At 39.8% G+C, this 72,089-nt stretch overlaps 4 non-coding genes across 4 annotated transcripts; 2 read left to right on the forward strand and 2 right to left on the reverse strand.

Moving 5' to 3' along the window:
• The first annotated feature begins 7,142 nt into the window (after window positions 1-7,142).
• Window positions 7,143-7,250, forward strand: LOC112781307 (small nucleolar RNA R71). The gene has a single exon (XR_003192091.1). It is a non-coding gene; the product is annotated as a small nucleolar RNA R71 (small nucleolar RNA).
• An 11,244-nt stretch (window positions 7,251-18,494) lies between these two features.
• On the forward strand, window positions 18,495-18,602 carry LOC112780384 (small nucleolar RNA R71). Its single transcript, XR_003191225.1, has one exon. It is a non-coding gene; the product is annotated as a small nucleolar RNA R71 (small nucleolar RNA).
• Window positions 18,603-34,109: 15,507 nt separating this feature from the next.
• LOC112780782 (small nucleolar RNA R71) lies at window positions 34,110-34,213 on the reverse strand. The gene has a single exon (XR_003191598.1). It is a non-coding gene; the product is annotated as a small nucleolar RNA R71 (small nucleolar RNA).
• A 32,025-nt stretch (window positions 34,214-66,238) lies between these two features.
• Window positions 66,239-66,346, reverse strand: LOC112780843 (small nucleolar RNA R71). Its single transcript, XR_003191654.1, has one exon. It is a non-coding gene; the product is annotated as a small nucleolar RNA R71 (small nucleolar RNA).
• Window positions 66,347-72,089: the final 5,743 nt, after the last annotated feature.

Raw genomic sequence — 72,089 nt, forward strand, 5'->3', positions numbered from 1 at the left:
CTCTTGAATGCCGCCATCATTCTAGCTTACGCCACGAAGATTCCGATTAAGAGATCTAAGAGATACTCATTCAATTCTAATGTAGAACGGAAGTGGTTGTCAAGCACGCGTTCACAGGGAATAATGATGATTGTCACGTTCATCACATTCAGGTTGAAGTGCGAATGAATATCTTAGAAGCGAAATAAGATGAGTTGAATAGAAAACAGTAGTACTTTGCATTAATCTTTGAGGAACAGCAGAGCTCCACACCTTAATCTATGGAGTGTAGAAACTCTACCGTTAAAAATACATAAGTGAAAGGTCCAGGCATGGCCGAATGGCCAGCCCCCAAAACGAGATCACAGGATCAAAATACAATCCCGGATGTCAAATACAATAGTGAAATGTCCTATTTATAATAAACTAGCTACTAGGGTTTACAAGAGTAAGTAATTGATGCATAAATCCACTTTCGGGGCCCACTTGGTGTGTGCTTGGGTTGAGCTTTGAGTGTTGCACGTGTAGAGGTCCTTCTTGAAGTGGAACGCTAGCTTTTGTGCCAGTTTGGGCGTTCAACTCTGGTTTTGGATCCTTTTCTGGCGCTGGACGCCAGATTTGGGCAGAAAGCTGGCGTTGAATGCCAGTTTGCGTCGTCTATTCTTAGCCAAAGTTTGGACGATTATACATTTCTGGAAAGCCCTGGATGTCTACTTTCCAACGCAATTGGAAGCACGCCATTTCGAGTTCTGTAGCTCCAGAAACTCCACATTGAGTGCAGGGAGGTCAGAATCATACAGCATCAGCAGTCCTTCTTCAACCTCTGAATCTGATTTTTGCTCAAGTCCCTCAATTTCAGCCAGAAAATACCTGAAATCACAGAAAAACATACAAACTCATAGTAAAGTCCATAAATGTGAATTTAACATAAAAACTAATGAAAACATCCCTAAAAGTAACTAGATCCTACTAAAAACATACTAAAAACAATGTCAAAAAGCGTATAAATTATCCGCTCATCACAACACCAAACTTAAATTGTTGCTTGTCCCCAAGCAACTGAAAATCAAATAGGATAAAAAGAAGAGAATATACTATAAATTTCAAACTATCAATGAAACATAGCTCCAATCAGATGAGCGGGACTTATAGCTTTTTGCCTCTTGAATAGTTTTGGCATCTCACTTTATCCATTGAGGTTCAGAATGATTGGCATCTATAGAAACTCAGAGTTCAGATAGTGTTATTGATTCTCCTAGTTCAGTATGATGATTCTTGAACACAGCTATTTTATGAGTCTTGGCCGTGGCCCTAAGCACTTTGTTTTCCAGTATTACCACCGGATACATAAATGCCACAGACACATAATTGGGTGAACCTTTTCAGATTGTGACTCAGCTTTGCTAAAGTCCCCAATTAGAGGTGTCCAGGGTTCTTAAGCACACTCTTTTTTTTTTGCTTTGGCCTTGACTTTAACCGCTCAGTCTCAAGTTTTCCCTTGACACCTTCACGCCACAAGCACATGGTTAGGGACAGCTTGGTTTAGCCGCTTAGACCAGGATTTTATTCCTTTAGGCCCTCCTATCCACTGATGCTCAAAGCCTTGGGATCCTTTTTATTTACCCTTGCCTTTTGGTTTTAAGGATTATTGGCTTTTTGCTCTTGTCTCTTAGTTTTAAGAGCTTTTGGCTTTTTCTGCTTGCTTTTTCTTTCTATTTTTTTTTCGCCTATTTTTTTTTCTGCAAGCTTTGTTCTTTGCTGCTTTTTCTTGCTTCAAGAATCATTTTTATGATTTTTCAGATTATCAAATAACATGTCTCCTAGTCATCATTCTTTCAAGAGCCAACATATTTAACATTCTTAAACAACAACTTCAAAAGACATATGCACTGTTCAAGCATTCATTCAGAAAACAAGAAGCATTGTCACCACATCAATATAATTAAGCTAAGTTCAAGGATAAATTCAAAACTCATGTACTTCTTGTTCTTTTGAATTAAAATATTTTTCATTTAAGAGAGGTGATGGATTCATAGGACATTCATAACTTTAAGACAAAGCTACTAACTACTAATGATCATGTAATGAAGACACAAACATAGATAAGCACTTAACATAGAAAACAAAAAACAGAAGAAATAAGAGCAAGGAATGAATCCACCTTAGTGATGGTGGCGTTTCCTTCTTGAGGGACCAATGACGTCCTTGAGCTCTTCTATGTCTCTTCCTTGTCTTTGTTGCTCCTCCCTCATTGCTTTTTGATCTTCTCTTATTTCATGAAGGATGATGGAGTGCTCTTGATGTTCCACCCTTAGTTGCTTCCAATAATTGTGTGGAAGAAAATGTATCCCCTGAGGTATCTCAGGGATCTCTTGATTTGCAGTCAAATGTTCTACCACTGAGCTATAGACCCTTGATGGAAGCTTTTGTCTTCCCTTTCCTCTTTCTAGAGGTTTCTCTGGCCTTAGGTGCCATCAATGGTTATGGAAAAAACAAAAAAAGCTATGCTTTTACCACACCAAACTTAGAATGTTGCTCGCCCTCGAGCAAAAGAAGAAAGAATAGAAGAAGAAGAAGAAGATATGAAGGAGATGGATGGATGTGTGTATTCGGCCATATGGGTGGGAGAGAGAGATGTTGAATTTTGAAGATAGTGGGTGTATGGATGTGAGTGGTAAATGGAAAACAGAAGGGATGATCATGAATGGAGAGAGAGATGATGAGGTAGGTGGGGATCCTGTGGGGTCCACAGATCCTGAGATGATCCTGTGGAGTCCATGATGCGCATAAACTTGTTATGCTACGATTTAGGAAATTGCACGATCGGCAAAATTCCTTCCGGCAAGTGCACCGATTATCGTCAAGTAAAAACTCACAATAGAGTGAGGTCAAATCCCACAAGGATTGGTTGAGTGAGCAATTCGGATTAGAAGTATGTTCTAGTTGAGCGGAATCAAGATTTAGATGAGAATTGCGGAATGTAAAATTGCATGAATTAAAGAGCGAGAAGCTAAATTGCTGAAATTAAAAGGGATGGGGGTGATTGCATGAATTTAATTGCAGAATGTAAAGAGAAAGTGGTAAATCAGAAATGGGGAGTTCATTGGGTGTTAGGAGATATTGAGATCTCCGAATCAAAACAACTTTTATCCCTTCCTCAACCAATGCATTCATTGAATTTTGCTTGGCAATCTTATATGATTGGATCCCAATCCCTTGGCTCACCAATTCTCTCTAAAAACAAACAAATTCCCAATCCCTTGGTTTAAATGTTCATAAGAAGAGATGATGCTCGATCACTGATTATACCACACAGTTTCATGAACCACAATTTGGTAGGATTACATGTCACAATATCCATCCAAACCCCAATCCAATTCACTGTGAGAAAGCTTCTCTAGCATGAATCCTCCATTCCTTTCCCAAGGTTCCGAAGGATTCCAATTATGGGTAGTTTCTTTCCCAAGACAACTACCCAATGGAATTAGATCGAGAAGCTTTCTAACAAAATTCAAGAGAAAAGATTGAAGAAGAAGATAAAACTATTATTGATTCATTGAATTACAATAGAGCTCCCTAACCCAATGAAAGGGGTTTAGTGAGTCATAGCTCTGAATTCAATTACAAAACTAAAAGAAAATGATCCAAAGTTCCCCTCTGTAAAACTCTCCCCACTAACTTAAATTCTATCCTATTTATACACTTTCTAAATTGAGCTTTTGTTGTGTTTCTTGGGCTTTGAGGCCTTTCCCTGAATTCCTTTTGCTTTGGGTTTATGGTCCATAATCCTGATGAGGCTGTGATCCAATTCTGTAACATTCATTGAGCAAACTTAGTGATAAACAAGTAATGACACAAGACTCAACAAATTAAAGCTCCAGACTCATCAATCCTTCAGGCCCAATCCCATAAACCATGACATTCAATTGGGTTTCATACCATAATATGTTCAAGTTAATGTTTGTGCTCAAATGCTAACTTAAACTTCAATATATTTGGCCCAGAAACCCCTTTCAAAAAGTGGCGTTTAAGTTGAAGTTTAAGTTTCAGTTTAAGGTTAAACTGAAACTTAAACGTGGAAATGGAAGAAAGCCACCCAGGAGTGTGAAATGTCGAACACGTTTAAGCTTCAGTTTAAGGTTAAACTGAAGCTTAAACGTGGAAATGAAGAAAGCAACCCTGGAGGAGCAATTGGGTCGAACACGTTTAAGCTTCAGTTTAAGGTTAAACTGAAGCTTAAACGTGGAAATGAGAAAGCAACCCTGGAGGAGGGAAATAGTCGAACACGTTTAAGCTCCAGTTTAAGGTTAAACTGGAGCTTAAACGTGGAAATGCTCCTGGTGCCTTTCTTACTTCTGGCGTTTAACCTCCAGTTTAAGGTTAAACTGGAGGTTAAACGTGGAAATGCTTCCTGGTGAGAGTTGTGTCGAACACGTTTAAGCTCCAGTTTAAGGTTAAACTGGAGCTTAAACGTGGAAATGCTCCCTTGGTGAAATTCTCATTCTGGCGTTTAACTTCCAGTTTAAGGTTAAACTGGAGGTTAAACGCCAGTTCCAGCATTTCTTAGCCTTCATGATTCTGGCGTTTAAGCTCCAGTTTAGGCTTAAACTGGAACTTAAACGCCATTTCCAGCATTATATGATTTGGTAGTTTAAGTTCCAGTTTAAGCTTAAACTGGAACTTAAACTCCACATGTGATATTCAAGCTTCCTTTATTGATTTTGTTGCTTCCTTGCCTAGCCTCTTCTTCCCTGAAATCATCCAAACAATTGCATCAAAGTCTTGCAAAATTTCATGAGAAATCTTCCATTCATAGCATTCAAGTAATATAACTAAAAACTCATGGAATTTGCATCAAAAATCATACTGTTTGGATGGTTCATTGCTTTGTTATTCATTTAACCATTCTTGGTTACTTTAAGCTCAAGAAAATGCATAAAACAACTAAAACTAACAGAAAAATGCTAGTGAAACTAGCCTAAGATGCCTTGGCATCAGTCCACAGATCCTGAGATGATCCTGTGGCGTCCACAGATCCTGAGGTGTCAAGGCATTTACATCCCTGCACCAATTTAGGCATGTAAAATGCCCTTGCACACAACTCTGGGCGTTCAGCGCCAGGTTGGTGCCCATTTTGGGCGTTCAACGCCCATTTGTTGCCATTTCTGGCGTTGAACGCCAGAACCATGCTTGTTCTGGGCGTTCAGCGCCAGGATGCTGCCCATTTTGGGCGTTCAGCGCCAGAACCATGCTCTGTTCTAGCGTTGAACGCCAGGCAGATGCTTCCTCCAGGGTGTGATTTTTCTTCTGCTGTTTTTGATTCCATTTTCAATTTTTATATTTATTTTGTGACTCCACATGATCATGAACCTATAAAGACATATAACTAAGAAAAATATAGTTAGATAAAAATTGCGTTGCCTCCCAACAAGCGCTTCTTTAATGTCAGTAGCTTGACAGTGGGCTCTCATGGAGCCTCACAGATGTGCAGAGCTTTGTTGAGACTCTCCAACACCAAACTTAGAGTTTGGATATGGGAGTTCAACACCAAACTTAGAGTTTGGTTGTGGCCTCCCAACACCAAACTTAGAGTTTGACTGTGGGGGCTTTGTTTGACTCTGCTTTGAGAGAAGCTCTTTCTGCTTCCTCTCCATGGATGCAGAGAGAGATCCTTGAGTTGTAAACACAAGGTTTTCCTTATTTAATTGAAGGATCAATTCTCCTCTGTCCACATCAATCACAGCTCTTGCTGTGGCTAGGAAAGGTCTTCCTAGGATGATGGATTCATCCTCTTCCTTTCCAGTATCCAGGACTATGAAATCAGCAGGGATGTAAAGGCCTTCAACCTTTACTAACATGTCCTCTACTTGTCCATAAGCCTGTTTTCTTGAATTATCTGCCATCTCTAATGAGATTCTAGCAGCTTGTACCCGATAGATTCCCAGTTTCTCTATTACAAAGAGGGGCATGAGGTTTATCCCTGAACCAAGGTCACACAGAGCCTTAAAGATCATGGTGCCTATGGTACAAGGTATTATGAACTTTCCAGGATCTTGTTTCTTCTGAGGCAATGTCAGTTGATCCAGATCACTTAGTTCATTGATGAACAAGGGAGGTTCAACTTCCCAAGTATCAATGCCAAATAATTTGGCATTTAGCTTCATGATTGCACCAAGAAACTTGGCAGTTTGCTCTTCAGTAACATCCTCATTCTCTTCAGAAGAGTAATACTCATCAGAGCTCATGAATGGCATAAGGAGGTTCAATGGAATCTCTATAGTCTCTAGATGAGCCTCAGAGTCCTTTGGTTCCTCAGAAGGAAGCTCCTTATTGATCACTGGACGTCCCAGGAGGTCTTCCTCCTTGGGATTCACGTCCTCTCCTTCCCTTACAGGTTCGGCCATGGTGCTTATGTCAATGGCCTTGCACTCTCCTTTTGGATTCTCTTCTGTATTGCTTGGGAGAGTACTAGGAGGGATTTCAGTGATCCTTTTACTCAGCTGGCCCACTTGTGCTTCCAAATTTCTAATGGAAGACCTTGTTTCATTCATGAAACTTACAGTGGCCTTAGATAGATCAGAGACTAGATTTGCTAAATTAGAAGCATTTTTTTCAGAGTTCTCTGTCTATTGCTGAGTGGATGATGGAAAAGGTTTATTATTGTTAAACCTGTTTCTTCCACCATTATTAAAGCCTTGTTGAGGCTTTTGATCCTTCCATGAGAAATTTGGATGATTTCTCCATGATGGATTATAGGTGTTTCTATAAGGTTCACCCATGTAATTTACCTCTGCTATTGCAGGGTTTTCAGGATCATAAGCTTCTTCTGCATAAGAAGCCTCTTGAGTACTGTTGGATGCAGCTTGCATTCCATTCAGACTCTGAGAAATCATATTGACTTGCTCAGTCAATATTTTATTCTGAGCCAATATGGCATTCAGAGTATCAATTTCAAGAACTCCCTTCTTCATAGGTGTCCCATTATTCACAGGATTCCTCTCAGAAGTGTACATGAACTGGTTATTAGTAACCATGTCAATGAGTTCTTGAGCTTCTGCAGGCATTTTCTTTAGGTGAATAGATTCACCTGCAGAAGTATCCAATGACATCTTTGATAACTCAAACAGACCATCATAGAATATATCCAGGATGGTCCATTCTGAAAGCATGTCAGAAGGACACTTTTTGGTCAACTGTTTGTATCTTTCCCAAGCTTCATAGAGGGATTCACCTTCTTTCTGTCTGAAGGTCTGAACATCCACTCTAAGCTTGCTCAGCTTTTGAGGAGGAAAGAACTTGGCTAAGAAAGCCGTGACCAGCTTATCCCAAGAGATCAGGCTGTCTTTGGGTTGAGAGTCCAACCACACTCTAGCTCTGTCTCTTACAGCAAAAGGGAAAAGCATGAGCCTGTAGACTTCAGGATCTACTCCATTAGTCTTTACAGTATCACAGATATGCAAAAATTCAGTTAAGAACTGAAAAGGATCTTCGGATGGAAGTCCATGAAACTTGCAGTTCTGCTGCATTAGAGAAACTAACTGAGGTTTCAGCTAAAAATTGTTTGCTCCAATGGCAGGGATGGAGATGCTTCTTCCATGTAAATTGAAATTAGGTGCAGTAAAGTCACCAAGCATTCTCCTTGCATTATTATTATTTTCAGCTGCCATCTTCTTTTCCTGTTTGATAATTTCTGACAGGTGCTTGCTGGTTTATTGTAATTCAGCTTTTCTTAATTTCCTCTTCAGAGTCCTTTCAGGTTCTGGATCTGCTTTAACAAGAATATTCTTGTCCTTGCTCCTGCTCATATGACAAAGAAGAGGGCACAGAAAAATAATAATAATAGAGATCCTCTCTTTTTTTTTTTGTAAGTAAGGGAGAGATGTTAGTAGATGAATAAACAAATAGAAGGAGATGAGAGCGAAGGAAATTTTCGAAAATAATTTTTGAAAAAGGGTTAGTAATTTTCGAAAATAGTTTTTGAAAAATGTTAGTAGTTTTTCGAAAATTCAAATAAAAAATAAAATAATTAGTTAATTAAAAAGAAATTTTGAAAAAGGGGGAGGATATTTTTGAAAATTAGAGAGAGAGAGAGAGTTAGTTAGGTGGTTTTGAAAAAGATAGGAAACAAACAAAAAGTTAGTTAGTTAGTTGAAACAAATTTTGAAAATCAATTTTGAAAAGATAAGAAGATAAGAAGTTAGAAAAGATATTTTGAAATCAAATTTTTGAAAAGGATAAGATAAGAAGATATTTTTGAAAATATATGATTAAAATTAGTTTTGAAAAAGATTTGATTTTTAAAATCACAATTACTGACTTGATTCACAAGAAATCACAAGATATGATTCTAGAACTTAAAGTTTGAATCTTTCTTAACAAGTAAGTAACAAACTTGAAATTTTTTGAATCAAAACATTAATTGTTATTGTTATTTTCGAAAATTTGATATAAAAATAAGAAAAAAGATTTTTGAAAAATATTTTTAAAATTTTCGAAAATAACTAAGAAAAATGAAAAAGATTTGATTTTTGAAAAAGATTTTGAAAAAGATGAGATTTTTAAATTGAAAATTTGATTTGACTCATAAAAACAACTAGATTTTTAAAAATTTTTGAAAAAGTCAAATCTAATTTTCGAAATTTTAAGAGAGAAAAAGGAAAAGATATTTTTTTTATTTTTGAATTTTTAATGATGAGAGAGAAAAACATGAAAATGATGCAATGCATGAGATTTTTAGATCAAAACAATGAATGCATGCAAGAATGCTATGAATGTCAAGATGAACACCAAGAACACTATGAAGATCATGATGAACATCAAGAATACATTTTTGAAAAATTTTTAATACAAAGAAGATATGCAAGACACCAAACTTAGAATTCTTTAATGCTTAGGCACTAAGAATTCAGGAATGCATATGAAAAATAAGAAAAGACACAAAACATGCAAATGCAAAGATCAAACAAGAAGACTTACCAAGAACAACTTGAAGATCATGAAGAACACTATGAATGCATGATAATTTTCGAAAAACATGCAAGATGAACATGCAATTGACACCAAACTTATAACATGACTCAAGACTCAAACAAGAAACATAAAATATTTTTTATTTTTATGCTTTTCTAATTTTTTTTGTATATTTATTTTAAAATTTTTGAAAATCATTTTGAAAGAAAAAAAATAAGGATTCCAAAAGTTTTAATATGAATTCCAAGAATCTTGCCATGTTAGTCTAAAGCTCCAATATGAGGGTTAGACATGGCTTAATAGCCAGTCAAGCTTTAGCAGAACTTTACATTCAGCAGCCAATTTGCTAAGAAAGATAAAGAAGCTCTTCTCTTGAGTCCAAAAGAATTGAGGCATGGCTTTACAGCCAGCCAGGCTTCAACATGCTTCACGAAACACTAGAATTCATTCTTAAAAATTCTGAAAATATATTTTTGAAAACATTTTTATTATTTTTTTTTTCGAAAACAAAGGAGAAATTTTTGAAATATTTTTTGAAAATTTCTGAAAAGAAAACAAAAAGAAAATTACCTAATCTGAGCAACAGGATGAACCGTCAGTTGTCCATACTCAAACAATCCCCGGCAACGGCGCCAAAAACTTGGTACGCGGAATCGTGATTACACTTTAATTATGTAAAATTCATTGCTCTTTCTTTCCCTGGAAATGGCGCCAAAAACATGATGCCAAGACCATGGTTCACAACTCCGTGTAACTAACCAGCAAGTGCACTGGGTCATCCAAGTAATACCTTACGTGAGTAAGGGTCGAATCCCACGAAGATTGTTGGTATGAAGCAAGCTATGGTCACCTTGCAAATCTCAGTTAGGCAGATATAAATTGATAATGGTGTTTTCGAATAATAATTAATAGAATAGGGATAGAAATACTTATGTAATTTATTGGTGAGAATTTCAGATAAGCGAATGGAGATGCTTTCGTTCCTCTGAACCTCTGCTTTCCTGCTATCTTCATCCAATCAGTCTTACTCCTTTCCATGGCTGGCTTTATGTGATACATCACCACTGTCAATGGCTACTTTCGGTCATCTCTCAGGAAAATGATCCAATGCCCTGTCACGGCACGGCTAATCATCTGGAGGCATCACCCTTGTCAATGGCTTCATCTTATCCTCTCAGTGAAAATGGTCAACGCACCCTGTCACGGCACGGCTATTCATCTGTCGGTTCTCGATCATGCTGGAATAGGATTTACTATCATTTTGCGTCTGTCACTACGCCCGGCAATCGCGAGTTTGGAGCTTGTCACAGTCATTCAGTCATTGAATCCTACTCGGAATACCACAGACAAGGTTTAGACCTTCTGGATTCTCTTGAATGCCGCCATCATTCTAGCTTACGCCACGAAGATTTCGATTAAGAGATCTAAGAGATACTCATTCAATTCTAATGTAGAACGGAAGTGGTTGTCAGGCACGTGTTCATAGGGAATAACGATGATTGTCACGTTCATCACATTCAGGTTGAAGTGCGAATGAATATCTTAGAAGCGAAATAAGATGAGTTCAATAGAAAACAGTAGTACTTTGCATTAATCTTTGAGGAACAGCAGAGCTCCACACCTTAATCTATGGAGTGTAGAAACTCTACCGTTAAAAATACATAAGTGAAAGGTCCAGGCATGGCCGAATGGCCAGCCCCCAAAACGAGATCACAGGATCAAAATACAATCCCGGATGTCAAATACAATAGTGAAATGTCCTATTTATAATAAACTAGCTACTAGGGTTTACAAGAGTAAGTAATTGATGCATAAATCCACTTCTGGGGCCCACTTGGTGTGTGCTTGGGCTGAGCTTCGAGTGTTGCACGTGTAGAGGTCCTTCTTGGAGTTGAACACCAGCTTTTGTGCCAGTTTGGGCGTTCAACTCTGGTTTTGGATCCTTTTCTGGCGCTGGACGCCAGATTTGGGCAGAAAGCTGGCATTGAACGCCAGTTTGCGTCGTCTATTCTTGGCCAAAGTATAGACTATTATACATTACTGGAAAGCCCTGGATGTCTACTTTCCAACGCAATTGGAAGCGCGTCATTTAGAGTTCTGTAGCTCCAGAAAATTCACTTTGAGTGCAGGGAGGTCAGAATCCAACAGCATCAGCAGTCCTTCTTCAACCTCTGAATCTGATTTTTGCTCAAGTCCCTCAATTTCAGCCAGAAAATACCTGAAATCACAGAAAAACATATAAACTCATAGTAAAGTCCAGAAATGTGAATTTAACATAAAAACTAATGAAAACATCCCTAAAAGTGACTAGATCCTACTAAAAACATACTAAAAACAATGTCAAAAAGCGTATAAATTATCCGCTCATCACACGACAAAGCACTGGTGGAAGAAACAAGCATTGAAGCACAAGCTGTACACCTGGGAATCCTTTTGGTTGATGAACAAGACAGTCAACAGTTGTCACAGCAAAAAGAAAACCAGAAGGAACCTAAACCACCAGAGTCATATGAGACCAGCAACAAAATTTCATTGGAAAAAGAGGTCACAAAGAGTAGGGCAACAGTAAAAGAAACAAAGAAGAAGGCACCAAGGAGGTGGAGGAACAAGAAGATTCCTACAGAGAATTTTTCTCCAGGAGATAAAGTGATCTCAGCTTATTTCCCAGTTATCCCATCTCATCTCTCCACTATCCCATCTCAGCTACCTAAAGTTTTCACCATCAACAGAATTCTCTCCCTAGAACATGTGGAGATTCTTGATGAAGCCAATGGAGATAGATTTACTGCAAGGGGGGAGGATTTGAAGCATTACCAACCACCCTGACAAAGTCAGAACGTCAAGCTAGTGACGCTAAAGAAGCGCTTCATGGGAGGCAACCCATGTTTTATATGCTTTTAAAGTAGTTAATAATGCAAGGCTCATGAATTCCAAATCAACTTTGACACATACTTGAATGAATCTTTTATACAGCACTGGTGCACGAAATTGTGATGTCCAGGCTCAAATAATCCCTGGCAACGTGAGCAACTTGGTACGCGTAATCGTGATTACACATTCATAATTTGTCACAACTTCGATACAACTAACCAACAAGTGCACTGGGTCGTCCAAGTAATACCTTACGTGAGTAAGGGTCGAATCCCACGGAGATTGTTGGTATGAAGCAAGCTATGGTCACCTTGTAAATCTCAGTCAGGCAGATATAAAATGGTGATTGAGTTTTCGAAAATAGATAATAAAATAAGGATAGAAATACTTAAGTAAATCATTGGTGAGAGTTTCAGATAAGCGTATGGAGATGCTTTCGTTCCTCTGAACCTCTGCTTTCCTGCTATCTTCATCCAATCAGTCTTACTCCTTTCCATGGCTGGCTTTATGCAAGGGCATCACCATTGTCAGTGGCTACATCCCCTCCTCTCAGTGAAAAATATGCTCACATGCTCTGTCACAGCACGGCTAATCATCTGTCAGTTCTCGATCATGCTGGAATAGGATTCACCCTCCTTTTGCGTCTGTCACTAACGCCCAGCAATCGCGAGTTTGAAGCTCGTCACAGTCATTCAATCATTGAATCCTACTCAGAATACCACAGACAAGGTTTAGACTTTCCGGATTCTCTTGAATGCTGCCATCATTCTAGCTTACACCACGAAGATTCCGATTAAGAGATCTAAGAGATATTCATTCTAGCTTGTTGCATGTAGAACTGAAGTGTTTGTCAGACACGCGTTCATAAGGGATAATGATGATGAGCGCCACATAATCATCACCTTCATCATGTTCTTGGGTACGAATGGATATCTTAAAAGCGAAATAAGATGAATTGAATAGAAAACAGTAGTACTTTGCATTAATCTTTGAGGAACAGCAGAGCTCCACACCTTAATCTATAGAGTGTAGAAACTCTACCGATGAAAATACATAAGTGAAAGGTCCAGGCATGGCCGAGATGGCCAGCCCCCTAAAACGTGATCAATAGTCTCCTAAGATGAACAATGGATTAAAACTGAGACCAAAGATGTCTAATACAGTAGTAAAAGTTCCTATTTATAATAAACTAGCTACTAGGGTTTACATGAGTAAGTAATTGATGCATAAATCCACTTCCGGGGCCCACTTGGTGTGTGCTTGGGCTGAGCTTTAAGTGTTGCACATGCAGAGGCCATTTGTGGAGTTGAACGCCAGGTTTTGATCTATTTCTGGCGTTCAACTCTGGTTTTGGATCCTTTTCTGGCGCTGGACGCCAGAATTGGTCAGAGAGCTGGCGTTGAATGCCAGTTTACGTCGTATATTCTTGGCCAAAGTATGAACTATTATACATTTCCGGAAAGCCCTGGATGTCTACTTTCCAACGCAATTGGAAGTGCGCCATTTCTAGTTCTGTAGCTCCAGAAAATCTACTTTGAGTGCAGGGAGGTCAGAATCCAACAGCATCAGCAGTCCTTCTTCAACCTCTGAATCTGATTTCTGCTCAAGCCCCTCAATTTTAGCCAGAAAATACCTGAAATCATAGAAAAACACACAAACTCATAGTAAAGTCCAGAAATGTGAATTTAACATAAAAACTAATGAAAACATCCCTAAAAGTAACTAGATCCTACTAAAAACATACTAAAAACAATGTCAAAAAGCGTATAAATTATCTGCTCATCACAACTCCAAACTTAAATTGTTGCTTGTCCCCAAGCAACTGAAAATCAAGTAGGATAAAAAGAAGAGAATATACTATAAATTCCAAACTATCAATGAAACATAGCTTCAATCATATGAGCGGGACTTATAGCTTTTTGCCTCTTGAATAGTTTTGGCATCTCACTCTATCCATTGAGATTCAGAATGATTGGCATCTATAGGAACTCAGGGTTCAGATAGTGTTATTGATTCTCCTAGTTCAGTATGATAATTCTTGAACACAGCTATTTTATGAGTCTTGGCCGTGGCCCTAAGAACTTTGTTTTCCAGTATTACCACCGGATACATAAATGCCACAGACACATAATTGGGTGAACCTTTTCAGATTGTGACTCAGCTTTGCTAAAGTCCCCAATTAGAGGTGTCCAGGGTTCTTAAGCACACTCTTTTTTTTTTTGCTTTGGACCTTGACTTTAACCGCTCAGTCTCAAGTTTTCCCTTGACACCTACACGCCACGAGCACATGGTTAGGGACAGCTTGGTTTAGCCGCTTAGACTAGGATTTTATTCCTTTAGGCCCTCCTATCCACTGATGCTCAAAGCCTTGGGATCCTTTTTATTTGCCCTTGCCTTTTGGTTTTAAGGGCTTTTGGCTTTTTTGCTCTTGCCTCTTGGTTTTAAGAGCTTTTGGCTTTTTCTGCTTGCTTTTCTTTCTATTTTTTTTTTGCCTATTTTTTTTTCTTTTTTTTTTCTGCAAGCTTTGTTCTTTGCTGCTTTTTCTTGCTTCAAGAATCATTTTTATGATTTTTCAGATTATCAAATAACATGTCTCCTAGTCATCATTCTTTCAAGAGCCAACATATTTAACATTCTTAAACAACAACTTCAAAAGATATATGCATTGTTCAAGCATTCATTCAGAAAACAAGAAGCATTGTCACCACATCAATATAATTAAGCTAAGTTCAAGGATAAATTCGAAACTCATGTACTTCTTGTTCTTTTGAATTAAAACGTTTTTCATTTAAGAGAGGTGATGGATTCATAGGACATTCATAACTTTAAGACATAGTTACTACTTACTAATGATCATGTAATGAAGACACAAACATAGATAAGCACACAATATAGAAAACGAAAAACAGAAGAAATAAGAACAAGGAATGAATCCACCTTAGTGATGGTGGCGTTTCCTTCTTGAGGAACCAATGATGTGTTTGAGCTCTTCTATGTCTCTTCCTTGTCTTTGTTGCTCCTCCCTCATTGCTTTTTGATCTTCTCTTATTTCATGAAGCATGATGGAGTGCTCTTGATGTTCTACCCTTAGTTGTCCCATATTGGAACTCAATTCTCCTAGGGAGGTGTTGATTTGCTCCCAATAATTTTGTGGAGGAAAGTGCATTTGAGGAATCTCAGGGATCTCATGGAAATGAGCTTCTTGCGCCTCTTGAGCTCCATGGATGGGCTCTCTTGCTTGCTCCATCTTTTTCTTAGTGATGGGCTTGTCCTCTTTGATGAGGATATCTCCCTCTATATCAATCCCAGCTGAATTGCATAGGTGGTAAATGAGGTGAGGAAAGGCTAACCTTGCCATAGTGGAGGACTTGTCAGCCACCTTATAGAGTTCTTGAGGTATAATCTCATGAACTTTCACCTCTTCTCTAATCATGATGCTATGGATCATGATGGCCCGGTCTATAGTAACTTCAGACCGGTTGCTAGTGGGAATGATTGAGCATTGAATGAACTCCAACCATCCTCTAGCTACAGGCTTGAGGTCCAATCTTCTTAGTTGAACCGGCTTGCCTTTGGAGTCAACCTTCCATTGAGCTCCTTCTACACATATGTCCATGATGACTTGGTCCAACCTTTGATCAAAGTTGACTCTCCTTGTGTAGGGGCGTGCGTTCTCTTCCATGTTTGGCAAGTTGAACGCCAACCTCACATTTTCCGGACTAAAATCTAAGTATTTCCCCCGAACCATTGTAACATAGTTCTTTGGATCCGGGTTCTTACTTTGATCATGGTTCTTGGTGATCCATGCATTGGCATAAAACTCTTGAACCATTAGGATGCCGACTTGTTGGATGGGATTTGTTAGAACTTCCCAACCTCTTCTTTGAATTTCATGTCGGATCTCCGGATACTCATTTCTTCTGAGTTTGAAAGGGACCTCAGGGATCACCTTCTTCTTGGCCACAACATCATAGAAGTGTTCTTGATGGGCTTTGGAGATGAACCTTTCCATCTCCCATGACTCGGAGGTGGAAGCTTTTATCTTCCCTTTCCCCTTTCTAGAGTATTCTCCGGTCTTAGGTGCCATCAATGGTAATGGAAAAACAAAAAGCTTATGCTTTTACCACACCAAACTTAGAATATTGCTCGCCCTCGAGCAATAAACAAAAGAATAGAAGAAGAAGGAGAAGAAATATGGAGAGGGAGAGGGAGATGTGGTTTCGGCCAAGAGGGGTGTAGAGGGATGTGTTATGTGAATTTGATGAAGAATGGAGGTCTTTATATAGGGAAGGGAGGGGGGTAAAGGTTTCGGCCATATGGGTGGGTTTGGGTGGGAAATTGGTTTTGAATTTTGAAGGTAGGTGGAGTTTATGAGGTAGGTTTATGGGGAAGAGTGGATGGATGTGAGTGGTGAAGAGGTGATGGGGAAAAGAGTTTGAGGAGATTGGTGAAGGGTTTTTGGGGAAGAGTGTTAATGGGGTTGTGTGAAAGAAAGTGGTGAGAAGAAGTGAGTGGAGGTAGGTGGGGATCCTGTGGGGTCCACAGATCCTGAGGTTTTCAAGGATTTACATCCCTGCACCCATTAGGCATGAAAAAATGCCTTTGTACCCAACTCTGGGCGTTCAGCGCCAGGTTGGTGGCCATTTTGGGCGTTCAACGCCCATTTGTGTGCCATTTCTGGCGTTGAACGCCAGAACCATGCCTGTTCTGGCGTTCAGCGCCCAGAAGCTGCCCATTTTGGGCGTTCAGCGCCAGAACCATGCTCTGTTCTGGCGCTGAACGCCAGACAGATGCTCCTCCAGGGTGTGATTTTTCTTCTGCGGTTTTTGATTCCGTTTCCAATTTTTATATTTATTTTGTGACTCCACATGATCATGAACCTATAAAGACATATAACTAAGAAAAATATGGTTAGATAAAAAATTGGGTTGCCTCCCAACAAGCGCTTCTTTAATGTCAATAGCTTGACAGTGGGCTCTCATGGAGCCTCACAAATGTGCTGAGCTTTGTTGAGACCTCCCAACACCAAACTTAGAGTTTGGATATGGGGGTTTGACACCAAACTTAGAGTTTGGTTGTGGCCTCCCAACACCAAACTTAGAGTTTGACTGTGGGGGCTTTGTTTGACTCTGCTTTGAGAGAAGCTTTTTATGCTTCCTCTCCATGGATGCAGAGAGAGATCCTTGAGTTGTAAACACAAGGTTTTCCTCATTTAATTGAAGGATCAATTCTCCTCTATCCACATCAATCACAGCTCTTGCTGTGGCCAGGAAAGGTCTTCCTAGGATGATGGATTCATCCTCTTCCTTTCCAGTATCCAGGACTATGAAATCAGCAGGGATGTAAAGGCCTTCAACCTTCACTAACACGTCCTCTACTTGTCCATAAGCCTGTTTTCTTGAATTGTCTGCCATCTCTAATGAGATTTTAGCAGCTTGCACCCCATAGATTCCCAGTTTCTCTATTACAGAGAGGGGCATGAGGTTTATCCCTGAACCAAGGTCACACAGAGCCTTAAAGATCATGGTTCCTATAGTACAAGGTATTATGAACTTTCCAGGATCCTGTCTCTTCTGAGGCAATGTCAGTTGATCCAGATCACTTAGTTCATTGGTGAACAAGGGAGGTTCATCTTCCCAAGTTTCAATGCCAAATAATTTGGCATTCAGCTTCATGATTGCACCAAGGAACTTGGCAGCTTGCTCTTTAGTAACATCCTCATTCTCTTCAGAAGAGGAATACTCATCAGAGCTCATGAATGGCATAAGGATGTTCAATGGAATCTCTATGGTCTCTAGATGAGCCTCAGAGTCCTTTGGTTCCTCAGAGGGAAGCTCCTTATTGATCACTGGACATCCCAGGAGGTCTTCCTCCTTGGGATTCACGTCCTCTCCTCTCCTCACAGGTTCGACCATGGTGCTTATGTCAATGGCCTTGCACTCTCCTTTTGGATTCTCTTCTGTATTGCTTGGGAGAGTACTAGGAGGGATTTCAGTGATCCTTTTACTCAGCTGGCCCACTTGTGCTTCCAAATTTCTAATGGAAGACCTTGTTTCATTCATGAAACTTACAGTGGCCTTAGATAGATCAGAGACTAGATTTGCTAAATTAGAAGCATTTTTTTCAGAGTTCTCTGTCTGTTGCTGAGTGGATGATGGAAAAGGTTTATTATTGTTAAACCTGTTTCTTCCACCATTATTAAAGCCTTGTTGAGGCTTTTGATCCTTCCATGAGAAATTTGGATGATTTCTCCATGATGAGTTATAGGTGTTTTCATAAGGTTCACCTAAGTAATTCACCTCTGCTATTGCAGGGTTCTCAGGATCATAAGCTTCTTCTTCATAAGAAGCCTCTTGAGTACTGTTGGATGCAGCTTGCATTCCATTCAGACTCTGAGAAATCATATTGACTTGCTGAGTCAATATTTTGTTCTGAGCCAATATGGCATTCAGAATATCAACCTCAAGAACTCCCTTCTTCATAGGCATCCCATTATTCACAGGATTCCTTTCAGAAGTATACATGAACTGGTTATTTGCAACCATGTCAATGAGTTCTTGAGCTTCTGCAAGCATTTTCTTCAGGTGAATGGATCCACCTGCAGAGGTATCCAATGACATCTTAGATAACTTAGACAGACCATCATAGAATATATCCAGGATGGTCCATTCTGAAAGCATGTCAGAAGGACACTTTTTGGTCAGTCCTTTGTATCTCTCCCAAGCTTCATAGAGGGATTCACCTTCTTTCTATCTGAAGGTTTGAACATCCACTCTAAGCTTGCTCAACTTTTGAGGAGGAAAGAACTTGGCTAAGAAAGCCTTGACCAGCTTATCCCAAGAGTTCAGGCTATCCTTGGGTTGAGAATCCAACCATAATCTAGCTCTGTCTCTTATAGCAAAAGGGAAAAGTATAAGCCTGTAGACTTCAGGATCTACTCCATTAGTCTTAACAGTATCACATATCTGCAAGAATTCAGTTAAGAACTGAAAAGGACCTTCAGATGGAAGTCCATGAAACTTGCAGTTCTGCTACATCAGAGAAACTAATTGAGGTTTCAGCTCAAAGTTGTTTGCTCCAATGGCAGGAATGGAGATGCTTCTTCCATGTAAATTGGAATTAGGTGCAGTAAAGTCACCAAGCATCTTCCTTACATTATTATTATTTTCGGTTGCCATCTCCTCTTCCTGTTCGAAAATTTCTGAAAGGTTATTTCTGGATTGTTGTATTTTAGCTTCTCTTAATTTTCTCTTCAGAGTCCTTTCAGGTTCTGGATCTACTTCCACAAGAATGTTCTTATCCTTGCTCCTGCTCATATGACAAAGAAGAGGGCACAGAAAAATAATAATAATAATAGAGATCCTTTATACCACAGTATAGGGATCCCTGTGTGAGTAGAAGAAGAGGGGGGACAAAGAATGTAATATAATGGAAGAAACACAACTGTGAGGATGGCAGAGATGTGAGATGAGATGTTAGTAGATGAATAAATAAATAGAATAAGGTGAGAGAGAAGGAATTTTCTAAAATGATTTTTTTTTTTGAAAATAGTTTTTGAAAAATGTTAGTAATTTTCGAAAATTAAGATTTAAAAATCAAAAATTAAAATAATTAATAAATTAAAAAGAAATTTTGAAAAAGGGGGAAGATATTTTCGAAAATTAGAGAGAGAGAGAGTTAGTTAGGTGGTTTTGAAAAAGGTAAGAAACAAACAAAAAGTTAGTTAGTTAGTTGAAACAAATTTTGAAAAGATAAGAAGTTAGGAGGTTAGAAAAGATATTTTGAAACCAACTTTTTGAAAAAGGTAAGATAAGAAGATATTTTTGAAAAGATATGATTGAAATTATTTTTGAAAAAGATTGATTTTTTTAAATCTCAATTAATGACTTGATTCATAAGAAATCACAAGATATGCTTCTAGAACTTAAAGTTTGAATCTTTCTTAACAAGCAAGTAACAAACTTCAAATTTTTGAATCAAAACATTAATTGATTATGTTATTTTCGAAAATTTGATATAAAAATAAGAAAAAGATTTTTGAAAAATATTTTTGGAATTTTCGAAAATAACTAAGAAATTTGAAAAAGATTTGATTTTTGAAAAAGATTTTGAAAAAGATAAGATTTTCAAATTGAAAATTTGATTTGACTCATAAGAAACAACTTGATTTTTAAAAAATTTTTGAAAAAGTCAATCCAAATTTTCGAATTTGATGAGAGAAAATGGGAAAGATATTTTTTTTCTTCTTTGAATTTTTATGATGAGATATAAAAACAAGAAAAATGATGCAATGCATGAAATTTTTAGATCAAAACAATGAATGCATGCAAGAATGCTATGAATGTCAAGATGAACACCAAGAACACTTTGAATGTCAAGATGAACATCAAGAACATAATTTTGAAAAATTTTTAATGCAAAGAAAACATGTAAGACACCAAACTTAGAAATCTTTCATGTTTAGACTCTAAGAAACGAAAAATGCACATGTAAAACAAGAAAAGACACAAAACATGAAAACATCAAGATCAAACAAGAAGACTTACCAAGAACAACTTGAAGATCATGAAGAACACTATGAATGCATGGTATTTTCGAAAAATGCAGGATGCATATGTAATTGACACCAAACTTATGATATGACTCAAGATTCAAACAAGAAACAAAAATATTTTTGATTTTTATGATTTTCTAATTTTTTTGGTATTTTTCGAAAATTAATTGAAAAAGGAAAATAAGGATTCCAAAATTTTTAATATGAATTCCAGAAATCTTGCATGTTTAGTCTAAAGCTTCAGTCCAGGAATTAGACATGGCTTCACAGCCAGCCAGGCTTCACATGCTTCATGAAACACTAGAATTCATTCTTAAAAATTTTGAATTAAATTTTTGAAAACATTTTTATATTTTTTTCGAAAACAAAAGAAAAATTTTTGAAAGATTTTTGAAAAATTTTTGAAAAGAAAATAAAAAGAAAATTACCTAATCTGAGCAACAAGATGAACCGTCAGTTGTCCAACTCGAACAATCCCCGGCAACGGCGCCAAAAACTTGGTGCACGAAATTGTGATGTCCAGGCTCAAACAATCCCTGGCAACGTGAGCAACTTGGTACGCGTAATCGTGACTACACATTCATAATTTGTCACAACTTCGATACAACTAACCAGCAAGTGCACTGGGTCATCCAAGTAATACCTTACGTGAGAAAGGGTCGAATCCCACGGAGATTGTTGGTATGAAGCAAGCTATGGTCACCTTGTAAATCTCAGTCAGGAAGATATAAAATGGTGATTGGGTTTTCGAAAATAGATAATAAAATAAGGATAGAAATACTTATGTAAATCATTGGTGAGAGTTTCAGATAAGCGTATGGAGATGCTTTCGTTCCTCTGAACCTCTGCTTTCCTGCTATCTTCATCCAATCAGTCTTACTCCTTTCCATGGCTGGCTTTATGCAAGGGCATCACCGTTGTCAGTGGCTACATCCCCTCCTCTCAGTGAAAAATATGCTCACATGCTCTGTCACAGCACGGCTAATCATCTGTCAGTTCTCGATCATGCTGGAATAGGATTCACCCTCCTTTTGCGTCTGTCACTAACGCCCAGCAATTGCGAGTTTGAAGCTCGTCACAGTCATTCAATCATTGAATCCTACTCGGAATACCACAGACAAGGTTTAGACTTTCCGGATTCTCTTGAATGCTGCCATCATTCTAGCTTACACCATGAAGATTCCGTAAGAGATCTAAGAGATATTCATTCTAGCTTGTTGCATGTAGAACTGAAGTGTTTGTCAGACACGCGTTCATAAGGGATAATGATGATGAGCGTCACATAATCATCACCTTCATCATGTTCTTGGGTACGAATGGATATCTTAGAAGCGAAATAAGATGAATTGAATAGAAAACAGTAGTACTTTGCATTAATCTTTGAGGAACAGCAGAGCTCCACACCTTAATCTATGGAGTGTAGAAACTCTACTGTTGAAAATACATAAGTGAAAGGTCCAGGCATAGCCGAGATGGCCAGCCCCCTAAAACTTTATCAATAGTTTCCTAAGATGAACAATGGATTAAAACTGAGACCAAAGATGTCTAATACAGTAGTAAAAGGTCCTATTTATAATAAACTAGCTACTAGGGTTTACATGAGTAAGTAATTGATGCATAAATCCACTTCCGGGGACCACTTGGTGTGTGCTTGGGCTGAGCTTTAAGTGTTGCACGTGCAGAGGCCATTTGTGGAGTTGAACGCCAGGTTTTGATCCATTTCTGGCGTTCAACTCTGGTTTTGGATCCTTTTCTGGCGCTGGACGCCAGAATTGGGCAGAGAGCTGGCGTTAAACGCCAGTTTACGTCGCCTATTCTTGGCCAAAGTATGGACTATTATACATTGCTGGAAAGCCCTGGATGTCTACTTTCCAACGCATTTGGAAGCGCGCCATTTCAAGTTCTGTAGCTCCAGAAAATCCACTTTGAATGCAGGGAGGTCAGAATCCAACAGCATCAGCAGTCCTTCTTCAACCTCTGAATCTGATTTCTGCTCAAGTCCCTCAATTTCAGCCAGAAAATACCTGAAATCACAGAAAAACACACAAACTCATAGTAAAGTCCAGAAATGTGAATTTAACATAAAAACTAATGAAAACATCCCTAAAAGTAACTAGATCCTACTAAAAACAATGTCAAAAAGCGTATAAATTATCCGCTCATCAAGCACATAGTGTAGAACAAGTTTGGTGTTCAAGGCATACTAAGAGAGCATAAATGCAATCCATATCATGTCACTCTTAGAGCCTTGAACAAAAACTTTTTACACCACAGTGTCACAAACTAAGTTTGGTGTCACCAATGTTGCATACATGAACAGTTAATTAGTTAGTTGATTTATATTCATGAATAGCACTTACCATTTAGAAACAAAAATTTTAAAAAGTAGTTATTCTTTCCTTTTAAATTTTGCCGCCACTATCCACAAATTCATTAATCACATTTCTTTTGTTTTGTAGGAAAATTTATGGGACAATTGAAGGAGGAAGGGTTCGGCCACTTCAAAAGAAGAGGACTATACACGTGTCTACAAGGGGAATACATTGGAAAATGTTGCCATGCAACATTGGAAGAAGAACACGCTTGGAAACTGAACCAACCCCATCATAAAGTTGATGATCCTTGTGCCCATCCCATACTAAACCCCATCCGTTCATCATAGGCCTACACATTCAATTCACACCTTTCATCTACTCACCACTTCTCTATATAAGAGGTTCTTATTCCATACTCCCTTTCACATTCCAATTTTCATCCTTTACACCTCCCACCCTCAGCGCCCAACTCCCTTTTTTTTTTACCCATCAAAAACACTCTCACTCATTCCCTTCACTACACCCCATCTTAACCGGCCGAAGCCCATTATCCACACCCCTTACACCTTCACATATCAAAAATCACTTATGGCATCATCAAGCTCTAAGAGAGGAAAAGGGAAGGAGCCTATGGAGCAACGCCCTTTCGATGAGAAGAAATTCAAAACCTTTCACTATGCATTGCAATATGGATGGATGGTTGATAAGGAGATCATATATGAGCTAGGCTTTCAAGTCAGAAAAATTGAGTGCCCTGAAATCACAAAGAAGGAGGAAAAGAGAAGATGGGAGCTCTTTACTGATCCAGTCATAGAAGTAAATGCAACTCTTGTAAAAGAGTTTTATGCAAATGCAGTCAGGTATGATAAGGCAGATGACTCCTATATAAGCTTCGTGAGAGGGGTAACCGTGGACTTCAGCCCCATGAGCATCATGAGGGCATTAAAGCTACGAGCCATACCATTTGCAGAAGAAAGCTATCACTCCAGAATAGATGGCAGCCCCAATCATGACCAGATTGTACAAGATATTTGCGTGCAAAGAGCTGATTGGGTACGAGATCCTCAAGGGAAACCCAAGTTCATCAAGAGAGGGGACCTCACCCCTGAAGCAAAGGGGTGGTTTGAAATTGTAAGGAGATCCATCCTTTCTGCCGGGAATAACTCAGAAGTGAATCTTAAGAGAGCAACAATGGTGCAATGTATACTTAAAGCGGGAGAGATCAAGGTCCATGAACTTATAGCCCAAGGTATTAGGAAGATGGCTGAAAAGAGCGATTCTGGAGGAAGGTTAGGCTACCCCAGCACTATTTTTTGTCTGTGTGACAGGGCTGGAGTGGTGTTCGAGGATGAGGACCCCGAGTGGATAAAAGTGGGCATCCCAATTACTGTTCGACGGATGCATGCGGTTGCATCTCCCCTACCTCAACGAAAGCCAAGAAAGAGGCCAGCCCATCAAGTAGTAGAAGGACAAAACTTAGAGGAGCAAGCCCCTTTAGACATGCACCAGCTACAGGAAGCCATTGATGGTTTATCTAGACAATACTTGGAAAATCAAGGGGCACAGCAAGAGTTGCAACTACAGTTGGTAAGCCGTCAAGAAGAATTACTCTCTAATTGGATGGGTCAGCAGAGGGAGTGGCAGAAGCAACAAATGGAGTAGCAACAGGAGCAATACTCCCAGCTCATTCAAGCCATCAATCAAGTGACTGAAAGGCAAGAACGTCAAGACAAACGCCTTCAAAAACTCAACCAACGTCAGCTAGCTCAAACAAAAGCATTCAATGAGTTCAGCGTGCTCAATGAGGGACGACAACTACATAGGGAAGAGTTCAACATAAACACTCAAGCCAAGTTGAACTATATGTCTGGGCCTATGCATAATTTGCACTCTGCAATCCCTAGGTATGATACAGTCCAAAAAGATCTAACAGAACAAGAGGAAAGGAAGGTGAAACAACAGAAGAAAACATTGAAAAAAAAGATGGAAGATGCTGGCTTCTGGAAAAAGTTGATTGGAAAAGGCAAGGAAAGTGGGAGTTCAAGCACTCAAGAAAAACACAAAGAGGACAAACAAGAGAGAGAGCATGAGCACCCCCATGAGTAAAAGGTGGTGGAGTTCCCCCTTTGTTCCATCTTTTTCAAGTTTTAAATAAGGAAAATCATGTATGAAATAGAACATGCTTCCATGGTAATTTAGGATTTTAAATTCTGCCTTTAAGTTTTTACTGCTTAGGTCTATGCTAGCTGTGCCAAATGATCTGCTGCATTTTCACCTTGCTTACTTGTATGCTTGTCCTTTTGAATCAAATAAAAAGAGAATGTATGCTATGAAAGACCAGAGTGAGGTTCATATTGTGGAGTAAGTTCCTAAGTTTGTGGTGTGGTAATAGATTAGCTAAGTTGGTTCACCAACAAGGTAGGAAGGCAACTATCTGTCCCGAATCATATGCTTGAAACACACCCCATGAGACTAGCTAAATAACAAGATCCTAATAAGAAAAGGGGAAAGAAAAAAAATGAAAGTTGAGAAATAAAGAAAAAGAGTAAGAAATAAGGTTAGGCACCAAGGGTTGAATCTTAAGGCATGTGTCTGTGGTGCTCCTGTGCAAGGGATATACTTGGATGAATAAGCTCTCAGGGGTGCCTTATCACTTGGTAACTTGGGTTAACTAACCCGGGATTATCAGCTGAAAGTCCACTATCAAGAGTAATCCTTGCTATAGAGCACTTAGTAACCCAAAGAGGTGCTGGATACCAAGGTCTCAAGAATAAAAATAACAAACCATGTGCCTGTGGTGTGAATGTATGGGGGAAAGAGACTTGAGGGAGTAAGTCCTTAGGGGTGTCTTAACACCCAGCACCTTGGACCAACTGGTTCGGGAGTGTTGGCTGAAACCTTATCTTAAAGAGTCGCCCCCTTACAAAGCACCTAGTCTAAAGAACACAATTAAACCGTGAAAAAAAAAGGATCAATAAATAAAAGTCTCATAGGGTGCAATCAAGTGAGTATTCCAGGGCATGGTAAAGGTCTGAAAGCCAATAAAGGAATGAACCTAAGTTGCTATGCATGAAACCCCATAAAACCAAGGACATGACTTCCACAATAATGATTCATTTCTCTTGTCATCTCATTCATCATTCTCTTGTTCCAGTACTTGCTTAGGGACAAGCAAGCTTTAAGTTTGGTATTGTGATGCCAGGGCATTTTGGCCAGTTTTACTGACCTTTTTTTATTGTTTTAGGGTAGTTTCATGCACTTTCTTAGGAAATAAGCAAGTTTTGGGTAAATAATCACTTACACCTTGATTCAAGAAAATATTGTGAATTTTATATGATTTTATGAGAATTATGCATGAATTTAATGATAAAATGAATGATGCATGATCTCATGGGTTAGAACCTAGCTTTGATGCACTTTATTTGCTTGATTTCAGGATAAAGGAAGCAAGGAAGAGCCACGTTAGTAGTCACATTAGTCTAACTAACGTTACCACTAACGTGGAATGGGAGCTGGCTTGCAACGTTAATGAGAAAAGTGATCGCCAATAACGCCTTCGTGAGCCATCATAGCCCACGTTAACTACGTTAACGTGGAAGCTAATGTGGAAGAGAAGTAAAGCTCCAACGTTAATGGTAAAAGTGAATGCCACTAACGTTGGAAAAAGGGGCACACCTAGGCACGTTAAGAGTCACGTTAAGTACATTAACATGAGCTCTAACGTGGAAGGAACAAAGAAATGCCAACGTTAGTGACACTCACCTTTGTCACTAACGTTGGACTAAGCCACTATTAGCCACGTTAGTTGCCACGTTAATTGCATTAACGTGGAAGCTAACGTGGAGGAAAGGAATGATGAGTCAACGTTAGTGACACTCACCTTTGTCACTAACGTTGGAGATAGCTATCACTACCACGTTAGAAGTCACGTTAACCTAAGTAACGTGAACTCTAAAGTGGGAAAAAGGGGTGTTTGGAGCGCTAGTGACAAAGGTAAGTGTCACTAACGCTCTCAAGGCTAAGGCATGCCCACGTTAAGAGCCACGTTAGTTATTCTAACGTGGACTCTAACGTGAGAAAAGGGGGCTAAGAGCAACGTTATTGAAAAAGGTAAACCCCAATAACGTTCGCGAAGGATCTAGAGGCAACGTTAGTGGTCATGTTAGTGCCACTAACGTTGAAGTTAACGTGAACTATCTTGGGCTAGAAACGTTAGTAAAAAAGGTTATTGTCACTAACGTTCTCGAACCCACATTTTCACTTAAACGTTAACACCACTAACGTCGTAGCTAAAATCCATGCCTACTTCACACTTTCTCTGCAAGTAAAGCTGAGCCCACTGAGGACTCCAAACTGCTTCAACTCAAGATCCAAAGGCCTATATCCAAGACTTGAAAAGCCAACTAGAAGAGTAGAAGAGTAGTATATATATGAGTAGTTTTGAACTAGAGGAGAACTTTTGGATTGGGAAAACCACTCTCTGTATAATTTTACTTTCTCTGTAACTTCTAGTTTTACTTTCAGAATGCATTCTCCATCTTTATTTTCCATTCCCAGAGCTATGAACAACTAAACCCCTTTCATTGGGTTAGAGAGCTCTGTTGTAATTTGATGGATCAATAATAGTTTTCATTATTCTTCTTCTTTCTTTTCTCTTGATTTTACAAGAAAGTTTTCAATCTTCATCCAATTGGGTAGTTGTCTTGGAAAAGAAGCTATTCATACTTGGATCTCTTCGGAACCTTGGAAGAGGAATAAAGAGATCATGCTAGAAATGCTTTCTCATGTTGAACCAAATTGGGGTTTGAATGGATATAGTGACATATAATCCTACCAACACTTTGATTTGGGAATACATGTGGTATAATCAATGACCATACTTCATCTCTTCTCATGAGCAATTGGACCAAGGAATTGGCTATTGATCAAGATTTGAGAGATTGAATTACCAAGGAATTGGAATTCAATCACTTAAGATTGCCAAGGAGATCAATGAATGCATTGATTGAGGAAGAGATGAAAATGAACTTGATCCGGAGAATGCAACATCTCCTAAACCCAATGACTTCTCCATTTCTGATCTCACCCATTCTCTTTAATTTCTGCAATTTACTTTTATACTCATCTTCCCAAATCCTCATTTAACATTCTGCAATTTACTTTCCACCATTTATATTCAGCTCTTTATTTCCAGTATTTACATTTCCTGCTATTTACTTTCCCGCCATTTAATTTCCTGCAACTCTCACATCAAATTCTGCTTAGCTCAACTAGAACGTTCCTCTAATTAAAGTTGATTGACCAATCAATCCCCTCACTCTATTGTGAGTTTTTACTTGACGAAAAATTCAGTATACTTGCCGAGGGAAATCGTTGAGAGACAAGTTTTCGTGCATCAACAGCACATGGCTCTGTCACATGTACGCGTTGACCACGCGTACGCGTCGCTGAACTTTCGCAAGGTCACGCGTACGCGTGATCCATGCATGCACGTCACCTAAATGCATGACAACTATATAAAATTGCATATTCTTTTGTAGCCCCGGATGTTAGCTTTCCAACAGAACTAGAACCGCCTCATTCGGACCTCTGTAGCTCAAGTTATGATCGATTTAGTACGAAGAGGTCAGGATTGACAGCTTAGCAATTCCTTCAATTTCATGTATTCCTTCCACTTTTACATGCTTCCTTTCCATCCTCTAAGCCATTCCTGCCCTATAAACCCTGAGAACACTTAACAAATATATCATGGCATCGAATGATAATAAGAGAGGATTAAAATTAGCAAATTTAAGGCCAAAGAAGCATGTTTTCAATCATAGCACAAAATTAGGAAGGAAAATGTTAAACATGCGAATTCTATGAATAAGTGTGAGAGTAGTGGATAAAATCTACTAAATTAAGCACAACATAAATCCTAAAAATGGGGTTTATCAACCCTTCTGAAGAATAATCTATTGCCTTTCTTTCTTTCATAGAGAGACCTTCATAGAAGTTCTGGAGCTTCACCCATTCACTGAACATATCTGAAGGACATCTCCTTATCAGTGCTTTATACCTCTCCTAAGCCTCAAACAATGATTCTCGCTCCAATTGTCTGAAGGTTTGCACCTCAGTCTTGAGCTTGATAATTCTTTGAGGGGGATAGAACTTGGCCAAGAATTCGTTAACCAAGTCATCCCAATTTGTGATGCTCTCCTTTGGGAAGTGTTCCGAGGGTTACCTGAAACTGAAGGTCGATCTCAGATGAGATCTGCTGTGGTGGCCGGAGCTGTCGTGTCCGACTTGTTAGATCTGGTGGCTGGAGCTGTCGTGTCCGACATGTTGGATCTGGTTGCCGGAGCTGTCGTGTCCGACCTGTTGGATCTGGTGGCCGGAGCTGTCGTGTCTGACCTGATGGAACTGGTGGAGCTAGAGATGCTGCTGATCCTTCATCACCGGAGGGTGGTGGTACCTGCAAGAGACTCCGATGCTTAAGTTAGCATGGGCTTTAAGCAGGTTTTTAGTTGAATCAGACTATGAGTTATACATGGGTGCTCCAGTGTATTTATAGTAGTGTAGGCTGACCTTTCTAGATAAGATAAGTTAGTTATCTTATCTTTATTTTTAAGTGGAGTCATCTTATCTCAGGGGAACCGCCCTTATCTCTCTAGGCTTTAACTACCTTTAGAATGGGCTGTGTCCCTTCATTTGGGCCTCTTTGGGCCTCTTATGTCGATTTGGCCGATCTCTTTTGAAGAAGAGGTCGGAGATCCTGACCTGAAGAGGTCGGTCGATTCATCTTCGATCTCCCTAGGTTGGATAGCTCGACCCAGGGTATGAACAGTGCCCCTACCTGAGCTCGATTTTTACTTTTTTAGGGTCGCGTCTTCAGACTTCGACTCTTTTGGAGAAGTCGAGCTCGAGCATTTTGCCTTTTGTCGATCTTTATATAACTCCTGCTGGGTTCCTTTGAATGCGAAGTGTTTTCCTTATTTTTAATTGTAGCGCACGTTGCACTTTTCTTGGAAACGTGCGAGGGTTTAAAAGCTCATTAATACCCCTTTACCGTTTCCTTTTTCCCTCTTTCACACCTCACTTTGAATTTTTTCAAATCATTCACTTTACAATTTCCTCCTCTAGCTTTTCTCCGTCTTCTTTGCTTGTTGTTTGCAAGACATTTTGTTCCTCTACACCCTCTGTTTTTGCATTTTTGTGTTTCCCTTCCCTTGCTTTGAGAGTGGCTGTTTGGAATGGGCTTGTTGCTGTTTTCTTCCTGATCCTCCTCTCGCGTTCGTTTCTTCTTTCTCTTCAGGTTGGCATTTTCTTTTCTTTTATGCTTTTTGTCACCTTTTTTGTGTGTCCTAACTGTTGCATGTGATTTTTATTTTGCTTCTAAGAGTCTCGATCTTTTTGAGAAAAGATTGTGTCTTTCTTTTCGTTATTTGTGTTTTTACGATTTTCTTTGAACAAGCTTGTATCTTTGTGGTGATCTCTGCACTTTGTTGTGATGTCTGTTCCTGGTAGTTTTCTGCTTCCTTTAGAGTTTTGTTCTCTTTTTGGTTGCATCTCTTTGACCAAAGTCTTGGCTTTTGTGGATTTGTAGGTAGACTGGAGTTTCATAATTTTGAGAAGTTTTTGTGCTTTTGATGGTAAGCTGTTAGTAGGAAAGGTTGTAACTTTGATGTTTCCTGTTTGATGATGATGATGACTTTCTTACTACTTTGTGTGGAGTGAAGGTGATAAAGATGTATTTTGGGAGATTTTTTAGGGGATAGACTTGTCGATTTCTTCCTTTTTGGGTTCTTGCCTTGTTACTGCCTCCAACGGGTGCCCCTGGATTTTAGTGTGAATCCTGGGGTTTTCCTTTTACTGCTATTTCTGATTATTGGTGATCGTATATTATCATCTGAGTTGTTTCCTTATCTACCCGAGTTGTTTGGTAGTAACTCCATTTTTCCTTTTCTTTCTATAGGAATAGTTGACCCATGTCTTATCGCAAGAACATTGTTGAAATGTCTACTAAAATCCCGGAAGGCATGTCCAATTTGCTGGACTCTGTTGTGTTGATGTGTGTTACAGCTGCTGATTCTGAGTATTGCGTGCGGCTTAGGAGGCACCATAGGATTTGTAGTGATAGGGATCAAGAGAAGAATTATGAATTAGTGTCACCTAATCCTGAGGAGAGGGTTAGTTTTCCCTCTTTAGTTCAAGGGGAACGTCCCTTCTTCTATGCTTACGACTCTTTCTTTAGTCAATTGAATATTACCATTCCTTTTTGATGCCAGGGCATCTTGGCCAGTTTCACTGACCTTTTCTTTACTGTTTTTAGGTTAGTTTCATGCATTTTCTTAGGAAATAAGCTAGTTTTGGGTAGATATTCACTTACACCTTGATTCAAGCATACATTGTGCATTTTACATTATTTCATGAGGATTTTGCATGAGTTTAGTGACAAATTATATGCTGCATTGCCCATGACTTGGACTAGAACTTTGATGCGCTCTATTGCTTGATTTCAGGACCAAAGGAAGCAAGGAATGGGAGGTAACTTGCAAAGTTAATGAGAAAAGTGATTGCCAATAACGCTCTCGAAGCCATCATTGACCACGTTAAGAGTCACGTTAACTAAGTTAACGTGAACTCAAACGTGGAGAGGGGAAGTTGAGCCAACGTTAGTGACACTTAACATTGTCACTAACGTTGGCCAATGCTCACAAGTGGCCACGTTAGAGTCCATGTTAACTTAGTTAACGTGGCCTCTAACGTTAGAAGGGGGAGAAACGCCAACGTTAGTGACATTCAACATTGTCACTAACGTTGGCCTAAGGAGAAACATACCACGTTAACTCCCACGTTAACTTGGTTAAGTGGGAGCTAACGTAAGAAGCAAGAGTGGTCGACAACGTTAGTGACACCCAACATTGTCACTAACGTTGGAAGCAACCACACAACCCCCGAAGGAGCCACGTTAACTTCCACGTTAACTTAGTTAACGTGGAGGCTAACATTGATGAGTGAAAGAAACGCCAACGTTAGTGACATTCAACATTGTCACTAACGTTGAGGATGGCTAAGCATGGCCACGTTAGAAGCCACGTTAACCTAGTTAACGTGGACTCTAACGTGAGACATAGGGGCACCTTGGAACGTTAGTGACAATGTTGAGTGTCATTAACATTCTCGAAGGATGGCAAGCCCACATTAAAGAGCCACATTAACTAAGTTAACGTGGGCTCTAACGTGGGAACAAAGGGGGGCTTTTCAAAGTTATTGGGAATGTTAAGTCTCAATAACGTGTGCGAAAGACTTAGAGGCAACGTTAGTGGCAACGTTTGTGCCACTAACGTTGAAGTTAACGTGACTTTTACTTAGGAACGTTAGTGAGAAAGTTGATTGTCACTAACGTTCTCGAACTCATATTTTCACTAAACGTTAACACCCCTAACGTCCTGAGCTAAAGTCTCTGCCCACTTCACACTTTCTCTCTACAAGTAAAGCCAAGCCCAAATAAAAAAGAAAACTTCTTCAAACTCAAGATCCAAAGGCCCAAGACTTGAAGAGCTAACTAGAAGCTGAGAAAAGTAGTATATATAGGAGTAGCTTTGAATTGTTTAGGGAGTTCTAAAAAGTTAGAAAAAGAGAATTACTCTCTGTATTCTACCTTCTCTGCATTTTCTAGTTTTATGATGTATTCTCCATCTTTGTTTTCATTTTCTAGAGCTATGAACAACTAAACCCCTTTCATTGGGTTAGGGAGCTCTGTTGTAATTTGATGGATCAATACTAATTTTTATTATTCTTCTTCTATCTTTTCTCTTGATTTTACTTGAAAGCTTTCGATCTTCATCCAATTGGGTAGTTATCTTGGAAAAGAAGCTATTCAAACTTTGATCTTTTTTGAACCTTGAAAGAGGAATGAAGAGATCAAGCTAGAAATGCTTTCTCATGCTGGACCAAATTGGGTTTGGATGGGTATGTGACTATAACCCTCTCAATACTTGATTTGGGAAATGCATGTGGTATAATCAGTGACCATACTTCATCTCTTCTCATGAGCAATTGACCAAGGAATTGGCTATTGATCAAGATTTGAGAGATTGAATTTGTAATTCAATCAATTAAGATTGCCAAGGAGATCAATGAGTGCATTGATTGAGGAAGAGATGAAAATGAACTTGATCCGGAGGATTGCAATATCTCCTAAGCCCAATGAACTCCCCATCTCTGATCTTACCCATTCTCTTTAATTTCTGCCATTTACTTTTATGAGCAAATCCCCATTCCCATTTACAATTCTGCAATTTACTTTCAGTCATTTACTTCCAGTCCTTTAATTCTAGCATTTACTTTTCTATTATTTACATTCCCACCATTTTATTTTCTGCAACTCTCTACCCAAATTCTGGATTCGCTCAACTAGAACATTCTTCTAATTAAAGTTGCTTGATCAATCAATCCCTGTGGAATTCGACCTCACTCTATTGTGAGTTTTTACTTGACGACAAATTCGGTACACTTGCCGAAGGAAATTTGTTGAGAGACAGTTTCTACCCGCATCAAGTTTATGGCGCCATTGCCGGGGATTGATTGTGCGTCAACAATGATTAAATTGGAAGATCACTAGATTGAGCATTTTTATTTTATGAATTTCATTTTCTGTTTGAGTGATTTACTTTTTGTTTTAGTTAAACTTCTTCCCTTCCCCCTCTACTCTTTTGTTTTTCTTTGTTATTTTCAATTCTGTTTGCTAACCCACTAACTGTTTGATATATTGCATCACCCACAACTAACAGTAATTCTGACAAAAATACTTTCTGCACCTATCTTTTCTTGCTTGCACTTGATGGTTGTATGACAGGGAGAAGAAGCGGGGCTTCAACTTCCTTCGATTTTGAACCTGAGAGGACCTTCCTTAGATTAAGGAGGGAGGCAAGAGGAAAGAAAGTAGTTGGTGCTGAGGAAGAGGAGGAATTCTTTGAATCAAACATGGAAGACAACATGGAAAACCATCATGAAGAGGAGGATCACAACCATGGGGAGGAGGTAGAGCAAATCATGCTGGTGAGGATAGAAGAGTTTTGGGCTCTTACATCAATCCAAACCCAGGCAATTGTGGAAGTAGCATCCAAAAGCCAACAATCCATGCCAACAACTTTGAACTTAAACCACAGCTCATCACCCTTGTTCAGAACAACTGTTCGTTTGGAGGAAGTGTTCAAGAAGACCCCAATCAACATCTAACCACCTTCCTGAGGATATGTGACACAGTAAAGTCTAATGGTGTTCACCCTGACGCCTACAGACTGATCTTATTTCCATTCTCACTCAGGGACAAGGCAGCCAAGTGGCTGGAATCTTTCCCAAGGGAGAGCTTGACAACTTGGGAGGATATGGTGAACAAATTCTTAACAAGATTCTACCCCCCTCAACGAATCAATAGGCTGAGAGCTGAGGTTCAAACTTTCAGGCAACAAAATGGTGAGACTCTATATGAAGCATGGGAGAGGTTCAAGGACTTAACAAGGAGGTGTCCACCTGACATGTTCAACGAATGGGTGCAGCTGCACATTTTCTATGAAGGGCTCTCTTATGAGTCAAAGAAGGCCGTAGACCATTCATCCGGAGGATCTTTGAACAAGAAGAAGACTATTGAGGAAGCCACAGATGTTATTGAAACAGTAGCAGAGAACGACTACTTCTATGCTTCCGAAAGAGGGAACAAAAGAGGAGTAATGGAGCTAAACAATGTAGATGCTCTGTTGGCCCAAAACAAGCTCATTACCCAGCAGCTGGCTGACCTCACCAATAAGATGGAGAGGAACCAAGTAGCAGCAATCTCCACTTCATCAACAACCCAAGAAGGAGTGAATGAAGAAGCAGAGGGTAGTCAGGAGCAAGCCAACTACATTGGGAATTCACCAAGGCAAAACTATGATCCATACTCAAAGACCTACAACCCTGGATGGAGAAACCACCCAAACTTTGGGTGGGAAAGTCAGCAAGATCAAAACCAAGACCAGAGACATTACAACTCCAACAACAATGCAGCTCACCAACAATTCACACAGAGGACATCTCAACAACCCCACAACAACATTTCTCCACACGCCTATCAAAACCAAAACAGCACATCTGCTCCGAATCAACCATCAATTGATGACAAGCTCTCTAAGATTGAAATCTTACTTGAAGGAATATGCCAAGAGATTCAAGAAAATAAGGTGTTCAAAGAGGAGGTGCGAGCCAATATTAAGAACCAGGGAGAGACCATTAGGAAGCTAGAATTCCAGGTGGGATGTTTAGCTGAGAAGATTCCCAAACCTACCGATAGCTTCTCAAGTGACACGGAGAAAAACCCCAAAGGAGAAGCAAAGAAAGTAAGATGGGAAGATTGCAAAATGGTCAGTACAAGTGATCAAGAGACTGAAGACAAGCAAGGCAAACTTTTCGAACAACCTAAAGACAACTCAACAAAGGAGGAGGATAGAGATCACCAAGAACCAGAAATCTCACAACAAGAGCTGCTGAAGCTCTATGCACCCTTCCCTCAACTGCTCAATGGTGCTGTGGGAAAGAGAATATACTCAAGGTTCCTAGACTTGTTTGCATCTCTGCATGTAAACATACCATTCATCAAGGCAATTCAACAAATGCCTGCATTCATCAAGTATATGAAGGAACTTCTTCCCAGGAAAAGCTCACTCAAAGGAGGCCAGACTATAGTGATGAACAAGGAATGTAGTGCCCTTATTCAACCTGAGTTGCCTACAAAAAGGAAGAGACTCAGGGAGTTTTCACATCCCTTGTGCCATAGGTGAAACTATGTTCGATAGAGCACTATGTGATTTGGGGGCCAGCATCAACTTACTGCCCTTATCCTTGGTGAAGAGGCTGTAGATCAATGAGATAATGCCCACAGATGTAATCATCAGACTGGCTGACAAAACTCAAAAGCAAACAATAGGAGTGGTAGAAAATGTGTTACTAAAGGTTGGGAAATACTTTCTCCCAACAGACTTTGTCATCCTGGACATGGAAGAGAGTCACACTCACCCAATCATATTGGGAAGACCATTCCTAGCTACGGCCAGAGCACTTATCGATGTAGAGAAAGGGGAGCTAATATTGAGAATCCATGATGAACGACTCAGCTTCAATGTTTTCAAACTCTCACAAGAAACAGATCAAGAGGACAAGGAACTAAGCACAAATGATAATGAGACACTGAAAGAGGAGACAAGCACTGAAGCATAGCCAGTTCATTCTGAGATCCCCTTAATTGATAAACAAGGAAAACAGCAATTGCCACAGCTCAAGGAAAAATTGGAGGAACCTAAACCTCTAGAGGCAGGTAAAGACAACATCACAACTCCTTTAGAAAAAGAGGTCACCGAGGGCAAGGCAACCTTAAAAGAAACAAAGAAGAAGGTACCAAGGAGGTGGAGGAACAAGAAGATCCCTACGGAAGACTTCTCTCCAGGGGATAGAGTTGTCTCAGCTTACTTCCCCAATAATCCCCCTAATCTCCCCACTGTACCATCTCAGTTACCTAAGGTCTTCACTATCAACAGAGTTCTTTCCCTGGAACATGTAGAAATCATTGATCCAACCAATGGATATAAGTCCACAGCAAGAAGGGAGGACTTTAAGCACTACCAACCACCCTGATGAAGGAAAAACGTCAAGCTAGTGACGCTAAAGAAGCGCTTCATGGGAGGCAACCCATGTTTTATATGTTTTTAGAAAATAGTAAAAAAAAAAGCAATATTCATAAATTCCAACCCAAACTTGGTGAAGTCCTTATTGTGCAGTATATAGTGAGGAACAAGTTTGGTGTTCAAAGCAAACCAAGATGCATGCTAATCTTGGGAGCTTTGAACAAAACTTTTCATCACAATGCTCCAAACTAAGTTTGGTGTCACCCCATGGTGCCACCAAAATGCATGAAGGGTGATGACAAGTCATCTTAGCCTAGTTTCACTAGCCTTTTTCTTTTGTTTTCTATAGAATTATGCACTTTCTTGAGCCATAAGCAAGCCAATTGGGTAGATTTTCATGTTTCCTTTGATTTAATCAACCATGTATGAATTCATGCTATTTCATGAGGTTTTATGCTATAATTGTCACATATTATGAAAGAATGAATATCTCATGATTTTGAGCATAGCTTTGATGTGTTTGGTTGATTAATGATAGGTGAAGAAAGCTTGGAGAAAGGTTGAAGCAAGAAGGAATGGCTAGGAGGAAGAGAGGACAAAAGGTTTGAGCAAAAGTTAGCCTCAAACTTTAGCTCCAACTTTTGGAATAAGTGAAAATGAACCAGGGAGCAAAAAGCTGGAGCAAAAGTTAGCCTCAAACTTTTGGACAAAAAGCTGGAGCAAAAGTTAGCCTCAAACTTTTTGGCAAACTTTTGGCATCACAAATCAACACCCTGGAGAGCAAAAGTTTGCGCCAACGTTAGCCCCTAACTTTTTGGCTAACGTTGGCGCATGAACAACACACCCTGGAGAGCAAAAGTTTGCGCCAACGTTAGCCTTTAACTTTTTGGCTAACGTTGGCGCCATGAGTGTGCAAGGGGAGGCCAACGTTTGGAGCAAAAGTTTGACCCCTAACTTTTTCCCCAACGTTGGTATCAGCAAAGAAGGGTGGCTGATGTGAAAAGTTGAGTAAAAGTTAGCCTCAAACTTTTACTCAAACTTTTACTCAAGCTTTCATGATTCCAAACCCGGTTCAATTCGGTTCTTCTCCAAACTCCAAGAGCAATCAACCAAGGCCTCTATCAACCTAATTCCATCAGGAGCAAAGGCCCAATTGAAGGCTTGAAGACCATTTGAAGAAAGTGTATAAATAGCATAGGATTTAAGTTTTTCGGAGAGCTTCCCTTTTTAGTTTTCATAGAGAGCTTTCCTTTCGGTTTTGGATTGGGTAGTTTGGTAGAGAGCTCACTTTTACATTCTAGCATTGTTGTTTTAATTCAAGAGAATTGGGGAGGAGAATTGATCTCTCTTCTTCCTTGTTCTTGCCCAGCACTCTTTACTTTCCTTGTCTTGGATCTTGGTTTGGAGAATTGAAGGAAATCTGTTTCAATCTCATCCTGAGATCTCTCTTTTTCTTTACTGCACAATTGATTTTAAATTTCTGTTAATTGCTCTCTCATCTACTTTCTCTGCAATTTACATTTCCTTTGCAATTACTCTTGTTGGATCTAGGAAGGCATTGAGATCTAGACTTGGTTTTCTAGTCTCTTGGGTCCTGAGATCTGAATTCCAATTTTACTTCCTCTGTTTAATGCTTTTCAATCTCATTTACAATTCTGTTTTTAGATCCGGTTCAATTTAAGTCATCCTTTACTTCTCTGCTTGTTGCAATTTTACTTTTCCTTGTTTAATTTCTGCAAATCCAATTCCCAATTCCCTTTACAATTCAAGCCATTTACATTTCTTGCACTTTAAGATTCTGCAATTTACATTTCTTGCGTTCTAAGTTTCTGCCATTTAATTTCTTGTTCTTTAAGATTCAGCACTTTAAATTTCAGTTCTCTTTAATTTCATGCAATTTACCCATTCCCTTTACTTCTCATGCAATTTAAATTCTGCAAATCACAATTCACTCAACCAAATCTTGATTCGCTTGACTAAATCAACCACTAAACTAAAATTGCTCAATCCTTCAATCCCTGTGGGATCGACCTCACTCCCGTGAGTTATTATTACTTGATGCGACCCGGTGCACTTGCCGGTTAGATTTGGGTGTTTTGGAGAAATTCGTTTTCCCACAAAAATATCCCATCAAGTTTTTAGCGCCGTTGCCGGGGATTGATTAGATTGACAATGATTAAGTGAAGTGGAGATCTAGATCAAGCACTTTTTCTTTTCTGTCCTTTAACTTTCAATCAACCCACTAACTGTTTGAATTTTTGCTTAAGCTAACTAAAACTTCATTCTAGCAGTAGATTGAAGTATCACTAGTTTGTGTGTTTCTTACGTTCTGCTTGTATGTCAGGTACAAGAAGAACCACACCCACCTTTCATGAACAAGACGAAAGAACTCTCAGGAGGTTAAGAAGAGCTGAAAGAGGGAAAAATATTATTGGAGAAGAGGAATCAGAAGAAGAATTCCAAGATATGGAGGAACATTCAACCAATCCACCAGGTGGAGCAGACAATAACAACAACAACCCACCCCAGAGGAGAGTTTTGGCCTCCTATACCTTTGCAAATGCTAGACATTGTGGAAGCAGCATTCTCACCCCTAATGTCAATGCAAATAACTTTGAATTGAAGCCACAACTCATTACATTGGTCCAAAACAACTGCTCGTTTGGGGGAGGATCCAAATCAACATCTATCTACCTTCTTAAGGATTTGTGACACTGTCAAGTCCAATGGCGTGAATCCTGAGACCTACAAGCTTCTGCTGTTCCCGTTCTCATTAAGGGACAAGGCCGCACAGTGGCTTGAAACTTTTCCTCAAGGAAGCATCACTAGCTGGGATGATTTGGTGACTAAATTTCTAGCCAAATTCTATCCACCTCAAAGAGTCATCAGGCTGAAAACTGAGGTGCAAACATTCACACAATTGGATGCTGAAAATTTGTATGAAGCATGGGAGAGATACAAGGCTCTGCTGAGGAAATGTCCACCAGAAATGTTCACTGAGTGGGACAAGCTACAGAACTTCTATGAAGGACTCACTCTAAAGGCTCAAGAATCACTTGACCACTCAGCTGGAGGATCATTACAACTGATGAAAACAGCAGAAGAAGCTCAAAATCTCATTGATATGGTGGCTAACAACCAATATTTCTTTGCTCATCAAAGAAATTGCCAACCATCACAAAGGAGAGGAGTAATGGAGCTAGAAGGAGTGGACTCAATCTTGGCTCAAAACAAGATGATGCAGCAGTAAATTCAACAACAATTTGAGCAAATGGCCAAGAGGATTGATAGCCTCCAAGTTGCAGCAGTTAACACAAGCCAACCATCATCCACATGGGGGCAAAATGAAAAAACTCAAGAAGAACAACAACAAGAGCAAGTACAGTATATGCACAACCAAGGACCAAATGAAGTGTATGGTGATACATACAATCCATCCTGGAAGAACCACCCAAACCTCAGATGGGGAGATAATCACACCCAAAACCAACAACCATGGCAGAGGAACTCAAACCAAAACAACCCAAGAAGCAACCAAAACCACAACCAGCAGCAAACTAACCAGAACCCCTACAGAAAACCTCAAAACAACTACCCCAACCCCAACCAGTACCAATCCAATAACCAACCCACTAACCAAAATGCCTACCATCCATCACCCACATCTCATAACCCACCTCAAGTATCACCTGAATCTCAAAGACTCACTAACTTGGAGACCTTGATGGATAAATTGTTGAAACACCAGGAAATGACAACCAAGAATCATGAAGCCTCCATAAAGAGCCTAGAGAGGCAGATGGGGCAAATCTCCAAGCAGATCTCTATTGAGAGACCTTCAAGCTCTCTGCCGAGTGACACAATTCCAAATCCTAAGGAAGAATGCAAGGCAATACAATTAAGGAGTGGGAAAACATTGATGAACAATAGTGACACTACAAAGAAGCAAGCAGAGAGCAGCAAAAGGCCAATAGAAGATGAGGAGCAACCAAAGGCAGATGAAACCAAGGATCAAGTTGTGATGCCAAACAAGAGCATTGAGAAACTCAAATAGAAGGACAACCAACCACACGGTTCAAAAGAAGTAACTCAGGGACAGTAGCAAATAGGAAAGAGCATCACACCTCCACTGCCATATCCCCAGAGGTTCAACAAAGAAACTAAGGACCAACATTTTCATAAGTTCCTTGAGACTTTCAAAAAGCTGGAAATCAATATTCCCTTGGCCGAAGCACTTGAGGAAATGCCTCTGTATGCCAAGTTTTTGAAGGAGCTTATCAACAAGAAAAGAAGTTGGGATGAGAAAGAAACTATACTACTTACTGAGGAATGCAGAGCCTTGATTCAAAAAGGACTTCCTCCTAAGCTTGAGGACCCAGGGAGCTTTTTGCTACCTTGCACCATTGGGGAATTAACCATCACTAAAGCAATGTGCGGTCTAGGAGCAAATATCAACTTAATACCATCTTCCTTGGTAAAAAAGTTGCATATAGAAGAAGTTAAACCAGTACAGATATCTCTAGAGCTAGTAGATAAGTCAACAGTATACCCCAGGGGTATGATTGAAAACCTTCTGGTCAAGGTGGACAATTTCATATACCCTGCAGATTTTGTGGTTCTGGATTCAGATGGGGATGATGGTGATTCTATTATACTGGGAAGGCCATTCTTGGCCACTGCTAGAGCTATCATAGACATAGAGCAAGGAGAACTAACTCTCAGGATGCATGATAAGAGTGTCACTCTGAAAGTATTACCAGAAGCCCAGTTTAGTAATAGGAGGAGGGACTCTATGGAAATTGACAAGGTGATTCACAACAATATCCCAAGGCAGAAGACTGTGCAGAAGGATAAAAAATCCAAGAGGATATTGGAGTATTAGCCACTGAAGAGAGAAATCCCCAAGGTAAGTCTACAGCCATAAAAGAAAGATCAACAAAAAAAGGGATGAAACGCAGAAACAAAACAAAAAGGGGTTGGAAGAACAGGAAGATTCAAACAGAGGGGCTTTCCAAAGGTGACAAAGTGCAATTAATATATCAACAACTGGGAGCAAGCCGACAGACTGATGACTATTACAATGTTAGCAACATACTCTCGTTGGAACATGCTGAAATTGAACACCAGAGAACAAAGAGGAGGATTACAGTCAGGGGAGACAAGTTGAGGCACTACAATCCTCAACCACCATAAAAGAAAGCCCCAATGTCAAGCTAGTGACAATAAAAGAGCGCTCCATGGGAGGCAACCCATGATTTAAGATTTATGTCATCGTAAATTCAATAAGCTATGATCATCTGAGCATGAAATTTGTTTTCATGGACTAACTCAATGAATGCATAAAAAATTTTTTTTTTCATATGCTAAGACTTCTAAAGTTTGGTGTGCCTTCAAGCACACCAAACCAGTGTTACAAACATTTTCACATTATATGCCTAGCATATGACCAAACACTAAGTTTGGTGTTTCTCTTCTCATGAAAATAAAAAAATCATGCATCAATGATCATACATTATCTCTTACTGAGACTTTTCAATTAAAAAGAAATCATATTCTGTGATGAAGGCATCAATTGTGATTTACTACTAGCATCTCACATTTACCCCTTAAGCAAGATACAAGTTTGGTGTTCACCAAACTTTGATGCACGGATTTAGGGACACAAGTGATCCTTCATGAAAAAAAAAAGAGAGAGAAAAAGGAAAATTATGATGAAAACATTTCTTATAAACATTTGACCAAGAATGACATTGGGATTTCAATTTCACTAGTTAGAGGAAGAAACACATATTTTCAACTATATGACCAAACATTAAGTTTGGTGTCCTCCAAGAAAAGTCACGGTTCAAATGGATATAAGGAATGGTGATTCATATAGTGTTAATGAAAAAAAAAAAAGAAAAGCACCATTGCCACGGTTTGATATAGTTAATGTGTGTTGTCTTGTTGTGATGACTAGGTGGTCAAAGAACACTTTATGAAAGAGACAAGACAGAGGAAAGCATAGCATGAGGACAAAATCTCATCACATGCCTCAAAAAGAGAATCTGTCACTCCTTGAAATGATCATGGCAAAGACAATTGAAGAAGCAAGCTTTGTCTTCATTCATCCTTACATGCACACCTTTGATTCACATAGTATCCAATAGCATCCTAGCCCTTCATTGTTCATTTAAATAACATACCACCTCCAAGCCATGCATGTGACCGAACCCTTGCACTCCAACCATTTAAACTTCCCTTCATCATTTCTCATCATAACAAGCTCGGCCTCAAATTTCATCTTTCTCCAAACACACATCAAAATTTCTAACATTCTTCACACTCCCTTTAACCTCAAGAGTCTCAAACAACCAAGTGATCATGGCCTCTTCCTCAAGAACCAAACGAAGAAGAGGGAAAGATCCCATGGTGGAGGAGAGCACCCCTGAATATGACCGATGGAGATTCAAATCTCGGTACCATCAGATGCAAATTGAATGGATGAATGAGAAGAAGATATATCCAGAAATTCCACTCTTGCTGCCGGATGATGGATGCCAAGAAATGAATGGGAGGAACTCATATCACCAATCACCCGAATCAATGCTAATATCATAAGAGAGTTCTATGCCAATGTCTCAAGGCTTGACATGAGTGAGGCCCCAACATACAAGAGCTATGTGCGGGGAGTGGAAGTAGATTTTAGCTCGGATGCAATCAAGAAAGTCTTGGGACTAAAATCAGTCCGCTTTAGTGAACCGGGATACCACCAAAGGGTAAATGGTGATCCGGATTATGATGGGATTGCTAGAGATATTTGTATGGAGAACTCAGAGTGGGAAGGAGATGACAAGAATAAATACAAGTATTTGAAGAGAGTTAGCCTTACCCCGGAAGCAAAGGGATGGTATGAGCTGCTGAAAAGATCAATTCTGGGCACAGTAAACACCTCAGAAGTTAACAGGAATAGAGCTATTATGTTGCATTGCATAATTGTGGGAGGAGAGGTAAAAGTTCATGAAATCCTGGCAAAAGACATTCAAAAGCTTGCTGAGAAGAACTCGGCCGGGTCTTGGTTATACTATCCAAGTACCATTTGGAGGTTGTGTGCAAAAGCTAAAGTGCCAATGGAAGAAAAGAATCCAATGTGGTTAAGCCAAGGCATGCCTATAACCATTGAAAGAATGATGATGGCTCCTGAAGCACATCAAGGCCGAAGACCACATGGAAGAAGGCAAAGAGAAGAACCAATGGAGGGAGAAGAATTACAAGAGGAAGAAGAGCCACAAGAGGAGGAGGAACAGCAGCACATTCCTCTACATAACAATCTGGACATGACTCAAATGCAGGAAGCAATTGGAAGATTATCACAACAGTACATGAGAATTCAAGAAAGGCAAGAGGAATACCATTCACTATACATGAAAAACCAACAAGAACAAGAAGAACGGGAGATAAGAATGATGAACAAACAAAGTGAATTTGAGTCAAAATTCCTTGTGATGCAAGAAGAGCATGCTTTTCAATCTCATGAATCATTTGGAAAGTTGGAACAAATGCAAGCTGAAAATTTAAGGGCTCTCAAAGAGTTCACAACACTCCAAGATGCAAGATATGAAGTCCAAGCCGACTACAACATTAATAGTCAAATCAAGCTGAACTATATTGGAGAGCATCTGCACAACATGGATCCAGCTTTTCCAACTTTTGATGAATTCTTCAAAAGGAGAAGTGAGATAGAAGTAAGCAATGCAATGAAGCTTGAAGATAGAGTAGAGGAAGCAATGAATAGAGCTGGTTTCTGGCGGGATCAACAGACAACAGACATGGACACAGGGAACACCAGCAACTAGGTGTATGAAAGAAGAAAGAAAAAGCATGACAAATGAAAGGTGGACTTGCTCCTTGTTCATCACTACAAAGAAAAAAACATGCATTGTGTCTGTTTTAAGTGGTCCTTACATCTTTAAGTAGTTATCATAATTAATAATCTTTGCATCATGTTTGTTTCTCTTAGAATAAGTAAGCTAGTCTATGTGTGTGCTTGTATGTTTACTTTCACTGAACAAAACGCATGCTTTGTCCCCTGCATTTTCAATTCAATAAAAGAAATGTTTGAATATGAAGTGAGATAGTTCTCTGTTAGATAGAAGTATAATAAAAGTAAGTGGTGGTATGTATGTGTGATTGTATGATAGCTCACTTTTAGTGAATAAGAGAACTAGGATGTCTCCTTCTAAGTAGAAAGTGGCCTACTGTCTATGAATCTCAATCAAATAAAAATCCTTGGTTAGAAAGAAAAACAAAAAGAAAGAAAAAAAGGGGAGAAAAAGAAATAGCCAAAGAGTGGCAGAACAAAAGAAAACAAAAAGAAACAAAGTTGGACACCAATAGCTTGAACCTTAGAATATATGCCTGTGGTGTCTTTGTATTAGGATCTGCTTGGACTACTAAGTTCTTTGGAGTGCATCAACACTCGGTGACTTGGGTTAACTAACCCGGGATCATCAGCTGAAAGTCCACTATCAAGAGCAACCTAACTACAAGGCATTTAGTAGCCCAAAGAGGTGCTGGGCATCAATGTTCTAAGAAGGAATGTGAGCCAAGTGTCTATAGTGAATAATGTGTCAAGTATAAAGAAAAGGAAATGAACTTGCTACACATGACACTCAAATAAAGCTTATGAACAAGATAATAGCCAAGGATAATGGAATAATGAGAGGTCATAGCAGTATGTACTTGAAGCTTGAAGGAGGCTTTCTAGGCTTAAGAATCAATAAGAGGTGAGTGTGTGCATATCCACATAAAACCCCATGAACTACCAATAACACTCTACTAGCATGAACATCCTCTTCCATTTCATTCTTTCTTCTCAATAAATCATTTCTTGCTTGGGGACAAGCAAGCTTTAAGTTTGGTGTTGTGATGACAAGTCATCTTAGCCTAGTTTCACTAGCCTTTTTCTTTTGTTTTCAATAGAATTATGCACTTTCTTGAGCCATAAGCAAGCCAATTGGGTAGATTTTCATGTTTCCTTTGATTTAATCAACCATGTATGAATTCATGCTAGTTCATGAGGTTTTATGCTATAATTGTCACATATTATGAAAGAATGAATATCTCTTGATTTTGAGCATAGCTTTGATGTGTTTGGTTGATTAATGATAGGTGAAGAAAGCTTGGAGAAAGGTTGAAGCAAGAAGGAATGGCTAGGAGGAAGAGAGGACAAAAGGTTTGAGCAAAAGTTAGCCTCAAACTTTAGCTCCAACTTTTGGAATAAGTGAAAATGAACCAGGGAGCAAAAAGCTGGAGCAAAAGTTAGCCTCAAACTTTTGTGCAAACTTTTGGACAAAAAGCTGGAGCAAAAGTTAGCCTCAAACTTTTTGGCAAACTTTTGGCATCACAAATCAACACCCTGGAGAGCAAAAGTTTGCACCAACGTTAGCCCCTAACTTTTTGGCTAACGTTGGCGCATGAACAACACACCCTGGAGAGCAAAAGTTTGCGCCAACGTTAGCCTTTAACTTTTTGGCTAACGTTGGCGCCATGAGTGTGCAAGGGGAGGCCAACGTTGGAGCAAAAGTTTGACCCCTAACTTTTGCCCCAACGTTGGTATCAGCAAAGAAGGGTGGCTGATGTGAAAAGTTGGAGTAAAAGTTAGCCTCAAACTTTTACTCAAACTTTTACTCAAGCTTTCATGATTCCAAACCCGGTTCAATTCGGTTCTTCTCCAAACTCCAAGAGCAATCAACCAAGGCCTCTATCAACCCAATTCCATCAAGAGCAAAGGCCCAATTGAAGGCTTGAAGACCATTTGAAGAAAGTGTATAAATAGCATAGGATTTAAGTTTTTCGGAGAGCTTCCCTTTTTAGTTTTCATAGAGAGCTTTCTTTTCGGTTTTGGATTGGGTAGTTTGGTAGAGAGCTCACTTTTACATTCTAGCATTGTTGTTTTAATTCAAGAGAATTGGGGAGGAGAATTGATCTCTCTTCTTCCTTGTTCTTGTCCAGCACTCTTTACTTTCCTTGTCTTGGATCTTGGGTTGGAGAATTGAAGGAAATCTGTTTCAATCTCATCCTGAGATCTCTCTTTTTCTTTACTGCATAATTGATTTTAAATTTCTGTTAATTGCTCTCTCATCTACTTTCTCTGCAATTTACATTTCCTTTGCAATTACTCTTGTTGGATCTAGGAAGGCATTGAGATCTAGACTTGGTTATCTAGTCTCTTGGGTCCTGAGATCTGAATTCCAATTTTACTTCCTCTGTTTAATGCTTTTCAATCTCATTTACAATTCTGTTTTTAGATCCGGTTCAATTTAAGTCATCCTTTACTTCTCTGCTTGTTGCAATTTTACTTTTCCTTGTTTAATTTCTGCAAATCCAATTCCCAATTCCCTTTACAATTCAAGCCATTTACATTTCTTGCACTTTAAGATTCTGCAATTTACATTTCTTGCGTTCTAAGTTTCTGCCATTTAATTTCTTGTTCTTTAAGATTCAGCACTTTAAAAGTTCTCTTTAATTTCATGCAATTTACCCATTCCCTTTACTTCTCATGCAATTTAAATTCTGCAAATCACAATTCACTCAACCAAATCTTGATTCGCTTGACTAAATCAACCACTAAACTAAAATTGCTCAATCCTTCAATCCCTGTGGGATCGACCTCACTCCCGTGAGTTATTATTACTTGATGCGACCCGGTGCACTTGCCGGTTAGATTTGGGTGTTTTGGAGAAATTCGTTTTCCCACAAAAATATCCCATCAAAGGGACACACACTTAGTTAGTTAATTATAGCCGTAAAGGCTAAATTGTCTTTTTGATATTATGTCTCACTTTCCTTATGTTATCTTTATAGGAAAAGAAAAGAAGCATTAAAAGGGATGGATTGGACAACTAAACAAAGAAGGATCGGACACCACAAAAAGAAGGGCTACACAGTTGTTCTAAAAAGGGAATACATTGGAAAATGTTGCCATGCAACATTGGAAAAATGGAACCCCTAAAAGACCGAGCAATCTCATTCATAAAGTGATGATCCTTGTCTTTTATCCATGCATCACCCCAACCGTCCATCAAGTAACCACTCCATCAATCCACACCCTCCATTCTCTCACAACTTTTCTATATAAATGACCCTTGTTCCGTACCCACCTTCATTGTCATTACCCAATCTTCACCACTCTCCATTTCGGTACAAGACACTCCCTACCCCATTAAAAACCTTTTTCCCACCTCACTCTCTTCATTGCAAAAAAACCCTAAACAACCAAAAATCTCCACAACTTTGCCACCTTCACATATTAACTATCATTCATGGCGTCTTCGGGTTCTAAAAGAAGGAAGGAAAAGGAACCCATGAAAAAACACCCATATGATGAAAAGAGATTTAGAAGCTTGCATCATGCATTACAATACGGGTGGATGGTTGATAAGGAAATCATTTATGAGCTGGGATTTCAAGTTAAAAAGACTGAGTGCCCCGAAATCACAGAGAAGATAGAAAGGAGAAGATGGGAACTCCTCACTGACCCGGTCATTAAGGTGAATGCAAACCTCATAAGAGAATTTTATGTAAATGCGGTTCGATATGATAAGAAGGATGAGTCTTATACAAGCTTTGTGAGAGGAAAGATGGTGGACTTTGGTCCCATGAGTGTCATGAGGGCATTGAAGCTACGGTCTATACAGTTTGAAGAAGAAAGCTATCACTCAAGATTGGACAACCCCAATTATGACCAGATTCTGCAAGATATTTGTGTACCAGGAGCTGACTGGGAAAGGGGTGCGGGAAATAAACCAAAGTTCATCAAGAGAACAGATCTCACTCCTGAAGCCAAGGGGTGGTTTGAGCTAGTGAAAAGGTCTATTCTCCCAGCTGTGAACAACTTAGAGGTGAATGTCAAGAGAGCCACAATGGTGCACTGTATACTGAAGGGATGAGAAATCAAGGTCCGTGAACTCATAGTTGAAGGTATTAGAAAGATGGCAGAGAAAAGCGACTCAAGAGGAACGTTAGGTTACCCCAGCACTATTTACCGAATATGCAAGAAAGCTGGGGTGGTTTTTGAAGATGAAAACCCCATGTGGATAAAGGAAGGCATCCCAATAACTGTACGAAGGATGAATGCTGCAGCATCTCCTTTGCCTTAGCGGAAGCAAAGGAAGAGGACAGCCCCTCAAGTTGTGGAAGGACAAGTCTTAGAGGGTCAAGCACAACAGACCTTGGACATGCACCAATTGCAGGAAGCCATTGATGGCTTGTCTAGACAATATTTGGAAAGCCAAGGAGCACAGAAAGAGCTTCAACTACAGATGATGGGGCAGCAAGAGGAAGCACTCTCAAGATGGATGACTCAGCAAGGTGAGTGGCAAAGGCAAATGATGGAACAACAACTAAGTCAAGGACAACAATGGGGAGAAACATTCAACAGGATGGAACAAAGGCAAAATGAGCAACAAGAATCCATCCAGAGGCTAATCAACATTCAAGCACATCAAGGGGCACACATACATGAGATACATCGAAGACAAATAGAACAGGCAGAAGTATTGGACGAGCAAAGGGCATTCGCAGAAGGAGTTTACATGAGCGAGACAGGACATCACATAAACACTCAAGCCAGGCTCGGCTACTTAGTGGGACAGCTGCCAATACTGCATCCAGGAATTGCCAGGTATGAAGAAATGAAGGATGAATTAGCACGAGAGGAAAGACAAAGGGTGGAAGAGAGTCATGAGTCAGTGAGGAAGGCACTTGAGGATTGGAAGCAAGCAAGATTGGCACGGATGCGAGGAAATGCAAGAGGAAACAAGGAGGACAAGCAAGGAAAAGAGCATGGACATCCACAACATTAAAAGGTGGTGGAGTTCCTTCTTTATTCCACCTTTCTCTGTGTTTTAAATAAGGAAGATCTTGTATGAAATAGAACTTGCTTCCATGTTATGTTTAAATCTTTTTAAATTCTGTCTTTTAAGTTTTCTTTCTGAATAGGTGTATGTGTGCTAGTCTTTATGTCACTGCATCCTTACTTTACTTACTTGTATGCTTGTTCCTTTTGAATCAAATGAAGAGAGAATGTTTATGTTTCAAAAGACCAGAGTGGAGTCATACTATGGAGTACATTCATGAGTTTGTGGTATGATCATAAGTTAGCTAAGTTGGTTCAACATTAAGGTGGGATGACAACCATCTGGCTTGAATACTTTGCTTTGAATATACTCATGAGACTAAGTATATGACAAGATCCTAATAAGAGAAAGAGAAAAGAATAATGAAAGTGGAAAAATAAAAGAAAAAGAGTAAGCAATAAGGCTAGGCACCAATGGTTTTGATCTTAAGATATGTGTCTGTGGTGTTCCTGTGTGAGGGATCTACTTGAATGAATAAGCTCTTAGGGGTGCTTTATCACTTGGTAACTTGGGTTAACTAACCCGGGATTATCAGCTGAAAGTCCATTATCAAGAGTAACCCTCACCACATAGCATTTAGTAACCCAAAGAGGTGCTGGACACCAAGGTCTCAAGAAGGAAAATAAATGAACTATATGTCTGTGGTGTGTATGTATGGGGGAGAGACTTGAGGGAGTAAGTCCTTAGGGGTGCTTCAACACCTAGCACCTTGAACCAACTGGTTCGGGAGTGTTGGCTGAAAGCTTATCTTAAAAAGTTGCCCCCTTACAGAGCACTTAGCCTAAGAACACCAATAAGCTCTGAAATGACAATAAAGAGATCAATGAATAAAAGTCTCATGGGATGTAAGCAAGGTGAGTGTTTTAGGACATGATAAAGGTCTGAAAGCCAGTAAAGGAATGAACCTAAGTTGCTATGCATGAAACCACCATAAAATCAGTGATATGACTTTCACAAGAATGACTCATCTCTCTTGGAATTCCATTCATCATTCTCTTGTTCCAGTACTTGCTTAGGGACAAGCAAGCTTTAAGTTTGGTGTTGTAATGCCAGGGCATCTTGGCCAGTTTCACTGACCTTTTCTTTACTGTTTTTAGGTTAGTTTCATGCATTTTCTTAGGAAATAAGCTAGTTTTGGGTAGATATTTACTTACACCTTGATTCAACCATACATTGTGCATTTTACATTATTTCATGAGGATTTTGCATGAGTTTAGTGACAAATTATATGCTGCATTGCCCATGACTTGGACTAGAACTTTGATGCGCTCTATTGCTTGATTTCAGGACCAAAGGAAGCAAGGAATGGGAGGTAACTTGCAAAGTTAATGAGAAAAGTGATTGCCAATAACACTCTCGAAGCCATCATTGACCACGTTAAGAGTCACGTTAACTAAGTTAACGTGAACTCTAACGTGGAGAGGGGAAGTTGAGCCAACGTTAGTGACACTTAGCATTGCCACTAACGTTGGCCAATGCTCACAAGTGACCACGTTAGAGTCCACGTTAACTTAGTTAACGTGGCCTCTAACGTTAGAAGGGGGAGAAACGCCAACGTTAGTGACATTCAACATTGTCACTAACGTTGGCCTAAGGATAAACATACCACGTTAACTTGGTTAATGTGGGAGCTAACATAAGAAGCAAGAGTGGTCGACAACGTTAGTGACACCCAACATTGTCACTAACGTTGGAAGCAACCACACAACCCCCCAAGGAGCCACGTTAACTTCCACGTTAACTTAGTTAACGTGGAGGCTAACATTGATGAGTGAAAGAAACGCCAACGTTAGTGACATTCAACATTGTCACTAACGTTGGGGATGGCTAAGCATGGCCACGTTAGAAGCCACGTTAACCTAGATAACGTGGACTCTAACGTGAGACATAGGGGCACCTTGGAACGTTAGTGACAATGTTGAGTGTCACTAACATTCTCGAAGGATGGGAAGCCCACGTTAAAGAGCCATGTTAACTAAGTTAACGTGGGCTTTAACGTGGGAACAAAGGGGGGCTTTTCAAAGTTATTGGGAATGTTAAGTCTCAATAACGTGTGCGAAAGAATTAGAGGCAACGTTAGTGGCAACGTTTGTGCCACTAACGTTGAAGTTAACGTGGCTTTTACTTAGGAATGTTAGTGAGAAAGTTGATTGTCACTAATGTTCTTGAACTCATATTTTCACTAAACGTTAACACCCCTAACGTCCTGAGCTAAAGTCTCTACCCACTTCACACTTTCTCTCTGCAAGTAAAGCCAAGCCCAAATAAAAAAGAGAACTTCTTCAAACTCAAGATCCAAAGGCCCAAGACTTGAAAAGCCAACTAGAAGCTGAGAAAAGTAGTGTATATAGGAGTAGCTTTGAATTGTTTAGGGAGTTCTAAAAAGTTAGAAAAAGAGAATTACTCTCTGTATTCTACCTTCTCTGCATTTTCTAGTTTTATGATGTATTCTCCATCTTTGTTTTCATTTTCTAGAGCTATGAACAACTAAACCCCTTTCATTGGGTTAGGGAGCTCTGTTGTAATTTGATGGATCAATACTAATTTTCATTATTCTTCTTCTATCTTTTCTCTTGATTTTACTTGAAAGCTTTCGATCTTCATCCAATTGGGTAGTTATCTTGGAAAAGAAGCTATTCAAACTTGGATCTCTTTTGAACCTTGAAAGAGGAATTAAGAGATCAAGCTAGAAATGCTTTCTCATGCTGGACCAAATTGGGTTTGGATGGGTATGTGACTATAACCCTCTCAATACTTGATTTGGGAAATGCATGTGGTATAATCAGTGACCATACTTCATCTCTTCTCATGAGCAATTGACCAAGGAATTGGCTATTGATCAAGATTTGAGAGATTGAATTTGTAATTCAATCAATTAAGATTGCCAAGGAGATCAATGAGTGCATTGATTGAGGAAGAGATGAAAATGAACTTGATCCGGAGGATTGCAATATCTCCTAAGCCCAATGAACTCCCCATCTCTGATCTTACCCATTCTCTTTAATTTCTGCCATTTACTTTTATGAGCAAATCCCCCATTCCCATTTACAATTCTGCAATTTACTTTCAGTCATTTACTTCCAGTCCTTTAATTCTAGCATTTACTTTTCTGTTATTTACATTCCCGCCATTTTATTTTCTGCAACTCTCTACCCAAATTCTGGATTCGCTCAACTAGAACATTCTTCTAATTAAAGTTGCTTGATCAATCAATCCCTGTGGGATTCGACCTCACTCTATTGTGAGTTTTTACTTGACCACAAATTCGGTACACTTGCCGAAGGAAATTTGTTGAGAGACAGTTTCCACCCGCATCACTTTTACCCCTTTTGAGACCGAGTTGTTGTTGTCCTGTAATGTAGCTCCTTCTCAACTCCACCCGAACTCTTGGGGCTTTATAAAAATCTTTCAATTGTTGTGCCAAGAACTTGATATCCGACCTACCCAAACTCTTTTTCTTTATCTTTTTGTGTTGACAAAGCCTGAGGAAGCTAGAAAGAAAGCCTCCTGGGTTTCTTTCCAAGCCACTCAAGGAAAAAAGGTTTTCTCTATGTATGACGAGTCCTTTAGGGACTTTAAAAACTATTATTTCAAGGTCCGAGCTATTGAGGGAGCTCGACCCTTCTTTTTGGATGAAAATGATGTGCCTTCCTTCCCTTTGTGCTGGCAGAAGAATGTAATAGTAGCTAGGTATTCCTGGGAGAGTCTTGATGAGGTCGAGCATGCCTTTGTGAATGTGTTGGAGGAAATTTGGGGAGAGCCTCCCTATCTTGATACAAAAAAGTTTTTGAGAGATCCTTACCTTCTTCGGACTGAATTGGGTAGTCGCCGACTTTATTTGTAACTTTTCTTTGTTTGTTTGTTTGCCAATCTATCCCTTTCTTAATTGTAACTTGATTTTGCCTGTCTTTCTATTTCAGAAATGGTGAAGTCTGTAGATTCCTTGAAGGCTTATCGCCGGGCTAAGAAGGCGACAGCTGCCTCCAACATCTCGGCCAAGACTGTGGAGGGAGAGTCTTCTCAGGTTCCTCCACAAAAACCAACATCGAGTGCTTCTGGGCCAAGGAAGGTTATTCCTACCCCTCAGGTCCGAATTATTCCATCTGACCCAGTTCATCCATCTACTAGTGTTGCCTCTTCTCCTACTGTTGGCCCTCCTCCTAAAAAACAAAAAACTGTTAAACCTTTTGACTTGGATGCCCTAGATTTTGATGCTGGTGGGTTTGTGGATAATCAGATTGCCCCCTTTGGTCGACTTCCAATGGATGATGTGTCTATCCTACATCACTTGAATTTTATTACTAATAATAGTATCCGGATGGCCCATATGGGAGCGGCTTTGTTTTTTACTGTCCAAGGTTCCCCTGTTCATGCAACGAAAGCTTTCCTGGAGGATGCCAAGTCGGAATTTGATAAGGTCAAAGGTTTGAAGGATGAGCTCGATGACAGGGTGATCAAGTTAGAGTTAGACTTGGAGAAGGAGAAGTCGCGGGCTATCAGGGCTGAGGCAGCTATAAATTTAGTAGAGGAGATGGCAAAAAAGCACAAAGAGGTTATACCTGCACTTATGCCGAGGTGTTGGAGTTGAGGGGGAGGCTTGAAACTACCCAAATGGATTATGCTGACCTCCAGAGTCATCTGGTAGATAATGTGACGGGTGCTTATGACAATTTGAGGGCCCAGGTCCGAGTTCTTGCTCCTGAACTTGACCTGACTCTCTTTAGCTTAGATAATGTAGTGGAGGATGGCAGAATTGTGCCTACTCTAGATGATGAAGATGATGGGCCTCGTCCTGCACCGCCAGCCAAAGCTTCTGCAGCCACGACTTCTTTAAATCCTTCTACTGAGGTCGACCATTCTCAACCTGATCCAGATTGGGAAATCCTTAATCGTGAGGATGGGACTGTGGATGCCGTCCCTGTGAATATCATTCCTCCACCTTTTGCTACTGACGCTGTTACTGGGGAGACTTTGCACCCCTTATGATTTATGTGTTTTATCTCCACAGCCCAACTTGTGGGCATTTGAACGCTATATTTTGTATCTTAGTTTATGGTTTTGGTTCTCTTGACTGTTAGTTGCTTCTATGCAACTTAGTAGAAAGACAAAATGCTTTTGAACTCTTGAGGTCCTCTCTCAGGTTGCCTTCTGAGTCTTTTTAATGATTGTTGTGTTTCTTTTGATATGTTGGTCATTCCTTTGCAAATTTTGTAGATCTTTATAGAGTGTTAGTACTCTACTACCCGACCTCTTTTAGATCATTGTTTGTCTGTCTTTTGGTTAGGCGAGATGACCCTTGGGGCTTAACCTGTTTGACGACTTTTTAGTGTTCTGGTAGAACCCTTTTAGTTGGTCTTTGAACAATTTTGATAGCTTTGTTGTGGAGCCGTGGCTCTTCGGGGAAAGCTATGCATGCTTTGGATGGTCGACTTTGTTGGTTTGGGATACCACTTTCATTGGTCGACTTCTCTTTGTCAGTTCTTCTTGAGTTATTTTTAGTAATCCATTAGGCCTCTTTCTATGGATTTACTTTTTATAACTTTGTCGGTTTGCTCGGTTCAGTCCGACTTCTTCTTGTCGAACCCTCTTAAGTTATTTTTAGTAATCCATTTTTATTCAGACCTCGCCAGGCCTCTTTCTATGGATTACTTTTTATAACTTTGTCGCTTTGATTGGTTTGGTTCGACTTCTTCTTGTCGAATCCTCTTAAGTTATTTTTAGTAATCCATTTTTAGTAAGACCTCGTCAGGCCACTTTTTCTGGATTACTTTTTATAACTTTTTGTTGATTGGATTGATCCGACTTCTTCTTGTTGAATCCTCTTAAGTTATTTTTAGTAATCCATTTTTAGTAAGACCTCGTCAGGCCACTTTTTATGGATTACTTTTTATAACTTTTTGCGTTGATCACCTTGCCCGACTTCTGTGTCGGTACTTCTTATGTTATTTTTAGCAGTCCATTTTTAGCCAGGCCTCGTCAGACAACTTTTTATGGATTAATTTTTATAACTTCTTGCATTAATCTGTTTTTGTTGCTTTCACCATGCCGACTTCTTTGTAATCAGGTGACGAGTTTGGTTCTCATCTTGCTGACCTTGTCGTATTCGGGCGGTGAATTCTTGCACTCAGATTGATACGTCTTGGTAGATAACCTTTTTATGGAATCTAAAAAACTTTATTCAAGTAGGAAATACAAAAAATATAAGAGTATATACATATAAGTGCTTACCCTTCTGAATCGGGCAATTCTGTAGATCTTGGCTTGGTGCCTCATTAAAAAAACCTTTTCAGGAAAAAGAGTGCACCTTGACCTAAGATCTTTATCACCTTTCAAACTATAGTACCTTTGCAGGTTACATGCATGCCATGACCTTGGTAGCTTTCGCCCTTCCAGATCGGACACCTTATAATAACCTTTTTCCCAGTATCTCTACAACTCGGTAAGGTCCTTTCCAGTTAGCTGCTAACTTCCCTTCTCCTGATCGACCTGCTCCGATGTCATTTCGGATTAAGATGAGATCATTGTTGGCGAAGCTTCACTGGACTACTCTCTGATTATACCTTGAAGCCATTTGACGCTTTAGCGCTTCCTCTCTAATCCGAACTCTTTCTCAGATTTTTGGAAGTAGGTCGAGCTCTTCCTTTTGATTTTGGGAATTGGTATCTTCATTCTAGAGGATTATCCTGGGGGATCCTTCCTCTATCTCTCCTGGGATCATTGTCTCCATTCCGTAAGCAAGTCGGAAGGGTGATTCTTCTATGGTGGAGTGTGGAGTTGTCTGATATGCCCATAGGACATGTGGGAGCTCTTCAGCCCAAGCTCCCTTTGCACCCTGTATTCTTCGTTTTAACCCGGCTAGTATGACTTTGTTGGTAGCTTCTGCCTGTCCATTAACTTGCAGGTGTTCTACGGATGTGAATTGGTGCTTTATTTTTAAGTCGGCTACCAAGTTTCTAAAACCTGTATCAGTAAATTTGGTGCCATTATTTGTGGTGATGGAGTAAGGGACTCCAAACCTTGTGTTCATGCCCTGGGTTGAGTTGTATGACCCGGGCTGAGTGACGACAAATCGGCCAACCTCTTTAGGTCAGGATTACCTGACCTCCTCTCAAGGAGTTCGGCCAAATCACTACAAAGGCCCAAGAAAGGCCCAAATGAAGGAACATAGCCCAATCTAAAGGCAGCCAAAGCCTGGAAAGATAAGGGCAGTTTCCCTTAAAGATAAGATGACTTCACTCAAAGATAAGATAAGATAACTAAACTTATCTTATCAAGAAGGTCACTCTACACTACTATAAATATACTGGAGCACGCAGGTATAACTCATACTCTGATTCTATTAAAAACCTGGTTAAAGCCCATGCTAACTTAAACATCGGAGTCCCTTGCATGTACCACCGCCCTCCGGTGATCAAGGATCAGTAGCTCCCCAAGTCAAACAAGTCGGACACGACAGCTTCGGCCACCACAGCAGATCTCCTCTTAGATCCAACAAGCCGGACACGACAGTTTTGGCCACCACAGCAGATCTCCTCCGAGATCGGCCTTTAGTTTCAGGTAACTCTCGGAACATTGGCACCGTTACCGGGGACCTGGAAGTTATCCCACCATCATGGCGGACGACATCACCAACGATCACAATTATGATTTGGAAAACCGGACGCCGCACAAGAACGCGGACACCACACCCAAAGATACATCTCAGCAAAACGGAGAAAATCATTCTCCAAATACAAAAATTTTAGAAGCCCTCCGAGAACAAAAAAATCGGCTTAAGCAGCTCGAACAGGAGGCCAAATTCCAGCGTGAAGCCGAAAGAAACCTTCGAAGAGAAACTAGGCGACACCGAGAGTTAGAGGACAAGCTCCTAAAACTCGAAGCCGACCTAGAAACCAAAACTAGTCAACCCGGTCACGAAGACAACTGCCCCAAAGATCAAGATCCCTTCACCAAAGAAATAATGAAAGCTAAAGTTCCGAAGGATTTTAAAGCTCCAGACATGACCCCATACGACGGTACCTCCGATCTAAGCCATCATCTCAGCAATTTCAGAAGCAGAATTTATCTCACCGATGCCTAATATGCTATTCATTGCAAAGCCTTCCCAACAACCCTAACAAAGACAGCTATTAAGTGGTTCAACAGTCTGCCTCCCAGATCCATCACAAGTTTTGATGACTTAGCCAAGAAATTTCTTGCCAGATTTTCCATTTAGAAAGACAAAGCCAAGCATGCCCCAAGCCTATTAGGAATCAAACAAGGAGATCGGGAGAGTCTTCGATCTTACATGGAAAGATTCAACAAAGCATGCCTACACATACAAAGCCTACCAACAGAAGCAGCCATCATAGGTCTCATCAATGGCCTGCGGGAAGGACTCTTTAGTCATTCTATATCAAAGAAACACCCAACATCTTCAAATAAAGTGCAAGAACGGGCAGAGAAGTATATCAACATGGAAGAAAATTCTCGATTGGGAGAGACCTCAAAATCCGGATTCTCCTACTCCTATCGGGATAAGGATAAAGAGTCCAAGAAAAAAGAAGATTAACACGAAGAGAAACCTAAAAAATACCACAATTACACCCCTCTTCGGGTGTCTCTTGTGGACATTTTCTGAAAAGTATGCCACACTAAAAAAATTCTACCACCTCGTCCAATCAAAAGCAAAAAAAGGAGGAGGAAATCGGATAGAATACTGTGAATACCACCAAATCTATGGACATCTTACAAACGAGTGCTTCGACTTAAAAAATGTCATAGAAAAATTGGTAAGAGAAGGGCGACTAGATCGGTACTTAGCCAACAAAACGGATGAACCCAAAAAAAGAAGAAGGGACGAAGAGGTCGGATGAGCTGAACGACCACCCCGCACCCCGGAAAGGCATGTTCACATGATAAATGGAGGATTCGCAGGAGGAGGAATCTCCAAATCATCTCGCAAAAGGCACCTTAAAGAAGTATATCACGTTGGAGGAGGAGAAGGATCACTCGACCTCCCTACTATTACTTTTACCCAAGAAGATGCGGCAGGCATCATCCTGGGACATGACGATCTCATGGTCATCACTATCATAAAGGCCAATGCCAACCTCCACCGCACACTGGTAGACCAAGGAAGCTGGCGGATATCTTGTTTAAATCCGCCTTCGACAAACTCGGCCTACAAGAAAAAGAGCTCAGAGCATATCTGAACAACTTGTTTGGACTAGGAGACACTCCAATCCAACCCCTTGGATATATCTCACTACACACAACCTTTGGAAAGGGAACCCGATCAAAGATACTCAACATAGACTACATCGTAGTTGACGTGAGCTCAGCCTACAATGCCCTGATAGGTCGGACAATGCTAAATCAGCTTGCCGCAGTAGTTTTGACTCCACATCTATGCATGAAGTTTCCAACCCCAGAAGGGATTGCCACGATAAAAGGAGACCAGAAAATTGTGCGACGCTGCTACAACGAAAGTCTGAACCCTAGAGGCAAAGGAGAAGAAATCAACAGTATCAAACTCGGAAGAGTTCGAGGTCGGGAAGAACATCGTCCACAACCTGAGGGCAAGATCGAGGATGTCTAAATCGGAGATATCCCAGATAAAACAACAAATATTGAGGCGACTGAGAAAAAATATAAAGGAGTCTCTGATACAGTTCCTAAGGGATAATACCGACCTCTTTGCATGGAAGGCCGCAGACATGCCGGGCATAGATCCCAAACTAATGTGCCACAAACTGGCAGTATACCCAGGATCTCGGCCAGTACAACAGAAGCGTCGGAAGCTCGGACCAGAGAGATCCAAAGCCATGGAAGAACAGGTACAAGCTTTACTAGAGGCAGGATTCATAAGAGAAGTCAAGTACCCACTATGGCTAGCCAACGTCGTATTGGTGAAAAAGTCAAATGGAAAATGGAGGATGTGCACTAATTTTACCGACCTCAATAAAGCCTGTCTAAAAGATTCCTATCCACTCCCAAGCATAGACACTCTAGTGGATGCCTCCTCTGGATACAAGTACCTTTCCTTCATGGATGCGTATTCGGGATATAATCAAATCCCAATGTACCCACCTGATCAAGAGAAAACCTCATTCCTAACCCCAAAAGCAAATTACTGTTATGTCGTCATGCCATTCGGACTCAAAAACGCAGGAGCTACCTACCAAAGATTAATGAATAAGGTCTTCGCAGACCATCTCGGGAAACTTATGGAGGTATATGTGGACGACATGTTGGTAAAAACACAAAGTGAAGAATCCTTACTGTCCGACCTCGCCAAAGTGTTCGACACCATCAGAAAGCATGGCATGCGACTTTATCCCGCAAAGTGTACCTTTGAAGTAGAAGCTGGCAAATTCCTAGGTTTCATGCTAATACAACGAGGAATTGAGGCGAACCCGGATAAATGCCAAGCTATACTCAACATGAAAAGTCCGACCTGTGTCAAAGAAGTACAACAACTCAACGGAAGACTAGCAGCCTTGTCCAGATTTCTAGCCGGATCGACCATAAGATCTCTCCCCTTTTACGCCACACTAAGGAAGGGAAAGAGGTTTGAATAGACCGCAGAGTACGAGTAAGCTTTCCAGGATTTCAAAAAATTCCTAGGACAACCACCCATTCTTACTTGACCACGGGAAGGAGAAGCACTCATATTATACTTCGCAGTGGGAAGTCGGGCAATAACCTCAGCACAAGTCAGAGAAGACGAAAGTGGGAAATAACCCATCTACTTCATCAGCAAAGCCCTACAAGGGGCCGAACTGAGCTATCAAAAGATAGAAAAGTTCGCCTACGCTCTCATACTAACTTCCCGACGACTTCGCCCATATTTTCAAGCTCATACCATCAAAGTTCGGACTAACCAACCTATGAAAGGCATTCTACAGAAGACAGACTTAGCTGGAAGAATTCTACAGTGGGCAGTCGAGCTATCTGAGTTTGATCTTCAATACGAAGCTCGGACGGCCATCAGGTCTCAGTATTTGGCCGATTTCATTGCTGAGTACACTGAAACCCCGGGAACTCCTACAAAATGGGATCTCTATGTAGACGGCTCTTCAAACAAAATCGGGAGTGGTGCAGGTGTGATAATAGAAAGCGACCAGGGAACCCAAATCGAACTCTCCCTAAAATTTGAGTTCCCTGCCTCAAACAACCAGGCCGAATACGAGGCATTACTAGCTGGTTTGAGATTAGCTAAGGAAGTTGGAGTTCAAAAGCTTATCATCTTCAGTTATTCGCAAGTAGTCACCTCACAAATAGTAGGGAGTTACCAAGCTAAGGACCCCACCCTGAAAAAGTACCTGGACAAAACCAGAGAACAGCTCAAAATTCAAAACAAATTACAATTAAATGAAATTCCTATTCTAATTGTTTCTTGTGCCTTTGAGTGATGTCAATGTGCTCTGCTTGCTTTAAAGTTTCAATGGGCTTGGAATCAGATTAATTGAGCAGAAATGAGGCTTCGAAGAGAGCGTAGCGTTCATTTGAAGAACGGAGCGCTTTTATACCCACGCGTACGCATCCTCTATGCGTGCGCGTCCTTTTTGCATTTTGGCCCATCCACGCGTATGCGTTACCTACGCATACGCGTGACCTTCACCAATTGGACTTGTGACACATACGCGTGCTATACGCGTGCGCGTCCATATCAGTGATGAGCGGTTAATTTATACGCTTTTTGGCATTGTTTTTAGTATGTTTTTAGTATATTTTAGTTAGTTTTTATTATGTTTTTATTAGTTTTTAAATAAAAATCACATTTCTGGACTTTACTATGAGTTTGTGTGTTTTTCTATAATTTCAGGTATTTTTTGGCTGAAATTGAGGGACCTGAGCAAAAATCTGATTCAGAGGCTGAAAAAGGACTGCAGATGCTGTTGGATTCTGACCTCCCTGCACTCGAAGTAGATTTTCTAGAGCTACAGAAGCCCAATTGGTGCGCTCTCAATTGCGTTGGAAAGTTGACATCCTGGGCTTTCCAACAATATATAATAATCTATACTTTGCCTAAGATTTGATGGCCCAAACCGGCGTTCAAAACGCCAGAACTGGCATAAAAGCTGGAGTTAAACGCCTAAACTGGCACAAAAGCTGGCGTTTAACTCCAAGAAAAGTCTCTACACGTGAAAACTTCTGGTTCCCTCTCTGGTATTTTCAATGGTAGAGTTTCTACACACCATAGATTAAGGTGTGGAGCTCTGCTGTTCCTCAAGAATTAATGGAAAGTACTATTGTTTTTCTATTCAATTCACGCCAACTTCTTCTCTAAGATATACACTCGTTCTTCAACCTGATGAATGTGATGATCCGTGACACTCATCACCATTCTCACCTATGAAAACGTGCCTGACAACCACCTCTGTTCTACTTGCAATAGCTTGAATGTGTATCTCTTGGGTTTCAAATCTAAGATTGGAACCTTCGTGGTATAAGCTAGAATTATTGGCGGCCATTCCTGAGGTCCGGAAAGTCTAAACCTTGTCTGTGGTATTCCGAGTAGGATCTAGGAAGGGATGACTGTGACGAGCTTCAAACTCGCGAGTGTTGGGCGTGTGTCAGACGCAAAAGGATCAATGGATCCTATTCCAACATGATCAAGAACCGACAGATGATTAGCCGTGCGGTGACAGCGCATTTGGAACATTTTCACTGAGAGGACGGGAAGTAGCCATTGACAACAGTGATGCCCAACATAAAGCTTGCCATGGAAAGGAGTATGAATGATTGGATGAAGGCAATAGGAAAGTAGAGGTTCAGAAGGAACAAAGCATCTTCATACGCTTATCTGAAATTCCTACCAATGAATTACATAAGTATCTCTATCTTTATTTTATGTTTTATTCAGATGTTAATTATCAATTCTCTATAACTATTTGAATCTGCCTGACTAAGATTTACAAGATGACTGATGAGCGGATAATTTATACGCTTTTTGACATTGTTTTTAGTAGGATCTAGTTACTTTTAGGGATGTTTTCATTAGTTTTTATGTTAAATTCACATTTCTGGACTTTACTATGAGTTTGTGTGTTTTTATGTGATTTCAGGTATTTTCTGGCTGAAATTGAGGGACTTGAGCAGAAATCAGATTCAGAGGTTGAAGAAGGACTACTGATGCTGTTGGATTCTGACCTCCCTGCACTCAAAGTGGATTTTCTGGAGCTACAGAACTCTAAATGGCGCGCTTCCAATTGCGTTGGAAAGTAGACATCCAGGGCTTTCCAGCAATGTATAATTGTCTAAACTTTGGCCAAGAATAGACAACGTAAACTGGCGTTCAACGCCAGCTTTCTACCCAACTCTGACGTCCAGCGCCAGAAAAGGAGCCAAAACCAAAGTTGAACGCCCAAACTGGCACAAAAGCTGGCGTTCAACATCAAAAAGGACCTCTACACGTGCAACACTTAAGCTCAGCCCAAACACACACCAAGTGGTCCCAGGAAGTGGATTTATGCATCAATTACTTACTCATGTAAACCCTAGTAGCTAGTTTATTATAAATAGGACCTTTTACTAGTCTTTTAAACAATCTTTGATCAGTGAAAACCATCTTTGGACGCCTGGTTCTTAGATCAGAGGGGCTGGCCATCTCGGCCATGCCTGGACCTTTCACTTATGTAATTTTAACGGTAGAGTTTCTACACTCCATAGATTAAGGTGTGGAGCTCTGCTGTTCCTCAAAGATTAATGCAAAGTACTACTGTTTTCTATTCAATTCATCTTGTTTCGCTTCTAAGATATTCATTCGCACTTCAACCTGAATGTGATGAACGTGACAATCATCATCATTCCCTATGAACACGTGCCTGACAACTACTTCCGTTCTACCTTCGACTGAATGAGTATCTCTTAGATCTCTTAATCAGAATCTTCGTGGCGTAAGCTAGAATGATGGCGGCATTCAAGAGAATCCGGAAAGTCTAAACCTTGTCTGTGGTATTCTGAGTAGGATTCAATGATTGAATGACTGTTACGAGCTTCAAACTCGCGAGTGATGGGCGTTAGTGACAGACGCAAAAGGAGGGTGAATCCTATTCCAGCATGATCGAGAACTGACAGATGATTAGCCGTGCTGTGACAGAGCATGTGAGCATATTTTTCACTGAGAGGAGGGGATGTAGCCACTGACAACGGTGATGCCCTTGCATAAAGCCAGCCATGGAAAGGAGTAAGACTGATTGGATGAAGACAGCAGGAAAGCAGAAGTTCAGAGGAACGAAAGCATCTCTATTCGCTTATCTGAAATTCTCACCCATGATTTACATAAGTACCTCTATCCCTATTTTAGTATTAATTTCGAAAACTCCATAACTGTTTTATATCTGCCTGACTGAGATTTACAAGGTGACCATAGCTTGCTTCATACCAACAATCTCCGTGGGATTCGACCCTTACTCACGTAAGGTATTACTTGGACGACCCAGTGCACTTGCTGGTCAGTTACACTGAGTTGTGAACCATGGTCTTGGCATCATGTTTTTTGGCGCCATTACCAGGGAAAGAAAGAGCAATGAATTTTACATAATTAAAGTGTAATCACGATTCCGCGTACCAAGTTTTTGGCGCCGTTGCCAGGGATTGTTCGAGTTTGGACAACTGACGGTTCATCCTGTTGCTCAGATTAGGTAATTTTCTTTTTTTTTTGTTTTTTTTGTTTTGTTTTCAAAAATTTTTCAAAAATATTTCAAAAATTTCTCATCTGTTTTTGGAGAAAAAAAGTTTTCAAAAATATTATTTTTCTTCAGAATTTTTAAGAATAAATTCTAGTGTTTCATGAAGCATGTTGAAGCCTGGCTGGCTGTAAAGCCATGTCTAATTCCTTTGGGAATGAGTATGTCAGGCGTGTCATGTCTGAATTACATGCTGAAGCTTGGCTGGCCATTGGCCATGTCTAGTGTTTTGGACTGGAGCTTTCATTGAAAGCTTGGCTGGCTCATGAGCCATGTCTAATTCCTGGACTGAAGCTTTAGACTAAACATGCAAGATTCCTGGAATTCATATTAAAAATTTTGGAATTCTTATTTTCCTTTTTCAATTAATTTTTGAAAAATACCAAAAAATTAGAAAATCATAAAAATCAAAAATATTTTTGTGTTCTTGTTTGAGTCTTGAGTCATATCATAAGTTTGGTGTCAATTGCATATGCATCTTGCATTTTTCGAAAATATCATGCATTCATAGTATTCTTCATGATCTTCAAGTTGTTCTTGGTAAGTCTTCTTGTTTGATCTTGATTTTTTCATGTTTTGTGTCTTTTCTTGTTTTACATGTGCATTTTTCGTTTCTTAGAGTCTAAACATGAAAGATTTCTAAGTTTGGTGTCTTACATGTTTTCTTTGCATCAAAAATTTTTCAAAAATATGTTCTTGATGTTCATCATGATCTTCAAAGTGTTCTTGGTGTTCATCTTGACATTCATAGCATTCTTGCATGCATTCATTGTTTTGATCCAAAAATTTTCATGCATTGCATCATTTTCATGTTTTTCATAAAAATTTCAAAAATCAAAAAAATATCTTTCCCTTTTTCTCTCATCAAATTCGAAAATTTGGATTGACTTTTTCAAAAATTTTTAAAAATCAAGTTGTTTCTTATGAGTCAAATCAAATTTTCAGTTTGAAAATCTTATCTTTTTCAAATTTTTTTCAAAAATCAAATCTTTTTCAAAAATCAAATCTTTTTCAAAATTCTTAGTTATTTTCGAAAATTCCAAAAATATTTTTCAAAAAAATCTTTTTCTTATTTTTATATCAAATTTTCAAAAATAACATAATCAATTAATGTTTTGATTCAAAAATTTGAAGTTTGTTACTTGCTTGTTAAGAAAGATTCAAACTTTAAGTTCTAGAATCATATCTTGTGATTTCTTGTAAATCAAATCATTAATTGAGATTTTAAAAAATCAAATCTTTTTCAAAAACTAATTTCTATCATATCTTTTCAAAAATATCTTCTTATCTTTTTCAAAAAATTTGATTTCAAAATATCTTCTCTAACTTCCTAACTTCTTATCTTTTCAAAAATTGGTTTTCAAAATTTGTTTCAACTAACTAACTTTTTGTTTGTTTCTTAACTTTTTCAAAACTACCTAACTAACTCTCTCTCTCTCATTTTCGAAAATATCTTTCCCCTTTTTCAAAATTTCTTTTTAATTTAATAATTATTTTAATTTTTAATTTTTAAACCTTAATTTTCGAAAATTACTAACATTTTTCAAAAACTATTTTCAAAAATCACTAACTCTTTTTCAAAAATTATTTTCGAAAATTCCTTCTCTCTCATCTTATTCTATTTATTAATTCATCTACTTACATCTCATCTCACATCTCTGCCATCCTCACAGTTGTATTTCTTTCATTATATTACATTCTTTGTCTCCCCCTCTTCTTCTACTCACACAGGGATCCCTATACTGTGGTATAAAGGATCTCTATTATTATTATTATTTTTCTGTGCCCTCTTCTTTGTCATATGAGCAGGAGCAAGGACAAGAACATTCTTGTTGAAGCAGATCCAGAACCTGAAAGGACTCTGAAGAGAAAATTAAGAGAAGCTAAATTACAACAATCCAGAGATAACCTTTCAGAAATTTTCGAATAGGAAGAGGAGATGGCAGCCGAAAATAATAATAATGTAAGGAAGATGCTTGGTGACTTTACTGCACCTAATTCCAATTTACATGGAAGAAGCATCTCCATTCCTGCCATTGGAGCAAACAACTTTGAGCTGAAACCTCAATTAGTTTCTCTGATGCAGCAGAACTGCAAGTTTCATAGACTTCCATCTGAAGATCCTTTTCAGTTCTTAACTGAATTCTTGCAGATATGTGATACTGTTAAGACTAATGGAGTAGATCCTGAAGTCTATAGGCTCATGCTTTTCCCTTTTGCTGTAAGAGACAGAGCTAGATTATGGTTGGATTCTCAACCCAAAGACAGCCTGAACTCTTGGGATAAGCTGGTCACGGCTTTCTTAGCCAAGTACTTTCCTCCTCAAAAGCTGAGCAAACTTAGAGCTGATGTTCAAACCTTCAGACAGAAAGAAGGTGAATCCCTCTATGAAGCTTGGGAAAGATACAAACAGTTGACCAAAAAGTGTCCTTCTGACATGCTTTCAGAATGGACCATCCTGGATATATTCTATGATGGTTTATCTGAGCTATCAAAGATGTCACTGGATACTTCTGCAGGTGGATCCATTCACCTAAAGAAAACGCCTGCAGAAGCTCAAGAACTCATTAACATGGTTGCTAATAACCAGTTCATGTACACTTCTGAAAGGAATCCTGTGAATAATGGGACGCCTATGAAGAAGGGAGTTCTTGAAGTTGATACTCTGAATGCCATATTGGCTCAGAACAAAATATTGACTCAGCAAGTCAATATGATCTCTCAGAGTCTGCATGGAATGCAAGCTGCATCCAACAGTACTCAAGAGGCTTCTTATGAAGAAGAAGCTTATGATCCTGAGAACCCTGCAATAGCAGAGGTGAATTACTTAGGTGAACCTTATGGAAACACCTATAACTCATCATGGAGAAATCTTCCAAATTTCTCATGGAAGGATCAAAAGCATCAACAAGGCTTTAATAATGGTGGAAGAAACAGGTTTAGCAACAGCAAGCCTTTTCGATCATCCACTCAGCAACAGACAGAGAACTCTGAACAAAATACTTCTAATCTAGCAAATCTAGTCTCTGATCTATCTAAGGCCACTGTAAGTTTCATGAATGAAACAAGGTCTTCCATTAGAAATTTGGAAGCACAAGTGGGCCAGCTGAGTAAAAGGATCACTGAAATCCCTCCTAGTACTCTCCCAAGCAATACAGAAGAGAATTCAAAAGGAGAGTGCAAGGCCATTGACATAAGCAAAATGGCCGAACCCAATGAGGGAGAGGAGTACGTGAATCCCAAGGAGGAAGACCTCCTGGGACGTCCAGTGACCAATAAGGAGCTTCCCTCTGAGGAACCAAAGGAATCTGAGACTCATCTAGAGACCATAGAGATTTCATTGAACCTCCTTATAACCTTCATGAGCTCTGATGAGTATTCCTCTTCTAAAGAGAATGAGGATGTTACTGAAGAGCAAACTGCCAAGTTTCTTGGTGCAATCATGAAGCTGAATGCCAAATTATTTGGCACTGATACTTGGGAAGTTGAACCTCCCTTGTTCATCAATGAACTAAGTGATCTGGATCAACTGACATTGCCTCAGAAGAGACAGGATCCTGGAAAGTTCATAATACCCTGTACCATAGGCACCATGATTTTTAAGGCTCTGTGTGACCTTGGTTCAGGAATAAACCTCATACCCCTCTCTGTAATAGAGAAACTGGGAATCTATGGGGTGCAAGCTGCTAAAATCTCATTAGAGATGGCAGATAACTCAAGAAAACAGGCTTATGGACAACTAGAGGACGTGTTAGTAAAGGTTGAAGGCCTTTACATCCCTGCCGATTTCATAGTCCTGGATACTGGAAAGGAAGAGGATGAATCCATCATCCTAGGAAGACCTTTCCTGGCCACAGCAAGAGCTGTGATTGATGTTGACAGAGGTGAACTAGTCCTTCAATAGAATGAGGACTCCCTTGTGTTTAAAACTCAAGGATCTCCCTCTGCAACCATGGAGAAGAAGCAGAAAAAGCTTCTCTCAAAGCAGAGTCAACCAGAGCCCCCACAGTCAAACTCTAAGTTTGGTGTTGGGAGGCCACAACCAAAGTCTAAGTTTGGTGTTGAACTCCCATATCCAAACTCTAAGTTTGGTGTTGGAGAGTTTCAATAATGCTTTGAACATCTGTGAGGCTCCATGAGAGCCCACTGTCAAGCTATTGACATTAAAGAAGCGCTTGTTGGGAGGCAACCCAATTTTTATTTATCTAACTATATTTTTCTTAGTTATAGGTCTTTGTAGGTTCATGATCATGTGGAGTCACAAAATAAATATAAAAATTGAAAACGGAATCAAAAACAGCAGAAAAAAAATCACACCCTGGAGGAGCATCTGTCTGGCGTTCAGCGCCAGAACAGAGCATGGTGCTGGCGCTGAACGCCCAAAATGGGCAGCTTCTGGGCGCTGAACGCCAGAACAGGCATGGTTCTGGTGTTCAACGCCAGAAATGGCACACAAATGGGCGCTGAACGCCCAAAATGGCCACCAACCTGGCGCTGAACGCCCAGAGTTGTGTGCAAAGGCATTTTTTCATGCCTAATGGGTGCAGGGATGTAAATCCTTGAACACCTCAGGATCTGTGGACCCCACAGGATCCCCACCTACCTCCACTCACATCCATCCACTCTTCCCCATAAACCTACCTCATAAACTCCACCTACCTTCAAAAATTCAAAACCAATTTTCCACCCAAACCCACCCATATGGCCGAAACCTTCCCCCCTCCCTTCCCTATACAAAGCCCTCCATTCTTCATCAAATTCACACAACACACCCCTCTACACCCTTCTTGGCCGAAACCACATCCCCCTCTCCCTCTCCATATTTCTTCTTCTTCTTCTTCTTCTATTCTTTTGTTTATTGCTCGAGGGCGAGCAATATTCTAAGTTTGGTGTGGTAAAAGCATAAGCTTTTTGTTTTTCCATTACCATTGATGGCACCTAAGACCGGAGAATCCTCTAGAAAGGAGAAAGGGAAGACAAAAGCTTCCACATCCGAGTCATGGGAGATGGAAAGGTTCATCTCCAAAGCCCATCAAGACCACTTCTATGATATTGTGGCCAAGAAGAAGGTGATCCCTGAGGTCCCTTTCAAACTCAAAAGAAATGAGTATCCAGAGATCCGACATGAAATTCAAAGAAGAGGTTGGGAAGTTCTAACAAATCCCATCCAACAAGTCAGCATCCTAATGGTTCAAGAGTTCTATGCTAATGCATGGATCACCAAGAACCATGATCAAAGTAAGAACCCGGATCCAAAGAACTATGTTACAATGGTTCGGGGGAAATACTTAGATTTTAGTCCGGAGAATGTGAGGTTGGCGTTCAACTTGCCCATGATGCAAGGAGATGAACGCCCCTACACAAGGAGAGGCAACTTTGATCAAAGGTTGGACCAAGTCCTTATGGACATATGTGTAGAAGGAGCTCAATGGAAGGTTGACTCCAAAGGCAAGCCGGTTCAACTAAGAAGATTGGACCTCAAGCCTGTAGCTAGAGGATGGTTAGAGTTCATTCAATGCTCAATCATTCCCACTAGCAACCGGTCTGAAGTTACTATAGACCGGGCCATCATGATCCATAGCATCATGATTGGAGAAGAGGTGGAAGTTCATGAGATTATACCTCAAAAACTCTACAAGGTGGCTGACAAGTCCTCCACCATGGCAAGGTTAGCCTTTCCTCACCTCATTTGCCACCTATGCAATTCGGCTGGGATTGACATAGAGGGAGATATCCTCATTAAAGAGGACAGGCCCATCACTAAGAAGAAGATGGAGCAAGCAAGAGAGCCCATTCATGGATCTCAAGAGGCGTATGAAGCTCATCACCATGAGATCCCGGAAATGCCTCAAATGCACTTTCCTCCACAAAACTATTGGGAGCAAATCAACACCTCCCTAGGAGAATTGAGTTCCAATATGGGACAACTAAGGGTGGAACATCAAGAGCACTCCATCATGCTTCATGAAATAAGAGAAGATCAAAAAGCAATGAGGGAGGAGCAACAAAGACAAGGAAGAGACATAGAAGAGCTCAAGGACATCATTGGTTCCTCAAGAAGGAAACGCCACCATCACTAAGGTGGATTCATTCCTTGTTCTTGCTTTCTCTGTTTTTTGTTTTCTATGTTATGTGCTTATCTATGTTTGTGTCTTCATTACATGATCATTAGTAGTAGTAACTATGTCTTAAAGTTATGAATGTCCTATGAATCCATCACCTCTCTTAAATGAAAAATGTTTTAATTTAAAAGAACAAGAAGTACATGAGTTTTGAATTTATCCTTGAACTTAGCTTAATTATATTGATGTGGTGACAATGCTTCTTGTTTTCTGAATGTATGCTTGAATAGTGCATATGTCTTTTGAAGTTGTTGTTTAAGAATGTTAAATATGTTGGCTCTTGAAAGAATGATGATTAGGAGACATGTTATTTGATAATCTGAAAAATCATAAAAATGATTCTTGAAGCAAGAAAAAGCAGCAAAGAACAAAGCTTGCAGAAAAAAAAAATTTAGGCGAAAAAAAAATAATAGAAAGAAAAGCAAGCAGAAAAAGCCAAAAGCTCTTAAAACCAAGAGGCAAGAGCAAAAAGCCAATAACCCTTAAAACCAAAAGGCAAGGGCAAATAAAAAGGATCCCAAGGCTTTGAGCATCAGTGGATAGGAGGGCCAAAAGGAATAAAATCCTGGTCTAAGCGGCTAAACCAAGCTGTCCCTAACCATGTGCTTGTGGCGTGTAGGTGTCAAGTGAAAACTTGAGACTAAGCGATTAAAGTCAAGGTCCAAAAGCAAAAAAAGAGTGTGCTTAAGAACCCTGGACACCTCTAATTGGGGACTTTAGCAAAGCTGAGTCACAATCTGAAAAGGTTCACCCAATTATGTGTCTGTGGCATTTATGTATCTGGTGGTAATACTGGAAAACAAAGTGCTTAGGGCCACGGCCAAGACTCATAAAGAAGCTGTGTTCAAGAATCATCATACTGAACTAGGAGAATCAATAACACTATCTGAACCCTGAGTTCCTATAGATGCCAATCATTCTGAACCTCAATGGATAGAGTGAGATGCCAAAACTATTCAAGAGGCAAAAAGCTATAAGTCCCGCTCATATGATTGAAGCTATGTTTCATTGATAGTTTGGAATTTATAGTATATTCTCTTCTTTTTATCCTAATTGATTTTCAGTTGCTTGGGGACAAGCAACAATTTAAGTTTGGTGTTGTGATGAGCGGATAATTTATACGCTTTTTGACATTGTTTTTAGTATGTTTTTAGTAGGATCTAGTTACTTTTAGGGATGTTTTCATTAGTTTTTATGTTAAATTCACATTTCTGGACTTTACTATGAGTTTGTGTGTTTTTCTGTGATTTCAGGTATTTTCTGGCTGAAATTGAGGGACTTGAGCAGAAATTAGATTCAGAGGTTGAAGAAGGACTGCTGATGCTGTTGGATTCTGACCTCCCTACACTCAAAGTAGATTTTCTAGAGCTACAGAACTCGAAATGGCGCGCTTCGAATTGCGTTGGAAAGTAGACATCCAGGGCTTTCCAGCAATGTATAAAAGTCCATACTTTGGCCAAGAATAGACAACGTAAACAGGCGTTCAACGCCAGCTTTCTACCCAACTCTGGCGTCCAGCGCCAGAAAAGGAGCCAAAACCAGAGTTGAACGCCCAAACTGGCACAAAAGCTGGCGTTCAACACCAAAAAGGACCTCTACACGTGCAGCACTTAAGCTCAGCCCAAACACACACCAAGTGGGCCCAGGAAGTGGAACTATGCATCAATTACTTACTCATGTAAACCCTAGTAGCTAGTTTATTATAAATAGGACCTTTTACTAGTCTTTTAAACAATCTTTGATCAGTGAAAACCATCTTTGGACGCCTGGTTCTTAGATCAGAGGGGCTGGCCATCTCGGCCATGCCTGGACCTTTCACTTATGTAATTTTAACGGTAGAATTTCTACACACCATAGATTAAGGTGTGGAGCTCTGCTGTTCCTCAAAGATTAATGCAAAGTACTACTGTTTTCTATTCAATTCATCTTGTTTCGCTTCTAAGATATTCATTCGCACTTCAACCTAAATGTGATGAACGTGAAAATCATCATCATTCCCTATGAACGCGTGCTTGACAACCACTTCCGTTCTACCTTCAACTGAATGAGTATCTCTTAGATCTC

This window comes from Arachis hypogaea, chromosome 19 (genome assembly GCF_003086295.3).
Source record: "Arachis hypogaea cultivar Tifrunner chromosome 19, arahy.Tifrunner.gnm2.J5K5, whole genome shotgun sequence".
Taxonomy (NCBI): domain Eukaryota; kingdom Viridiplantae; phylum Streptophyta; class Magnoliopsida; order Fabales; family Fabaceae; genus Arachis; species Arachis hypogaea.